At 37.7% G+C, this 68,279-nt stretch overlaps 5 protein-coding genes and 1 pseudogene across 7 annotated transcripts in view; 4 read left to right on the top strand and 2 right to left on the bottom strand.

Moving 5' to 3' along the window:
* The first annotated feature begins 7,689 nt into the window (after positions 1-7,689).
* LOC122080148 (protein DETOXIFICATION 29-like) lies at positions 7,690-13,831 on the top strand. The gene is made up of 8 exons (XM_042647053.1): positions 7,690-8,232; positions 8,328-8,869; positions 10,282-10,368; positions 11,219-11,275; positions 11,364-11,602; positions 12,375-12,493; positions 13,127-13,213; positions 13,473-13,831. The coding sequence occupies exons 1-8, from the start codon at positions 7,912-7,914 to the stop codon at positions 13,545-13,547; spliced, it is 1,527 nt and encodes a 508-aa protein (XP_042502987.1). The 5' UTR covers positions 7,690-7,911; the 3' UTR covers positions 13,548-13,831.
* A 4,573-nt stretch (positions 13,832-18,404) lies between these two features.
* On the top strand, positions 18,405-23,234 carry LOC122080147 (protein DETOXIFICATION 29-like). The gene is made up of 8 exons (XM_042647052.1): positions 18,405-18,789; positions 18,873-19,414; positions 20,437-20,523; positions 21,265-21,321; positions 21,402-21,640; positions 21,930-22,048; positions 22,535-22,621; positions 22,717-23,234. Exons 1-8 carry the CDS (start codon positions 18,460-18,462, stop codon positions 22,789-22,791), a joined length of 1,536 nt encoding a protein of 511 aa, XP_042502986.1. The 5' UTR covers positions 18,405-18,459; the 3' UTR covers positions 22,792-23,234.
* Positions 23,235-29,307: 6,073 nt separating this feature from the next.
* On the top strand, positions 29,308-32,910 carry LOC122078450 (annotated as a pseudogene).
* A 1-nt stretch (position 32,911) lies between these two features.
* LOC122078451 (60S ribosomal protein L27a-3) lies at positions 32,912-36,846 on the bottom strand. Its single transcript, XM_042644434.1, has 2 exons — positions 36,266-36,846; positions 32,912-33,191 (listed from the first exon to the last, which is right to left on the bottom strand). The coding sequence occupies exon 1, from the start codon at positions 36,720-36,722 to the stop codon at positions 36,282-36,284; it is 441 nt and encodes a 146-aa protein (XP_042500368.1). The 5' UTR covers positions 36,723-36,846; the 3' UTR covers positions 32,912-33,191; positions 36,266-36,281.
* A 2,829-nt stretch (positions 36,847-39,675) lies between these two features.
* On the bottom strand, positions 39,676-51,824 carry LOC122079417 (DEAD-box ATP-dependent RNA helicase 20). 3 transcript variants are annotated; one of them, XM_042645861.1, is made up of 10 exons: positions 51,505-51,824; positions 50,631-51,400; positions 50,333-50,512; positions 50,092-50,253; positions 49,832-49,986; positions 41,705-41,797; positions 41,514-41,572; positions 41,196-41,422; positions 40,159-40,392; positions 39,676-40,058 (listed from the first exon to the last, which is right to left on the bottom strand). In XM_042645861.1, the coding sequence occupies exons 1-10, from the start codon at positions 51,570-51,572 to the stop codon at positions 39,934-39,936; spliced, it is 2,073 nt and encodes a 690-aa protein (XP_042501795.1). In that variant the 5' UTR covers positions 51,573-51,824; the 3' UTR covers positions 39,676-39,933. The 3 variants fall into 3 exon arrangements, with proteins under 3 accessions (XP_042501795.1, XP_042501793.1, XP_042501794.1); XM_042645859.1 differs by having other exon boundaries at positions 41,514-41,599; positions 51,505-51,822; XM_042645860.1 differs by having other exon boundaries at positions 39,676-40,052; positions 41,514-41,599; positions 51,505-51,822.
* A 9,042-nt stretch (positions 51,825-60,866) lies between these two features.
* LOC122078288 (nuclear pore complex protein GP210) overlaps positions 60,867-68,279 on the top strand; it is a 60,934-nt gene continuing 53,521 nt past the window's right edge. The window contains exons 1-4 of the mRNA XM_042644214.1: positions 60,867-61,192; positions 61,390-61,655; positions 62,314-62,480; positions 67,144-67,360. Of these exons, the coding sequence (XP_042500148.1) occupies positions 61,029-61,192; positions 61,390-61,655; positions 62,314-62,480; positions 67,144-67,360 (814 nt within the window). The 5' untranslated portion in view covers positions 60,867-61,028. The remainder of the gene's footprint in view (positions 61,193-61,389; positions 61,656-62,313; positions 62,481-67,143; positions 67,361-68,279) is intronic.

The raw sequence follows: 68,279 nt of genomic DNA, 5'->3' as shown, positions 1-68,279 counted from the left end.
TTTTTTTTTTTTTTTTTCATTTTTTGTTCTAAAAAAACAGAAACAGACCATAAGTACATCAAACGCTTTATTTCATTTTTTTGTTCCAATAGAATAAAAATAACTCTAAAAAAGTGTATCAAACATTTTATTTCGTTTTTTCATTCTAATAGAATAAAAATAACTCTAAAAACATTTTTTTAGAATAATACCAAAAGAAGCCTAAAATTAAGGCGAATCTAGTTTCTTATTAGTTGTTACTATTTGTGTTTGTTTTCTCTGCGAGCTATCAACCATATTTGGTCGTCCTTTTCAAGACAAGTACGTAGTAGAAATTGTTTTATAATTTATATAAAGAGGTTCTAAGAAGATAGTGAACACACAATGTGTTGCTATCACATCATTGTATTATTAGGTTACGGAGAGACCAAGAAAGAGAAACAAAAAGATGTGGGCCCAAGGGATTTAGAATCATCCACTCTACCGTTCTTTGAGGGTGACTGAGGAGATAGGTTGACTGGTAGTTTCAGGCATTTGTTCGTGGTCGAAATCTTTCTCAATTGACAAGTCCATTTACATGATTATATCTAGTAATGGTAGAATGACTTTACGGCAGGACCAAATCTTCCGTCCTTCCAATCTAAGGTATGGGATGGGTCAATCTTATATCAAATTTGATGATGTTACTCAATTACAAGGTCTTTTTATTAGATTATTTCTTGTAGGTTTTCTCAGGAAAAAAAAAAAATCTCTTATCTTTTAAATTTCAATTTAGATTTTAATGACTTAGTTTTCCTTCGGTCACCATCAAATGGGGGTGGGGGTGGGGGGGAGTCATTCACCAAAGTGATCGATTGACATAGTTCAACGTCCATCATTGGTAAATAAGGGTAAACATTTTGGAACCTAGTATGTGGTGGGCTCTTGTTTATTATGTGATGAAGAAAAACTCTATAATTTGTACTCAATATTCTTTTCTTTGGTATTAGACTCATAGGGAGTGGTGTTGCTAAGAACCCTAGTTCTGAGAGGGTTCACTAGGAGGGCCTTGGTCCTATCACATGGTAGGTGAGATGAGACTGTATACAGTGAATAGGTGGACCACGAAGGTCCCCTTTCTCACATCTCAGGCTAATTTCATCTCAATTAGAATAGGCAAATTGTAAAATCAATTATTTCAAAATTAAGGATTATAAATGGTGCATGCCAAAAAAAAAGAGCGTTGACAAATATAGGGATCCATGGAAATATATGTATGTATTTGATTGAATTTGAGATGGAATATTGATACATTGCCATTCCAAAATACTCCCTTGATATTCAATGATGAGAATTTCTAGATCATGTCTCCATCTAAAAATAGGTGGCCTGCGTAGAAACCTCTCCAAGTGGCCTGGCTTCAAAGATAATATGAAAAAATGTTCTTAAATTAATATTGGGAATAAATTTAGGGCAAAAGATCACTGTCAGTCACAAGGGCCTTGAACTAGCACAGATCCCATGAGCTCGAGCATGTGGAGGGGGTATCAACGTTAAGAAGATTTTTTATTTCACAGAGGGTGGGATAATAATTTTGCACACCCTTGTGTCCAGATGCTGAGATTACGCGATCAAATAGTTTTCTTTTTCCCATAACTTTAATAGGGAAAAGTTCCCTGAGAGCTCAGGAAAGAATCCCCATATAGGTTGTATAATGATACTAGAATGGGGCAAGATAATCCATACATTTGGTGCTCTCCCATGTGGGGAGGTACCCATCCTGGGTAGAGAATCTAGACTCTCATTTGGATCTTCCTTGCTCTTATGACCTTTATAACAAAAAAAAAAAAACTGCAGAGTAGTCAAATCTACTTGAGTGCAACCCGACAACAGCTAAAATTCCTTCCTTTGTATCCCACCCTCCGGGCGGCTCAACTCTTTCCATGTTCCTTTCTCCCACTCTTACCAAACTCAAAATCAACCAAGTGAGAACGAGAGAAAGCTAGGTGTCCGACTGGCTGGCGGTCATGTCAGCATACTTGAGAGAGAGAGACGTGTGTGATTTGAGCACTCACATATACGTGAGAGAGAGAGAGACGTGTGTGATTTGAGAGCACTCACATATACGTTAGTTCATCAATATTGAAGAATGCAGGAGCTAGGTAGGAAGAGTAGTTGCATCATCCACGAGTACCTTGTTTCTCTCCAGCCTCCTCTATTGATCTATAATTGTCTTTTAACATTCTAAGCTTAAGGTCTAGGCATGCATGAATGATGACGAAGACGATGATGCAATACTCAAGAGGTCGTTGACTGATTGACAAAGTCCCACAATACCTTTCTGAGATTTTACCGCGCGCCTTTGCCAATTAGTCATGTGCCAATGATAGATGCCGTGGCCACGTGGCCTACTGCATCATATGGCCCGCCACCCCCACCACCTCATCGTCATGTCATTGTTTGGATGACACAATACTTCACGGATAAAAATCGTCTGTTTTTCCCTTTTCTGTTTTTCTTATGTTTTGCTATCTTTAGAAGATGACACGTGTCATCAACGGTCAGGATTAATTCAGTTGGGTGAGGGTTATTACATTCAGTTTGGTTTTTAATTCAATCTTGACCATTCACTTAAAGTAATGCCACATGTCGCCTTCTAAAGGTAGCAAAACAAGAAAAACATGGATGAAGAAAAACAGACGATTTTTTTCCATACTTCACCAGAGACAAAGACGAGTAGATCAAGATGTAGAGGCTCTTCCTCCTCATCTCCACTCTCTAGTATCCCAACTCCCAAGTCAGCAACACCACCTTGAGAGCCCAAATTAATGAGGAATGTGAATATGCTCTCAAATTAATGAAGAATGTGAATATTCACGTACGTGATGTGAGAGAGCGAAGAGGTTGACCGTCGACGAAGGATGACCAATGGCTCACCCACCCCCGGCCCCCCGGCCCTAGCCCCTAGTAGGGGTGTCAAACTGTCAATCAATCAAGATGTGTCGGTCGTGGTCGGGTTCGGCTAAATTCTATGGTCACATCATAAACGTCATTTAATTAAATGGGTTTAATTAGGACAGATATGATATTTATTATCAGGTTGAACGGTCTTGGATTATAATCAGATTGTCATAAATGGGTATTATCTGGGCCTTAGGATTTATTTATTCTTAAATGAGCATTAAACAAGTTTTAAATTAGTCTTCTTAACTTGTATGCAATAGTCAAAGTACTTAACTCATCATCGCTTGAGTCGGCTAGTTGTGGGTTTGAGTCTTGACATATCCACTATAGCCTATCGATCCTGCAGAAATGCCACTTGTTGTACGGAGGCTTATCCTTAAAGCTATGATCACTATCATGGAGCATCATTTTTCTTTACTAAAAATAAAAAATAAAAAATAAACAATACTCAAATTGACAAACTTATTCCATTGAAACCATAATTCTACTTCAAGCATATCATGCAAACCTAATATTAATTAACATCATAATTACATAAATTTTATTTTAAAATTTAATTATCTATTGTTAAAGATGTTTGTTTGTTGATCAATTTCTTATTCATCTTAAAAATTGAAACCAACATACTTGGATTTTTGCTTTACTCTTCAATTTTATTGATGATAAAATAGAAATTTCAAGCAGTATTAAAGAGATCGAGTTAGATCGGGCTCATAAATGTGTTAGGCCGGTCGAGCACCCATCGAGCTAGATGGTTGCAAAATTACTACCTATTTATGAACGTGTTGGACTTAAGCATATTAAACTCGATCCAAATTAGATCATAAACATATTGAACTCCATTGAATTTACCGATGTGGGCCTGAGATTAACACCCTTACCGACCCCATGGCTCGTACACTGTGTGCCACCACACAAGTGTGTCGGTTAGATCTTTTAAATCTCATTTTCCTATAATATTTCCAGAAAGAAGAAGGGTAACAGGCCCAGACTGGATCTCGTGGGTGCAGAGTAGCACAGAAGTTCGGCTAATGTTTAAAAAGAGCCGTGTCTGTATTAGCCCCCCTCATGTACCAGTTCGATGCTCACCACATGACGAAAACGCTCTCTCTCTCTCTCTCTCTGAAGAGCCTTCATTTAGAGAACCCAAAATAATTTCTCACGAGGTTAAGGATGTATAAGACACAAAAGGTAGATAGGAGATTTAGGTAGAGAGAGCATTAGATTTAGACTGAAAAAGAGAGGACTTCGAAATTTTCTCAGCCACAAACGACTACACATTAGTAACACATTTCAGCCTCAAAAGATGATCCCCACACGGCACAGGGTGTCAATTTTGAACCGGGAACCAGACCGAAACCGATTAATTAAATAAATTTATTGGTTTGATTTTGGCCAATGGTTTTGGAACTCTTAAGACATAAAGGTCATGAGAGCTAAGCTCCAGGAGTTTATATTTATTGTCTTTCAATTTTGACTAGTACTTCTTATCTCATATATTATGTATTAAATATATTCACTTTTAATTTAGAGGTCCATTTAGGAATATTAACTTATGAACATTGCCTTAAAATATCTCAATTTATTTTTATTAAAAAAAATTAGTCCTAATTTATGAGGATAATAATGGTATTTCAACTTATTAATTGAATGGGCAAGAGAATGCTACACGGTTGTGTGGTTCTACGTTAGCACGAAGGCCAATGGGAACACACATATGCATCCAATGGAGAAAGGTGGGATGGTTATTTCACCACCAGTGTACCTTGTGCCTGGGCGTAAGAGCCCATGACCCTGTAGGATTCTTTTCTCTTAATTGAATATAAAGTAGGAGGTGTGACTTGAAAGAAAAAAAAAAAAATTGGGGGAGGGGGTTTTGCATATCTCATGTGATTGAATTAGTATCTAAATCTTTACCAAAAAAACAAAATTTATGTCTTATTATGATACTATTGAATATATGCCGCATGTGTTAGAAATTTTTATTTTAATAAATCTTAAACTGTTTGGAACCAATTAGGAATCAAAACCAACCCACACATTCTGGATCTCATGTTTGGAATCGATTAACTTATTGATTCGATTATGATCCTTATCTCTTAGGACCAGATCAATAACCTAAAATCGAACTGATTGACAAACTTTTTTTTGGGTAGGTAGAGAGGGAAGTAGGTAACAACCTAGGCAATTGTTCGAGCCTCCTAGTAAGTATGTGTTTTTTACACACCACAACTCACTAACTGCACTAGGCAATTGTTACCGACTGACAACCTTACCCACACTCAACTCATTAGACAAACCTTCTCAGTCAAAACCGAATCAAACATGTCTTGTGAAACACTTAGATTAGATTTTGAACTAATGTCTCTATTAATTATGGCCTGGTAGAGATCAACTATGGACCCACCAAACCAGATGACGTCACATGATAGGTCATGAAGCACTAAGCTTTAAAACGAATCATAACAAATAATAATATCCCGGTAATATTTTCAAAAAATAAAATTTCTTCGTTGTGGGCTAAGAAAGAAAAGTAGAATTTTCATTATACTATTAAGAGATCTTGCTTTATCTCCGTTGTTTAAGTTGAGATCATTCTTCGTCCAAGACCCACCCTTGGTTTTGAGCTAAATCAAGGTTTGAAATAATATTTCATATGATAATGATTTCTTAGAACAAAAGATTTGAAGAATCAACTTGATTCAATGCACACCACTATTTCTAAAATCTGATTCTACTATATATTCTAAAATAAGATCAATGCGTTTTAGACCCAAAATTTATTCTGATAATGCATATATATACACGATCAAAGTTACTATATTTTATCAATTTAATTCGTAATGTATACATTTTTAATTTGAATATTTCATAAGGGTGATTGATTTTTATTTTTATTTTTTCTTAAGCAAAGAAGGCATGCATAAAAAGTTTTCAATACTTTTTTTTTCTCTCTTTTTGATGAATCTAGTTTCAAGCATTGAAAGAAAATTGTCCAAAATACAATCCAACATACAAAACATCCCAAAAACAAATGAAAGGAGAGCCCAACCACTTGCCTTCCTTTTCAATATGGTGTAATTAACGAAAAAATTTGTTAAATAAATTTATAAATAAAGTAACTTTAGATACCTTTCCCTAGTCATTGGAGGGCATTAATAGGAATTAACACAAGTAAATTTTAAGGATCAAATATAGAGGTCAATGAAAAGCTTTTTAAAAAAATCCATTTTTCTTGAATATATATATTTTTTTAACCAAAGGGGAATTTTTTATAGTTCAAATAGAAAAAGACAATGTTTGGCCAAAATGATAATTATTATATTTCTCTGATTATTATTTTGCTATTGAATGGATATGAAAGAGCAAATTTCAATTCATACCTATATTTTTATAAAATTGTAAGTCAATTACATAATCATGGTTATTTCTGTTTGGAAATTGATAGAGTAAGATTTACTCTAATAAGGATAATATATGATACGATTTGAATGTAAAAAATTTAAATTGACATTGGTGATATCTTTATATTGGAGGTATAGATTTTTATATAAGCTTTTAAGTCAATCACTATTATATGGCTCTATTAAAGATTTTAAAAATAGTAGATTTTTCTTTATATGCCTCTATTAAAAATTCAAAAATAGTAGATTTTTCCTGATATCTTTCCCATCATGTCGAACTTATACATTTGATCTATTTTATATAGGGAGATAATTGAGCATCTTTTTAAAGATTAAAGGCTTCATCGTAGGTGCATTTTGTTGTCACCAAAATAGTTAAGTGAGAAGTTGTGGCCTTCTTTTGATTGCATTTTGTATTATTCTTCAAATTTTTTTTTTTCTTGTGAACCATGGTGTTCAGGCCAATTTACATGCACCTCGATTAATCCTCAGGGAAACTAGCGCAGCAACCACCACCACGTTCTCTATTTAAATCGTAAAGGCACGAATGAAGAATCGAACCTGAGACCATGTATCTATCATTTTTCAAAGTTATTTAATTCAACGATAAACAAAATAATTTTAAAGTGCCTTGTCATTATTACAAATTATACATTTTTGAGTAATCAAATGAAATGACAAGAATTTATCTCATTATAAAAAAATATATATTATATACTAAAAGGACTAAAAGATAAGATCATGAATTTTTTTCACCAACTTTAGTTGTTAAAATAAGATTTTTCCCTCGTCAAAATATATTTAAGGGTCCAATCCAAAACTTAAAGGTATTAAGTAGGGATAACTCCTCAAATATATGAAAACATGTAGGACCTTTGTAAAACTATAACTTTATAACTCCCAACATCTTAATAAAAAGAAAAAAAAAAGAATATATTGCATCAAGTGCCTTTCTAAACAAAGTTATAATACAAGTTATTAATCAATTATGTTCCACCTGAACTTATTGTAAAATCACTTTTTATAAATGTTCCAACATATTTCTAATGGGTGCAACTTATTGTGACCAAATTACGAGTTAGGAAGTTGTAATTTTTTTTTAACATTTCCAATAATTATTTGATATAATATTTAATAAGGAAAAAAAAAATCACTGAATTATGTGTAAAATCGTATTCGGTGAAAGTCGTATGTAGAGATTGGAAAAAGATCTTTCATATCTTTTAAGATCCACCCTACATTACGTGTCAAAAAAAAAAATATTTATATTAAAAAAAGATTGCAACTACTTAATTCGCCATTTTTATTACAATAAGATTTTTTCCCATTTCTAAATGGGCCTTGACCAATAGACTTTAACCTAGGATGGGCTTTTGAGACACATCGTTTCCCCAGATGAGCAGTTAAAATTGCAGCTTTTATACCTTATTTACGTGCGATCACCTCATTCTTAAATGACGATTAGGACGAGACCGCCACAAGCTCATCGCGTCTCATACATTTCTCTGCGACTCCTTCCCAGACCACCACACCCAACTGTCCAGTAGTACTACTCTTACCACTATTCAAAAAAAGCTCCAAAAGCATGGACAATGGAAACCTGCAACCACTTCTCTCCAACCACGGGGATCAAGAAGATCATCAGGAACTCACCAGAGAAAGAACCATCTCCTTTACAGCCGAGGGAGACATTGAGCACATAAAAAGTTTCCGAGATTACTTCACTCAGTTCGGTGTCGAATCCAAGAAGCTCTGGTTCCTCGCCGGACCGGCAATCTTCACTTCCTTATGTCAATACTCTCTAGGCGCCATTACACAGGTCTTCGCCGGTCAAGTCGGTACTCTCGACCTCGCCGCCGTCTCCGTTGAAAACTCTGTAATCGCTGGTTTCTCCTTTGGCGCAATGGTAATTTTTTTTTTTTTTTTTCTTTTCAATTCATTGGAGGATATTTGAAGATTTAAAGATTTAATTCATGATTGAATTCGCTATTGTTGGAGCAGTTAGGGATGGGGAGTGCTCTGGAGACGTTATGCGGCCAAGCATTTGGAGCTGGACAACTGGACATGTTGGGGGTTTATATGCAGAGATCTTGGGTGATCTTGAATTCAACGGCGATCGTTCTGAGTTTTCTGTATATATTTGCAGAGAAATTATTGAAGCTGATAGGGCAATCGACTGAGATCTCGAAGGCCGCCGGTGTGTTTGCGATATGGATGATTCCGCAACTCTTCGCTTACGCCGTAAATTTTCCAATCGCTAAGTTTCTTCAATCTCAGAGTAAGATGATGGTGATGGCGTTGATATCGGTGGCGGCTCTGTTACTCCACACCTTCTTCAGTTGGCTTTTGATGCTGAAACTTGGTTGGGGATTAGTCGGAGCAGCAATCGTGCTTAACTCCTCCTGGTGGTTCATAGTGGTGGCTCAACTGATCTATATCTTCAGTGGCACATGTGGTCGAGCTTGGACTGGTTTTTCCTGGAAAGCTTTTCAGAATCTCTGGGCATTCGTAAGGCTATCGCTGGCATCGGCTGTTATGCTCTGGTAAGTATTAGTAGTCGATTTTCTAGCAAATTTCCTTTTAAATCAATCCTTAATTTCGAATTAGTTTCTACTTTTCTGTGTTTTTCTTATGTTTCTGCATCATCGTATCACCATGACTGGCACCATCTTTTGTTTGGTGGTTCATATCGGTTTGATGCAATGTACAGAAGCACCGTTTCTCATGAGTCTGAGGCCAGGCACGTGGGGTCCTGAAGACGGAAAAGCTTCCTAACCATAGTTGAGACTTGTGAGAGAGAGAAAGAGAGAGAGAGAGAGAGAGAGGGAGATAGAGAGAGAAACCGTACTTATCAGATTCAACCCAGAAATCGACCTCTGTTCGGGTGGTCCACCCGGATTAACTGATATTAATTGACGAAGAAAATGGTAAAGATAAAATAAAATAAAAAAAATTGAGAAACTAATATTTCTTTTTAATAAACTATAGTAGATACGAGTGTTTGGATAAGTAAGGTTAAAATCTTATCAATCAAGATTATTAATACAATAATTGTTGCTACTTAGGCAACACTTAACTTTTCTCATCTACTCTTATCCAAAGTCATGAAAAAATTGTTTTGTGTCTATCAAATCGTTCTATTTCTGTTTCCTTTCTTTCTAATTGAATCTAATCCCACCAAAAAATTACATATTTATTATTTTTTTCCTTCTTTTTTTTTTCTTTTTTTGTCAATCCAACCCATAACATATGAGACATATCTCCTACCCATTTATATCCTTCAAACAAAGGGGGCTGAATCAATAATTTTGGCTATGTTTGATTGCAAGAAGAATTAAAGAAAAAGAAAGTAAAATTTTCTTACTTAAAAAAAAAAATATATGTAATCATTACCTCATACGACTGTAACATTAATTTCAAATCATTCTATATTTGATAATAAAATTTCAATTTATTTTGCATCCAAAACTCTTTGCTATAATATGTAAAATATATAATTACTATATATTATCAAAAAAAGGTAAGTAATTTATAAAATCACATGGGGTAATAATTACAAATATTTTTACTTTAAGTATCAAAATTTCACTTCACTTCTTTTTAAATTCCACTTGCAATCAAACGGAGGAATGGAAAAAAAAGAAAAAAAAAAAAAAAAGGATAGGATTGAACTATAAACAATTCAGTTATGATGATTGGATTCCCCTCTACCGATTTGGGCATCCAATCATTTACCTCTCAACAATCTAACGGATGAGAACAAATTTATGCTCTGTCTTTTTCTCTGTTAATAAATACAAAAATTTGCTTTGTCACCATTACCATTATTCCCTTCTCTTACTTTCGCTTGGGCCTCCCTTTGTATGATTACACCGTTTTTAGTAGTTTGGCAACTCTGCATTGTCGTTACTTTTTTTTTTTTTAATGTAAATCTCAAGGTTGGAATATTATGCAGCCTAGAGGTGTGGTACTTTATGGCTTTGATCCTCTTCGCTGGATATCTGAAGAACCCACAAGTTGCTGTGGATGGCCTATCTATATGGTAAGGCCCTTACTCATTTATTATTCACGTGTTGTCGAGCTTGGTTGCATGGCCCACTTATATCTATCGTGTTGTAGTTCATTTAAAGTCCATATTTGATATACAGGTAGGTCATTCTCAATTTACCTATGAATTTCAGTTCAATTCAAATTTTGTACATTAAGAAAAAGAGGATCAAAGTTTGCTAAAATGTCAATTTGCCTAAATAGATCCAGTAACCGTAGGAATTGAAACCCCAACAACCTAAACTGTTAATGAAAATCAGCTATCTTAATTCTTAAAACTAATAGAAAGAAAAGGGAACTTAAGGAGTTGATTAATAATAATAATAATCCCATTATTTCATTTTCTTATTATTTTTAAATTTTGGTGAATTTTCTTTTTGTTATATTGATTTTCAGAATAAGACCGTTGTTAAAAAAAAAAAAAACCCCATTTTTCCATTTTATGAATACTAAAAAGAGTAATGTAATGCACGATGCTCCCGTTACTATAAGGTCTAAGAGGGCAAATGTACGCAGCATTATCCATGCTTCGTAGAAGAGGTTTTTTTCCAAGTCTCTTAACCTGTGATAAATTTGTTGCAATAGTACAATTCAACCATTGTGCCAAAGACTTGCCCTTTGTTTTTATAAATTCTGACTCTTGATGATAATTTTCCTTCTATGTGATTTCTAACTTGAAACAATGGAGCCTTCAGCTAAACTCCTCTATGAACTCTTTCTGGGAAAAGAGGGAGGAGGGAGGAGGGAGAAGGGAGAAGGGAGGAGGGAGGAGGGAGGAGGGAGGAGGGGAGAGTGGGGGCGGCGGGAACTGACAGCTATATCTTAATTTATCTCTAATTTTGCAGTATGAACATTTTGGGTTGGGCAGTCATGCTGGCTCTTGGATTCAATGCAGCCATAAGGTTTGTTCCCAAAAGAAAAAACCCAAACTCAGTCTTAATTTTGTTCCAATTGCACTATAGGTAATAAGCTTTGTTTTCATATGCACAGTGTGAGGGTTTCCAATGAATTGGGAGCAGGGCATCCAAGAACAGCTAAGTTTTCAGTTGCAGTTGTGGTTGTTACTTCATTCCTCCTCGGCCTTGTCCTCTCACTCATTTTGATCATCTCCAGAAATGAATTTCCAATTGCATTTTCAAGCAGTACAGAAGTGAGACAGCTCGTTTCTGAGCTAACCCCATGGCTAGCAGTATCCATTGTCATCAACAATGTTCAACCTGTTCTCTCTGGTAATACTTTTCATTTATTTATTTCTGCCTAATTTTTTCTTACATTTTTCATTATTCTTTATCCAACTCTATTTATTTTTATGTATATCACATCGGAACAAGTTTCCCTTCACTCACGGGGAAGAGTAAACCTTTTTAATCCACGTGATTTGATCTTCCGGTTGGATTGTGGAAAGGTATTTCAGATCTTTGCAAATAAGAAACAAGAGTCAATGATGTCATTCGCTTGTTCCGGAGTCCAATCCTTGCATCAAATCACCTTTGATGAAAAGATTTTCTATTCATATGGGTGCTAGAAAAACTTTCTCCATATCTTATTATTGAATTTAATTATAATATTTTTGACAAAAACAAAAGAGACATGGTCTTAGTTTTTTTCACCCATGGTGAAGAGAGAGAATCTCTTCTTCCATCCCATCTGACTAACTGAAAAAGTGTATTTGGATCACTAATAATATGGGGTGAAAGTTAATGATGAATCCAAATCAATCTTAGCGCCTTATCAGTTATCAACATTGTGAAGAAAGAATCTCTTCACCCTATATGAAAGAAAATTTATTCTAATATATAATTACATAAGAAGACTTTTTTTTTTTTTTAATGAATTAGAGAGATCAAAATTATCATATGGGAAAATTATGTATGCCTCTTTGACTATCTAATGGAAAATTATGTGAGCGCTCTATCTTAAAATGTGATTAAAATATACTTCCATTGTTCTTCTTTCACTACAAAGAAGCATCAATCAATATTTGTGTTGTTTTATTTTCAGGGGTGGCAATTGGAGCAGGGTGGCAAGCTTTTGTTGCGTATGTGAACATTGGGTGCTATTATATATTTGGGATTCCATTGGGTCTCATCTTGGGCTATAAGGTCGACTTGGGTGTCACGGTAACCTTCTCGCACTATTGCTCTCTTGCTTATTAAAAAGCAAATAAGAAAAATTTTCCCACAACGTCAGTGCAAGAAAACTCACAGGCTCTTTTCCCGAATATCCCTTCACACACACTCTCTCTCTCTCCTTTGATGAGATGAAATCGATCATGCAGCTTCTATTGGTTCTCTTTCCATTCTGGTGTCATGGGAAACCCACAGAGATCTGAGATTCCAAAAATCAGATGATCTAGAGTATAGTTGTCACGGCATCACTTTATCCATATCCCTTTTACTAAAAAGGTGTCTTGGTCATCTAGGTGCTTTATTGATACGCAGTGGCAACTATGATTCGCCATTCAAGATCAATGACCACCACTTTGTTGATCTTTTCAAGAAAAAAAAAAATTTGCTGATCAGTATCCAGGTCAGCAGATCAGCAAATTTTTTATTTTATTTTATTTTATTTTTCTTGCTAACGATGGGTATCCGGGCCTTAGGCCTACTAGTCCCGTAGGTCCATATTAATTCCACAACTGTATGGATCAGGTCATACTTTTACTGGAGACAGTGAAGAATTTTTTTTTTCAGTAGTCTTATTTTAAACACATCACCTTTAAATGAAGATTTATGAAATTTTGTATTTCTTAGGGAATTTGGTGCGGAATGCTATGTGGAACCATTTTACAGACATGCGTGCTGTTTTGGATGATTTACAAAACCAATTGGAAAAAAGAGGTAAGAAAGTTTGTTACAAGATCAAGATTTGGATCAATCCTGGCCAATATATGCTCTAATCCTAGATTTTGAAAAGGGAACGAACAAGCTGGATAAACCAGAATCAGTATCGGCCTCAGCCGATTTCGATTTCGATTTTGATTTCAATTCAAATCGATCGATTCAATTCCAATTCTTTAATACATATTAGTTGCCTTTTCTATTTTAGTATAGAAAAACACTAAAAAGGATCTTTCTTTTTGGTTTTTTTTGGCAAAAGGCATCAATTGCTGAGGATAGGATACGGCAGTGGGGAGGAAACAACGATGAGAAATCCAATGACATTGAGAAGTAGATTCGAGACCCCAAAAAAAAAAAAATGGCACATCACATTTTCACCCATTTATAGCTTCTCTTCTAAGCACAAGATTGATGGGCAACAGTTGCGTATGTCAATGCATCCTTTCAAGTTTCAACATTGAAGGAGAAGAAAGCTGCGACAACTTCAATTCAAAGGTAACTCTTTTGAGTTACAGGTTCGGTTCATGTTGAGGCTTGGGCTAGACATCAAGAACAATCCAATTTTCATATATATTCTCTGTTCAATCCAGGAAGGAATCTAAAAACACTTTCCGATCCTCTGTTAATTTTGCATGGTATCTACAGTGAAGGGGTTTTTGATGTTTGAGTTCAACTCGGACACGCATCCCCGAGTCTACCCAATGTCGAATGACTAATTCGGCAGCCTAATAATTGAAGATAATCCTTACAAAAGTTGGATATGAAAATACCATGGACGGTTGTTCGATTGACAAATAACCATGCTTAAGGAAGACCAGGGTTCTCTTGGGGTTCCAATCTTTCCTGTTCATTCAGGTTATAGGATTTTAAAAAGGACTTAGGGTTCACCCGGTCTACCCATAAAATAAGGGTAGACCAGAGTTCGACATTTCCCAAAAACAAAAATTTGCCTACAATAATGTCAAGCCAATAACAACAATCCTCGAGTCTAAGTAGTCTGCAGCTAACGGTGAGGTGCAATGAATATTCAACGGCTGGAAGAGTTTGACCATGCACTCTAACCATTGAATGCTCACTTACATCAAACTGCTCCACCCCCAGAAAATTTTGACACACAATCCCTTCACCAAAAAAAACAGCAATCCTTTATAAACAATTTTTCCCGACACTCAAGACGTCTTACTGATGAAGACAAATGGCATTATAATATGATATTGGTTAAATATAAATGATTCTTCGATTTATTTAAACATTGTTTGGTTGGACTGATTTTTCTTCACCCACAGGGAAGAGTATTTCTTAATCTTTCTTAATCTACTGATTTTAGCGATTGGATGGACTTTTGAAATAGTCTGAACTTCATATAATAATGAGACAAAGGGAACAATGACACCGCAAGGGCTAGATTCTCTACACCTTTAGCAAAAAATCTTGTCCAAATTATCGCAACCATGGTCTTATTAAATTATTCACAATATGTAGCATTGATGGATCCATTGACAAGCATATGACATCATTTACATGATTTCAAATGGTTTAAATTATTAATGTCATTCCCTGATTCAGGGATAATCATGATCATCAAATCAATCTAAGCGAAACAATTCTACAGTCTCAATGCAACAATGCAGGGGTGTCAATTGGTCGGGCTTAGTCAGGCGTAAACGGGTCTCACCATTTTTTCCTTTTACACCTTGATCACTCGATTAGGTAGCCAAGCCTATATATGACAAGCATGAACACAATTTTAAAAAGTCGGTCACTTTGGCACTTTAATTGGACTAGATGGGCCTTAAAATCCGTGCTTTAGTAGAGTGCAGTGGCAGAGTAGCTTCAGTGTTTCCGCCTTTCCGGTAATTAATTGGAGAACATAGAGACAACTACTCAGTACAAAAAATACATAGAGCAAGAAAGCCATCCAGTATCAGAGGACACAAAGAGAAGCAGTAAAACTGAATCACGAAGATGGTCTTTATGTTTAAACAACAAAGCATATGTGATGAACAGTGACACACAAAGTCTATGCTTACAAAGAGATTTCAATTTTGAATCTCTTGGTTGTTATATACTTCTCTCCTTAGCAAGGATTTAGGGGACAATATCAATATCGGTCTTTGTTGATATTGATTCGATACCAATTTGGATCGAATCGGATCGATGAATAACGATCTATTTTACCCCTGATTTTTTAAAAGGGACTATAATTTTCCTATATTACTCTTGAAACGATTTGACTAACCAATCTCAATTGGTATCGGATCAAAGATCGGTCTCAAACAATCCTGATTCGATACGGTCGATACGATCAATCCCAAACCGATTCTTAAAACCACGCTCCCTAGCTATAGAAAAAAAAATCTCACCAAAGATTTGGAATTCAACATCTACAGCGGCCATCTTTCATAAGAGAGCGGAGCAAGAAAAAAGAAAAAAAAACCAACAAATGAAACAAAAAAACAAAAACAAAAACAAAAAACAAAGAAACCCGAAGAAAGCTACGAATCCAAAATCCTCCTCCAAAATACATGCAGGCTACAATGGGGCAATTTAAAACTAAGTGGGGCTGTGGGGTAATTTAAAATTAGAAATGTGAATTAAAGGTGAGGTGATGAGGCAACAGTGGGGAATAACCGAATAATAGTCAAATGTAGGTCATAATGCTCTATAAAATATTATTTTATTTATTTATTTATTTATAGAAATTGTATAAAATATTGTATAATATAGATCAATCGACAATGAATACGACAATACATATGAATCATATTAGGAAAGTGGAACACTATCTGTCCTGTTCATGTTCCCAATGCCTAGACACAATCCCTGATTTCAGAGGTGTTATGGCAGATTGAATTCAGATTTTTCGACTATCCGTTGATATCTTCATATTTTTCTGTTTACATAAGAACTTCTAACTCAAAAGCTTGCAATCAAACAAAAAATACAACCTCCCACGCGCCCTCCCTCCTCCCTCCTCCCTCCCCCCTCCCACCTCCCACCTCCCACCTCCCAAAAAACAAGAAAATTACAAACCTGGACTACCTATCAAAACTATTTCATATATATTTACAACTTTATAAGGCAATCACACACAATCGTGATTATAAGAAGAAATTTTTTTTTTTTTATTCTTTCAATTTGGAAATTAATAGAGTAAGACAAACTCTAATCAGGATGCTACGCATTGAAAATGACAGAATCTGAATTAGCACTGGTGATATCTTTATTTATATTAGAGTTGTAGATACTAAGCATATTCTTTCATATGTATACTATAACCAAAAAAAAAAAAAGTATACTATGAAGATTCCGAAAAAATTGGATTTTGCTTGATATCTATACCATCGAATCCAACATATGCACTTAGATCTGTTTAATAATGTGGAAAAGGATCATGGTTTTTATTTTGACTGTTTTACTCCTTGATCATGCTATTTCATCGATATTGTATCGACAGTATTAAGATTGATAGCTAGCAATACCAATGTCATTGATCCAAACAATCTAATAATGATATCTCAAACCATTTAGGAGTTGTAAATATATATATATATATATATATATACACACCGGCTAATACCTCAAATATGTTTCCCAAACTCTCAAGCATCAACTGATACGTATGCAAAAGAATACATGAAAACGTTGAATCTAAATAAATTCCTTCCTATCTCATGTTTTGAGACAAATGTTCATCATTTATTAAAATAAATAAATAAATAAGAAATGTTATCTCTCTCAAATTTTTAACATATTTTTATTGATCAAAACTTGTTGGAAGGTCCACTGTACCCCAAAATACCCCCTCCCATTTAGTGTGACTTTACCCATTTACCCTTGACTTGGTTAAAACTTGAGAAAGAGCTTTATCTTCTTCTCTTCACCTGTCCTTTCTATTAGCCGACCATAGACAATCACAAGTAGAGGACATCAACGACCAGCAACATTCACAACCTTGGAGAGGACCTTGAGCAGTCCTACCAGCAACCATCACCTCCACCTCTCTCTCTCTCTCTCTTGGGAAGGAGCTCGAGTAGTCCGAAAAGCTTCAATAGCAGTCCAGGAATGCAAATTCATCTGTTTCAGATAATTTCAGACCAAGCATTCCATTTGCATTGAATGCAAATTCATTTACTTTTTCCCTAGTGAATCTTACCGTGAAACAACGGGTTCTTTCAAGTTTCAAGGTTTTCCCTTTTTTAGATTGGCAATCCAGGTTCAACCAAGAGTTTCAGCAGCATGAATATAAATGGACCCTCAAAATTTATACCCAAATATTTACTCTCAAATCTCAATCCATTCCACCCACCAATGCTCCCATAAAACTACCTAATATGGATCTATGATCCTATCTGCTTCGGTGACTAGAGATTCAATAATCACAGTGAATAATTGAGCCCTTCCCTAAAACAATACTCCAAATGAAAGCAAAAGCCATTTATTTGCATCCAATATCTATCTCATTGCAGAAGGATGTTCTGAACAATTTTGACCTTAATGTCTTAAAAGAGCAAAAGACCTAAATACAATATACTAGAAATTTTTGAAACATCAAATGCAATGGAAGGATTTACTAATTTCAGACCTAAAAATGTTGTCTTTTCCTTCACAATGAAAAATCGTATCAAATCATAGGGGCTTCAAATTGAGAATGGCAAATGCCTAGGGTTTGCAAGATGGAAGAATGGGCTAGAGAGAGATGGGAGGGAGAGAATCTTTGCCAGACAGTAAGACAAGCAGAGATCTAGGCGTTGCAAGATTGAAGATTTACCTACGTTGGAGGGTTAGAGTAAAATCTTCGTCGAATAGTTGCAGTTCGCTAGAGAATTGGTAGATTCAAGTTTGCTGGAGCCTTAATGTTCAGCTTCCTTCCAAAAGAAATTTTATGTTAAAGATGTCTAAAGGGTGAAATAGTCATTTTACTTAGGGTTGTAAGTTGGATGTTTGAGGTGAGGGTATAGTCTTTTATATTAATTAACTAACAAAAGACTAACGGTGTGGGGGTATTTGTCATTTTTCAAAAATGAAAAGGATGTTCGTGTCATTCTTGAAAACCCAAGGGAGGGTGTTGATTTATGAATAAAGTTCAAGGGGGTGGCGGTGAAATTTTTTCTTATTTTTAAGTATAGAAAGCATAAAGGACAAAACAAATTGTTGTGAGAAAAAACAAAGAGGAGAAGAGTATCTTCCATTAATTGCCTTGCCTCCTTCTCCGGACCAAGAAAAAAATTCAAAAAAAAAAAAACATGGACAATGGAAACCTGCAGCCACTTCTCTCGAACCATGGGGATCAAGAAGATCATCATCATCAGCTCCCCAAAGAAAGGAGCGTCTGCTTAACGACCAAACAAGGAGACATCAAATCCATAAATGAACTCAGTGATTTCCCCAAACAGTTCTGCGCTGAATCCAAGAAGCTCTGGTACCTCGCCGGACCAGCAATCTTCACATCCTTATGTCAGTACTCACTCGGCGCCATTACACTGGTGTTCGCCGGTCAATCGCCCGGAACTCTCGATCTCGCCGCCGTCTCCATCGAAAACTCTGTCATCGGTGGTTTCTCCTTCGGTATCATGGTATGTGTAAATTCTTTATTCGTTTTCAGAAATTTTCATTCATAATTAATGATTAAAAGGATGACAACAATGGACCGGAGCAGTTAGGGATGGGGAGTGCTCTGGAGACGCTGTGCGGGCAAGCATTCGGAGCTGGGCAGGTTGACATGTTAGGGATCTATATGCAGAGATCTTGGGTGATCTTGAATACAACCGCCATTGTTCTGAGCTCAATTTACATATTCGCGGAGCAATTATTGAAGCTGATAGGGCAATCGGACGAGATTTCGAAGGCGGCCGGAGTATTTGCGATCTGGATGATTCCGCAGCTCTTCGCTTACTCCATGAACTTCCCAATCTCTAAATTCCTGCAGTCGCAGAGCAAGATGATGGTGATGGCATTGATATCGGCGGTGGCTCTGTTACTCCACACCTTCTTTAGTTGGCTCTTGATGCTGAAGCTTGGGTGGGGATTGGTCGGAGCAGCCATCGTGCTCAATGCTTCTTGCTGGTTCATAGTAGTGGCTCAGCTGGTCTATATCTTTAGTGGAACATGTGGTCGAGCTTGGTCTGGTTTCTCATGGAAGGCCTTTCAGAATCTATGGGGGTTCGTTAGGCTATCGGTGGCATCCGCTGTCATGCTCTGGTAAGTATTAGTAGTCCATTTCCAGGGAAGGTTTGTTCATTGTTGACCTCATGAAGAAACCAAGCTTCCGTAACTTGCCAAACCAAAGTCTAGAGAGAGAGAGAGAGAGAGAGAGAGAAAACCTTACTTGTCAGAATCGACCCAGAAATCGACCACTGTTTGGTTGGGTGGTCCAACCGGTTCATCAAAACTGCATTGACTCAGTTTTGGTTTCCATTCGATTTCCATTGGTTTTAAATAAGTTTCATGTCACATTTAGGTCCTATTTTAGATATTTATGCTAGGTTTTTGCAATAATGTCAATAAAAAAGAAACCCTTATTTGTTAGGGTTATAATGCATCGAACTATTTTCAAACATTGAAAAGAAATAGAATTCATCATCCACATTGATTGAAATAGGAGAAAAAAATATAATTTAACATGATTCCTTATTTGATTCGAAAATAGGTAATTCAATTTGACTTAAATGTTTGTCATGAAACTGAAATTGAACTTAACTGATTTATTGCAGTTCGATTTTAAATGGTCAATCAATACATATTGATGTTGCTAAAGCTTGATATGAAGCTTGATACCAATATATTGTTAATAGGACGTATCACCCAAATAGTGGATCAATTTTAAATGTGCATATGATATCATTAAGATTCTAGACAATCAATATTGAAATCCTATCAGTGTTGGTCAAAATCAATATGGACACCGGTACTAATACCTATAACCTTGACCAGGATGAGATTGTAACTCAATGTTTTAAGTATTGGTGTTGTATGGATCATATGTATCAGTATCGTTTGAGTTCAATACCAATACGACATTGATACAGATCGATACAATTGAAAAGAAATTTTTATCAAAAAAATATCAAATGGTTAAGATTTTTTTTCTCTCTCTTGCATTTTACCATCTTAGAAGATAGTACTTATATTTTCTTAAATACTAGACCAATAAATATTTATTTTTATGGTTATTGATTCTTTCTACATTTTTGGCTTATTTCTCTCTGATCAAACTGATGCAGCCTAGAGGTGTGGTACTTTATGACTTTGATCCTCTTTTCTGGATATCTCAAGAACCCAGAAGTTTCTGTGGATGCACTATCGATATGGTAAGTTCTTTACTCCTCAATCCCCATTATTGTACTGCCAAGTTTGGTAGCACGGTCCCATCGATTTCCCTCTGGGAAAATGCATTTCCTATTCTCTCCCTCACATAAAAAGATTTAATTATTTTTTTTTCATAAAATAATGAATAAAATATTTCATGTAAGAACAAATAGGAACATCCTAGTGGTTCAAATAACCCTCGCCTTTTTCTTTGACTCTATATCTGTTTGATGGGAAAAAGTAGGGTTAGAATAAAAAGAGAGAAACTTTAAAGGTTTTCAAAAATCAAAGTTATTTGTTTGGATGGTGATAAAGTAATATACACATGCAATAAATGCTAAAGTGAATTAAATATTTAGTCTACCTTACCCCTTTTCAAAGTATTACCATATTGGATAGAAGTTTATGGCAAGCGTGGGGATGATATGAATTATTATTATTATTCTATTTCATTCTTTTTCATCCTTTTTCTTTTCTTTCCTGTCCTTAAATTTGTTGTTCCTCGACTTTATTACATGTGTGCCTGCAACTTTTTCTTACCTAAAAAAAAAATAAGTAAAATATTTCATAGAAACCCTAGCGTTCTGAAACGGTGAGAACTGAGAACCCATGGCCTCTTGCTTTTATGTGGTTTCTAACTTGAAATAAATGGAGCCTTCAGCTAAAATCATCTACAGAACTCTTTATGGGAAAAATGGAAAAACTGACAACTTTGATATCTTAAATTATCTCTAATTTTGCAGTATGAACATTTTGGGATGGGCAGTAATGCTGGCAATTGGATTCAATGCAGCCATAAGGTTTGTTGCTAAAAAAAACCTAACTCACAGCCTTCTGTTCCAATTTGCACTAGAGGTAATGACTTCATTGGCATATGCAGTGTGAGGGTTTCCAATGAACTGGGCGCAGGGCACCCAAGGACAGCAAAGTTTTCAGTTGCAGTTGTGGTTGTTACTTCATTCCTCCTGGGCCTTGTCCTCTCACTCATTCTTATCATCTCCAGAAAGCAGTTCCCAGTAGCATTTTCAAGCAATATAGAAGTGAAAGAGCTTGTATCTGAGCTAACCCCATGGCTCGCAGCATCCATTGTCATCACCAATGTTCAACCTGTTCTTTCCGGTAAAACCCTTTATTCATTGCATATATTATGATCTTTCCCAGATCCCACAATGGCGGGAGCCTTGTTTCTATTAGATATATATTTTTTATATCGGATCGAGTTCTCCTTCATCCACGATGAAAAAATAACCTTTTACTCCACGGGATCTGATTCGAATGGACGAAAAAAGGGTATTGCGGACCTTTCAAATAAGGGAGTTAAGGATTTATTTTTTTCTTTCTTTCTTTTGGGATTTTGTGACTTGTGAGTATTACTAGAAACTGACTTTTATCTTTGTTTTATTTTCAGGGGTGGCGATTGGTGCAGGGTGGCAAGCTCTTGTTGCTTATGTGAACATTGGGTGCTATTATATATTTGGGATCCCATTAGGCCTCATATTGGGCTATTACATCAACATGGGTGTCATAGTAATCTTCTTACCACTAATTTTACTCCTTTAATTGAAAAAGAAAATTCCCACAATGCCAAAGTAGAAAACGCTCCCATAGTTTCTCTCCTCCTAACATCCCCTTGCATAGTTACGCTCTCTCCTGTGCTTTTACTGAAGAAACCGATCTTGCACCTCTCTTAAAAGAAAATATGCATACACAGACAAGAATAAAAAGAGAATTGAGTTTTAAAAAATCAGATGATCTCGAGCATAGTTGTCAAGACATCGTTTAAACATCTAAATGCCCTTTGCTGGAAGGATGCTTTAGTTGCCTGGTGTGACCTTGGTGTTCAGCCTCCTCCAGTGCTTTGGGTCACCTAGACGCCATAACAATTATAATCTTGAGATCTAGAATTAATGGCCACCGACGTAAATGGCACTGGCCAATTCGCTGATAGAACATCAACTACTTAGATGAAGAATTATGAAAAAAATCACACTTCTCATGAAATTTTTGTCTCAGGGAATTTGGTGTGGAATGCTCTCTGGAACCATTCTACAGACATGCGTGCTATTCTGGTTGATTTACAGAACCAATTGGAATAAAGAGGTAAGAAGAGTCCCCCCCCCCCCCCCTCTCTCTCTATTATTGCCCATTCCTATTCTATTACAGAAACACTGAAGTGTATCCGTTTTTGGCTAAAGGCATCAATTGCTGAGGATAGGATAAGACAGTGGGGAGGAAACAACAATGAGATATCCAATGATATTGAGAAATAAACCCCTAGACAGAAAAATGGCACACGACATGTTTGACACAATTCAATCTCAAATAAAGGATCTAAGGGAGCATATAGCTTATCTTCCAAGCAAAAGATTGATGGGCCACAGATGAGGATCTTACTGCATTCTTTCAACATTTGAGGGGGAAGAAAGCTGCGAAAACTTCAACTCAAAGGCAACACTTGAGTTTCTGGTTCTTTCTTAACCATGGATTAGGCTCCCAGTGTCCTTCGTACAGGTTTAGTTCTTGTTGAGGCTTGATTTAGACATCAAGGACAATCCAAATTTCATATATTCTCTGATCAACCCAGGAAAGAAAAAACACTTTATGTGTTCATTTTGTATGGTATCAACCGAGATGGGGTTTTTTATGTTTGAGCTGAACTTGGATATTAGACTCAGATATGCATCAATTTGGGATTGTTTCATTCTAAACAAAATAAATTAATTTGATTGAATCAGACTCCAAAACATGGTTAATTGAGATCAAGTCTTCTCCATCCAACAGTCAAAAATTACATTGTAAAAAAGTGTGAACCTAAAACAATGCAAAACAGATTGGAAATCATCTGTTATTGCTCAAAGTTGGGAAAGTGCATAATAATAGTTAGAATATTGACATGTATGCATTGACATACACAGGATGATATTGATATGTATGCGTGGAAATAAACAGGATGTATGCTAATACACAGAGTATCTAATGGTGGAATTAGACTCTGAAATTTGAAAAGTGGCTTGTCTCGACCTTGTCTTTTCTATACAATGGTTTAAATGAACATGGTAGAAAAATGTGAACCTCGATACAAAAAAGATGGGAAATCATAAACAAACAATCACACGATGTATATAAGAATTTACGTGGTTCAACAAGATTTCCTACATCCATGGTAAAATGAGATTTGCTTCACTATCAATGGATAATAGATTACAATTGTTCGTCCTTATACACTTTTCAGATTGATTACATAGAAAGAACCATCGTTACAAATTTAAACAGAAAATAGCCACATAGCCTGGGCCTCGAGGGCTCAGGCCCTTAGGTCCTACAACCCTTCAAAATAACCCACTAATGGAAGCGATAGAATACAATACATTGTACCCCAATAGGCACATCATCTGTCCACATGCTAGAATAAGTGTGTTGATGATGACGGCAATTGGTTTCAGCAAAGTCTTGGGATTGAGTCACTCAACAGAGGCCTTTGAATGCCCTCGTCTTAAGGGGTGATTTGATTCCATTGAATGAATTAAAAGAGTTAGTAGTAGGCCTAACTTTCCTGTTCATGCTGGTTTTAGGGTTTTACTTTGATCCAGGATTTACCTAGGATTCCTCATTTTCAGAAATATATATATATATATATATATATCTACTACAAAAATGTTAAGTCATACCCAGCAAGTCTTTTTAAACAATTCTGCACATGGATGAAAATTTTGTTACCTCAATTCTACACATGGATGAAAATTTTGTAGTAACCCTTGCTGGCAACCAATGAAATAGAATAATTCACCTTCCTGTGGGTTCACAAATATCCTCTTAGGTTCTAGTATTTTCAAAAAGATTCTTCTAATTTCATTGGCTGCCAGCGAGCATTGCAGCTACTTGGCTGCAACACAAATAGCAGCCAAATTTTCTCCCAAAATGATGTACCAATGAAGACAAAAAGCATTATAATATGATATGATTAAAGGTGAATGATTCTTTGACTTATTTAAAGTTTGGTTGCACTGATTTTCCTTCACCCACTGTGGAGAGAGAATTTCTTAATCTATTGGTTCTAGTGGTTGGATGGGATGTAGTCCAAGGAATAATGTTAATGACATTAATTGAGATTTTGTACAATAATGAGAGAGAGAGAGAGAATAATGACATCAAAATGGCTAGATTCTTTACACCAATGGTGAAGAGCCTTGCGTTTCCATAAGCATTTTCGTGATCTTATTAAATTATCCGCAATAAGTAGCGTAGATGTAGCCATGCATTGACGAGCAATTGATACCATTTACATTGTCACACGTGACTTAAATTTGATTTATCAATTTTTTTCTCATACCTTGTGGTATGTCAACTAACTCCCATGTGTGATCTATTATAACAGTATCTAATTCAATCTTGGTAGCCTCATTTTAGAACACCAAATCAAGAAAAGTTACAACCCCATGATAAGAAAGGTGGAAAGTTTTTGGCGAAGGAATAGTTTACAGCTCCTTAGAGAATCAACTGCTTAATAGAATGGTGAACATAGTTTCAATCATTGAAAGAAAATGTTCCTTTTAACACCTTTCATTTTTTTAAAATTCTACTTTTTGGTGAACATACTTTCAGTTATTGAAGAGAAAAAATGTTCAAAAACACAATCCAAGATAAAGAGCATCTCAAAGATACAATGAAAAGAGAGCCCAAATCCACTTGCTATACCTTTCAAATATGGTATAATTAGCTAAAGGATTGGTAAATAAATTTATAAACATTACAATCTTCAGATACCTTTCCCTGCCCATTGGTGGCATCAATATATAGGAATTAACTAGAAACAACTTTTAAAGATCAAATCAAATATAGAGGTCAATGGAAAACCTTCCCCTCAAAAAAGTCCACTATTTGAAATTTTTTTAAATCAAAAGATAAGTTTTGACAGTTCAAAAACAGGACAATTGTAGGTCAAAATAATAAATATTGTATTTCTCTGATTATTAGTTTTCTATTGAAACAATATAATAGAGCAAAATTCATTTAGTAGGAACTTTTAACTAAAAAACTTGCAATCAAATAAAGCATTAAGAAAAACGTCTTCTAATTGATTGGGCTACCTATAAAAATTATTTCATGAGCTTATAAGTCAATTACACAATCATGATTATACATGCCACGCATTGAAGCAAAAAGACTTTGAATTAACATTGGTGATTTACAGTTGTAGATACTAAGCATATACTATTATCTTCTTCTTCTTCTTTTTTTTAATTAAATACTAAGCATATGCTGTAGTATGCAAATATAGTAAAGATTCCACATCTATCCCATTGAGTCCCATTTATGCACTTGGATCTATTTTATAATGGTGGAGGAGATATATATTTTCAACGGCTGACTCCTCAAATATGTTTCCCAAACTCTCAAGCATCAATTGGTATGCAAAGGGCTAAATCAAAACGTTGAATCCAAATGAATTGGTCCTTGTCTAGTATATTAAGATAAATGTTTTTTTTTTTTTAGGTAATTTGTATGTATTAAGGAAAAAGAAAAAAATTTAAAAACACAGAGAAAGCAACCCCTACAACCTTCTTTGCACAAACGAAAAGAAATGAAAAGAGGCCCCTAAATCAAATAGGACAAGCCTTGTAGCACAATTTATGTACTATAGAAAGAAAATTTTAGCAATTGAGAAAAGATGCTATGAAGGAGTTAACTAGTCCAATCTCAGGAGCAAAGAAAGTACAGGGGTACTTTTCATGCGATGACTCTTCCGTAGAATGCTTCTCATTACTGGATGGGTCAGGTTTCTAAAGACTCCAGAACCACCATCATCATTCGACTCTGACGCTTACTCTGAAAAGTCCAAATGTGTACCATCTATATTATCAATTTGATGGATCACCTTCTCACTAATAGAATCTGCAATGTCCTCAGCTCCCTTGAAATAAGCCGAATATTTCTTGAAAATGGTTTCTTCACATTGTTTTGATGAAAGAGGAAGAACAATGGCAATTGGAGATATATAAGAATGTTCCTTATCCACTGTAGCTTGGTTTTTGAAATAGGCCGATTGAGCAATTTGCTTGGACAGCTTAGCCTCCAACGTGTCTTCATAATCAACTCCATTAATCAAGGAATCACGTCCCAACCCTTTGTCCATATCAGCATCTCCAGGAATATCTCCTCGATCCTCTCCATTATTATCCTCCTCATAAAGAGTGGAAGAATATAATTTCCCCTAATTGGCTCCCTTCAAAATAGGTAAGGTGCCTTCCACCTCACCATCCTTCAACTCTTTAATAGATGGAATATTCTTCCCATCTCCGAAAGGCACTCCCTCCACCTCCTCAAAATTTAAATTTGAACCAAATCAACACCAATTTGCGATCTCCTTCCAAAATCATCTCCCTCATAATAGAATTGGTGGTAATAGATTTGAAATAAATGTTCATCTCTTTCAACTTTCAAAACTAAAAGTTTCATTGAAGGGTGCATTTGGTTGTCAACAAACTAGTGTAGTGAGAAGTTGTAACCTTCTTTTGATTGTCCCTTGTCCTATATCTAAAAGTCATTAAATGTAGGGATAAAAAAGAATTTTTCAAAATAATTTGAAAGTGACTTTTCAGTATTTCATTATAAAAAATTAATCATTGTAGGCATGTGAAATCATAGGGTTTATCTTTACACCCAAAAAACAGAAATTTATAGAATTTATCCTTATTGAAAGAAGAACCAAAAAATGTGTTATATAAAGTTACAAAATTTACTCATCAAAACTTGCTGGAAAGTCCAACCTAAAACCGGGCTCGTTTGTTTAGAGGGAAGTTGGGGGTGGCCGAGAGTGTTGTCAGTATTTGACCCACATGTTAATAGGGTGAAAGACGGGAAAATGAAAGATGAGATAAAGTGAAGAAGTTCCCACCCAAATGCGTTTGGTTGGAGGAAAGAGATGGAGAGAAAGAGTAGCGACGGAGTTCAGCTGGACCTTCTTCAGCTTCAAGGCTGTAGAGATCGATCGGAACCTCCAAATCGATTTTAACAATAGCAGTCCCTATGCTCGGCGTTTGGTTGGGGACGGGAATACCAAAACCCCCAAATCAGCAGTGACAATGTTGATTTCAGCACCGTGAGAGAGAGAGAGAGAGAGGAGCTATGGGTTTTGCAGATCAAGGAGCTGTCGTTCTTTATTCTTAAATTCTTCGATGAAGAAGATAGACTCTTGTGAGTGTTCTTATTTAAAATCCTTAAACTTGGAATATGGGTTTTGCATATCAAGGAGCTAAAATCGAAGCTTAAAGAAGACAACACAGAGAGCAATGCCTTAGTAGCTAAAGAAGAGATCTTGATTTCGGAATCTGTCGATAACAAAGTTACCAAACAACTGAGTTAGATCTCTGCAGCTGTTGCAGAGCTTGGGCAGCATCGGATCCGGTCGGGGCAAGGGCAAAAAGAGTTGGGGGTGTTCTTCTGTCCTTATGCTCAGCGTCTGATCCGATCAGAGAGAGATGCGGTGGCGGCAATGTTGTTGTGACCTATTGCAGCGGTGGTGGGATGACAATGTCGGCAGTGACGATCATTCGAATAGAGTTTGCCAAGTCCTACCATTTTGGTGGGACTTTGGTGAACTCTGGAGTAGGAGAATATGAAGTCCACAAGGGTCGACAAGAATTAATTATTAGTATGTTTCTCCAAAATTCCACCCCTATTGAACAAACAACTCAAATTTTGTTGGGTGGAATAGTTTGTATAACTATCTCACCCCTTAAATCTCACCTTAGCAAATCCCCTCTAAATTAATGAGCTCTGACTGTTAAATAAAAATAGTTCTTCAAGTATATATGAAGGCATCAACAATATAACAAATTGATATGAGATTACAACTCTATAACTCCCAACATCTCAACAAAACAAAAAGGAGATGAGTATCTTTCATGTCATCAAGTGTCTTGCTGAATCAAAGATTCTATCCAATTCAAGTAACATCCCTCATGGTGTCAAATTTTTTTCTTTTTAATTTTTTTAAGTGCTTTTAGTATACCACACGATATTTTTCCCATTGAGTATAATAATATCGTTTTCTATCTTTTTAGAAAAATGTGCATGCAATGACATCTACTGATAATATGTCACTTTTAACTTATTATTAAAGAACTTTTTATATCTTTAATTAAAAGGCTTTTCAGACTTAAAAGACAAACAACAATTAAAATGTATACACCCATCAATCAATTATATCCCCTATAAAGTGTTGTAAAGTCAAGTTATATATATTCCTATAGACCTAGGCATTGTGCTCATAATATATCTAAATGACCTTTCACTTGCTTCTTAGGCATATCCATCCCCCAATGCCTTCTAGAGATTGTAACGCCTTTTCTAATCTTACCAAAATCTAAATGAGCAGTAAAAATTCCAGCATTTATTTTTACCACTTCTTTAAATTTCCAGGAGCATGGAAGAAGGAAACCTGCAACTACTTCTCTCCAACCATGGAGATGATCAAGAAGATCATCAGCAGCTCCCCAAAGAAAGGAGCGTCTCCTTAACGGCCAAACAAGGAGATATCCAATCCATAAATGGACTTTCTAGATTTTTCATTACCAGCTATCTGTACTTCCTTGTGCCAGTACTCTCTATGCGCCATTACATAGGTATTCGCCGGTCAGTTCCCGGCACTCTCGACCTCGCCGCCGTCTTCATCGAAAACTGCTATCGGTGGTTTCTCCTTCGGTGTCAAGTCATGCTTTAATTTTTTTATTTTTCCAAAATGCTATAAATCTTTTGGTCTACTCACTTTCACTTCCGATGTGGGATTATGGGGAGTGCTTTGCACACGCTATGCGGGCAAGCATTTGGAGCTGGACAAGTAGACATGTTGGGGATCTATATGCAGAGATCTTGGGTGATCTTGAATTCAACCGCCATTGTTCTGAGCTTTCTATACATATGCGCGGAGCAATTATTGAAGCTGATAGGGCAATCGGATGAGATCTCGAAGGCGGCCGGTGTGTTTGCGATTTGGATGATTCCACAGCTCTTCGCTAAGTTCCTGCAGTCACAGAGTAAGATGATGGTGATGGCATTGATATCGGCGGTGGCCTTAGTTCTCCACACCTTCTTCAGTTGGTTCTTGATGGTGTTGCTTGGGTGGAGATTGGTTGGGGCAGCCATCATGCTGAACGCCTCTTGGTGGTTCATAGCGGTGGCTCAGCTGGTATACATCTTTAGTGGGACATGTGGTGAAGCTTGGTGTGGTTTCTCATGGAAAGCCTTTCAGAATCTCTGGGGATTCGTTAGATTATAGGTGGCATCCGCTATCATGCTCTGGTGAGTTGTTGACCTCATGAAGAAAGCAAGCTTCTGTAACTAGGAAACGAAAGCTGCCGCCAAACTACCTCCCTCTCACCCTCTGGGTGGTCTAGAGAGAGAGAGAGAGAGAGAGAGAGAGAGAGTGTAAACCTTACCTATCAGATTCGACCCAGAAACCGACCCCTGGTTGGGTGGTCCACCCAGTTCAACCGATTCAATCATCTAGATCGATCATTTTCTATCCTAACCGAGAAATTTGGTACTTGATCTTGAATTGTGATTTGTTGAGCCGACCATGATTCTTATGTGTCAGTATCTTATCAGTCAATACAAAGTTCTGATACCGATAGTTAGGGATGTCAAAACTTAACCTGAATCGATGCTTGTTGGATACTGTTATTCATAAATATCTTTTTTTTTCTTTTATTTATTTATTTCAAGCAACCTACAATCTGAAACAGATTAACATCATAGCATGTAGTTCTAAATTTTTTGGCTTATTTCTCTCTCAATAGAATTGATGCAGCCTAGAGGTGTGGTACTTCATGGCTTTGATCCTCTTTGCTGGATATCTCAAGAACCCAGAAGTTTCTGTGGATGCTCTATCGATATGGTGATGTACCCTTACTCCTTATTCCTCATTCTTTATTACCGTATTGCCCAGCTTTGTAGCCTGGCCTATTTATATCTATCATAGTATCATCTGGTAACTGATCTAAAGCCCAAATTAATTTGATACACCAGACAATTAAGTCCCACCATTCTCCATTTACCCATAAACTTTCAATCTAATCCTTGCTGCTCAGAGAACCCTAGCCATTTTCCTATGGAAAAAGTTCTTTATAAGTGGTTACCTACTCACTTTCACATGAATATTTTTAATTATTTTCTCTCCCCTAAAAATAATGAATAAAATATTTCTTTTTTTTTTTAATAAATGAATAAAATATTTCATGTTATAGGGCAAAAGAAATCCTAGTGGCTAGAAGAATCCTTGCCTTTTTTCTTAGGTTCCGTTTGGTTGCAATGAAATTAAACGAAAAAAAAATAATAATAATATTTTTGTACTGTGTGACTATATCATTAATTTCAAATTATTTCATATTTGGTTTTTAATTTAATTGTACCTTGCATTCAAAACCCTTTACTATAATATGTAAAATGTGTCATTACTAAATATGGTAAAAAATGAAACAGTTTGTTTATACAATCACATGTGTCATTATTAAAGTTTTTTTTTTTTAAGTATGAAAACTTTACTGCCATTCTCCTTAAATATCTCTTGCAAACAAACATAGCCTTATAAGGGAAATGTATCTCTGAACCGCCGGGGTTTTCTATGCCTCCTCATATCACTTTTTTTAATTATTTTTTCTCTCCCTTAAAAATAATAATCAAGTTATTTCAGAGAAACCTTAGCGGCTCAGAGAACCCTTGCCCTCTTCCTTTTATGTGGTTTCTAACATGAAACAAATGGAGCCTTAAGCTAAAATCCTCTCACTCTATGGGAGAAAAGGAAAAACTGACAGTTTGATGTCTTTATTTATCTCTAATTTTGCAGTATGAACATTTTGGGTTGGGCAGTCATGCTGGCAGTTGGATTCAATGCAGCCATAAGGTTTGTTGCCAAAAACAAAACAAAAAACTCAAACTCACAGCCTTTTGTTCCAATTTGCACTAGAGATAATGACTTCAATGCTTCAATGTCATATGCAGTGTGAGGGTTTCCAATGAATTTGCCGCAGGGCACCCAAGAGCTGCCAAGTTTCCGGTTGCAGTGGTGGTTGGTTCTTCATTCCTCTAGGCATTGTCCTCTCAATCATTCTTATCATCACCCGAAAGCAGTTCCCAATTGCATTTCAAGCAATACAGATGTGTGAGAGCTCGTATCTGAGCTAACCCCATGGCTCGCAGCTTCCATTGTCATCAACAATGTTCAACCTGTCCTCTCAGGTAAACCCTTCATTCATCTATTGATCCCTACATTATGACCCTCTCAAAACTCCGTAATGATAGGAGCCTCTTGTGCTGGATACATCCTTTTTATATTTGACTGAATTTTCATTCATCCATGGTGAAGAAAGAACCTTTAAATCCACAGAATCTGATTCTCCAATTGGACTAAGAAAGGATATTTTGAACCTTCTATGGATTTTCCTTTTTGGGCAGGTGAATAGTACAACAAACTGACTTCTATCTTGCTATATTTTCAGCGGTAGCGATTGGAACAGGGTGGCAAGCTCTTGTTGCTTATGTGAACATTGGGTGCTACTATATTTTGGGATCCCATTAGACCTTATATTAGGCTATAAGATCGACATGGGTGTCATAGTAATCTTCTCAGCACTATAACTCCTTTGTTTATTAGAAGAAAGGGAAAAAATTTCCCACGATGCCAGAGTAGAAAACTCTGAAACCAATCATGCACCTCCCAATCTCCCATTGGTGCAGTAGCCTTACCACTTTGGTGTCGTGGGCCCTTCCCTTAAAATATACACACAGGAAAATAAAGAGAGTGTTCACCAATGAGGTTTAGAAGATTGGTGATCTCGAGCATAATAGTCAAGGCATTGCCTAGGCATCCAAGTACCTTTCGCTGGAAGGCACCTTAGTTGCCAAATGTAGCCTTCGCGTTCAGCTTCCTCCAAGACTTTGGGTTGCCTAGATGCCATGACAATTATAATCTCGAGATCTAGAATTAATGGCCACCAATCTAAATGATACTAACCAACTCGCTAATCTTTCCAGAAGATTGGCTAATCAGAAACTGGATCAGCAGATCAGCTAACTTTGAATCAATCTTCGATACCCTTCTTTCAAGAACATCAACTTAAGATGATGAATTATTTTTTCTTTTTTTTTTTTAAAATCACATTCTCTCATGAAGTTTTTTTTGTCCCAGGGAATTTGGGTTGGAATGATCTCTGGAACCATTCTACAGACCTGCGTGTTGTTCTGGTTGATTTACAGAACCAATTGGAATAAAGAGGTAATAAGAGTTTGGTACCTCCATATTTTTGCCCATTTCTATTCTGTTACAGAAACACTGAACTTGGATTCATTCTTGGCGAAAGGCATCAATTGCTGAGGATAGGATCAAACAGTGAGGAGGAGAAAACGATGAGAAATCCAATGACAGAGAGAAGTAAACTCAAGCAAACAGAACACAACACATTTTACCCAAATTCTACGAAAGTTGCTGGTACAATGACATCCATTCTTTCAACACTGAAGAGGAAGCTGCTACTTCACTTCAAAGGTGGTGGTCACACTCGAGTTTCTGGTTTTCTCTTAACCACGGATCAGGCTCCCAGTGTCAATGTCACAGGTTCGATTAGTATTGAGGTTTGGGTCAGCCATCAAGAACAATCCAACTTTCATATATTCTCTGTTTCAACCCAGAAAAAACACTTTCATGAATTCATTTTGTATGGTAGAGAAAAAGAATAAGCAAGGTGTTTTATGCATGAGTTGACTTGGATATTAGACTCAAATATGCACAAAATTTGGGATAGTTTTCTTCCAACAAAACAAATACATAAAAACACTTTTCCCATTCTAGATCTGGGCGTTGGGGTTCTTTACTGTTCTCTCCGTCCTCCTTGACCATGTGGGCTCATCTGTATGATACATTTCTCTGCACTGCCAGCATACATATTTCCCTCCCCCCACCCCCAACATATATCTATGGTGCGGCCTCAACTGGTTGTAGCAAGGTCTTGGGAATGAATTCCGCATTCAAAATAAGTGAAGGTGAAGGTTGGGGTTAAAATATAATATATCTTTCCTATTTCAAAAACAGCCTAATTAGCTTATATAGGAGCACCACTTTGCCAATTGGTGGAATATTTCGGTACCATTTCAGTCATTTTTGGTGGTATATTTTGGTTTCGACCAGGGTCGAAAGCCCAGTTGAAACCGAACCTTGAACCTTGAACCTTGTCAGCAAAGAGGCTGGTGTAAGAACAAGAACCAGCAACCGCACACCACTTTCAAGATCTTCTTAAGGATCAACTAAAATATAATATTACACAACAATTTAACTGAAGTTCAACAAAAGCAGGATCGCATGCTACGAGTTTTGTGAACCCCAGAAAGTTTTACTTCATAAGCAAATTCAGTAACAGATGGGAAGCTTGCTCCACCTGAGTCACCCATGGATAGAATGATTAACTTAACTATTTCATATTAACCTGTTCGTCTCCGTTTTATCTGTTTATGTGAAATGAGATTTCATTCACATTTGCTATGAGTTTTGTGAACCTCAAAAAGTTTTATCACCCCAGGATTTGCAAATTCAGTGACAGACTTGTGATACAAAGCAGAAGACACTTGTTCCAACTGAGTCAACCATTTCTAGAATAACTAACTAAACTATTTCATAATAACCCATTTTGAAATGAGGTCTAATGTATATTAAGCACTATAGCTAATCCTATAAGTTCAAACATGTTCCGTCTTCCTAGTATGTAGGAAAGATAGCTTTGCTAGTTCAATTTTTCAGACCTTTGGGAAGGAGCGTTTTGGGTGTTGGCAGGGGGGGATTTGACATGATACCTAGGTAATTCAATCATTATTCTTGTGTAAAAGAAAATTCCATGTCCTTTTTCCTTTTAATTCTTGGATGAAGCAGGGACACAGCCTGCTTTTTTTTCCCACAACTTCCTACAATGTAGTCTTTGCAAGGGTGCAACTTGATCCCCAAACAAAGTGTTCTTTCTTCAACACAAGCAAAATGGATTTGATTTCTTTCAAATCAGGTCAGGTTTTTCTGTTTTCTTTTTTGTTCACCACCCACCCCCCACCACCCCCAAAAAAAAAAAAAAGAAACACGGTATATAAGAGGAAGTCACATGTTGAGGTTGGTAATGCTTGAGCTCTAGTTTTTCAAATCAGACCACTGATCAAACATTGAGATTTTATAATGGCATGAGAGTGAGAAAAATAACTTGGGAAGCATTGAATCTGGCTGCCCTACACTCAATTCAAGCCCAACCCAATGTAAAGACTGGCTTACAAATTGGCATCTAATAACCCATACAGGAAGTCATAATCATCTTTTGCTAAGAAAGCTATCTGCTATCTTATACAAACAATGCCTCCCCTAATATAACTTGTTCCATAATAAAAAGGCATACCCAATGCACAAGGCTCCCACTACTGCGGGGTCTGAGAAGGGTCATAATGTACACAACCTTAACCCCACTTCACGGAGAGACTGTTTCCTGGCTCGAGCCCATGACAATTTGGTCACAATGAAGCAACCTTACCTTTCCATACTTCATGAAGTTAATGTTTCCAAGTCCAACCGAAGCAGATCCTGTCAATACATAACTAGTCTAAGAAGCTAAAAGTTAAAGTTATTATCTAATCTCTAGACAACAAGTGACCAAATTTACAACAAAATGGTCAAAGATCTAACAAATGAGGTACCAGAATTTTACCAACAGATTGGTGTTAGAAGGGCAGCATGCCAATACAAGGTTGAGTTTCGGTGTTCAACAATTCCAACCCAGTTCCAATTTAACAAACCGTCATGATTCATGTGAGGGCCCTCTCGTAGAATACAAACAACCATACGAAAAAGATAATGGTTCATTGCTGAAACTCTAAAATTCAATGTCTCTTATGGCTGTAAATCTCTAAATATCTCTAAGAACATGAACTCCTAGCTGAAATTGGAGAATCCCCTACTTCTATGACACCAAGAAAAAAATAAACTAACCTCTAGGAGAAGATAAATAACTTGAGAACCATTGAGAACCAACTCCTATTAGACAAATCAAATAACCAATCAAATTCATAATCCTACTGCTAAAATAAACGACAAAAACAGAACGATGAGAACTCCTTGAGGAGCTCAAAGCTGAGACTAAACCCAGTCGTTACTCTACGCTTAATACTGGAGGACAGCAATAGTCTCAAACTTACTACGACCGATTCCAATCTAATGGGTGTTCAATATTGACAGTACAGAGAAAACATAATCCCAATATGCATATTATTTATCAGCTAGAAAAGAAAAGAAGAACAATTAAAAGAGAAGGAAAATGGATGGAAGGAAGAATGAATTAACTAAGACAGTCGATTGATAAGCAAACAATAACAAGAGAAATCCTTCATTAGTCACAAAAACTGGCATTAATGAAGTCTTAGTAAATTTATCAACATATCGTATCTGACTGAAGATCCGCCATTGCACACACAAGAGAGAGAGCAATAAACCATCAAACTAACACATCCTTACAAAGCAAAAAAAGCAAAAAAAAAAGCATGAACTAATGAAAATTTATCAACAAAGTTACTAATAAAACTGAAATCGCATCCATTGATCCTTGAAATGATATATCGAAGTAAACTCAAACAAAACAAAATTAAAGGTACCAAAATAATTCTTCGTCCTCGAAGAGATTTCCCCCCAAAAAAATTCTAAGTTAAAAATCCTTAACCAAATATACTAACCAACAGAAGAAGTAACCTAGGAAGTGAGGACGACAGCACCTCCGGCCTCTTTGATCTTCTTTTCTGCTATCTTCGAGACTAGTTTAGTCTTGAGGACGATGGGCTGAGAGGAAGGCAACTGCCCCTTTCCCAAAACCTTGAAGAAACCGTACTGAGTGACGTCAATCAGAGGTGCATTCTCCGGGGAAGCCTTGTCCTTAACTTCTTGAGGAATCATCGACCAGAGCTTGTCTATGTTAACGATCGGACAGTAGAACTTGTTCCGCAGCTTGTGGAAATATCTCATACCAACCTTACCGAAGTAGCCAGGATGGTACTTGTCGAACAAAATCCTGTGGTGATGCATACCACCAGCATTACCCCGACCTCCCGGATGTTTGCGGTGCTTACCTATTCTTCCATGGCCGGCGGAGACGTGGCCTCTCTTCTTCCTATTTTTCTTGAACCTCGTCGTCATTGGATTCGCTCCTGCTCCTGCTATGTCAAATGGCGTTCTCGGGTTTCAGATAATACTCGCAGGGAAGGGATGCTAAATCTCACCCTTGGTTCTACATTTTTTCCCTTTTTTATCCTTCATAAATATTGCTCTCATTCTCTTATCCTTCTCACTTTGAGCCCTTTTTTTTTTTGGGTTTTTTTTTGGTAAATATGGTTTTATATATATATATATATATATATATATACACACACGTAACCAGCACAAGGAGTCTGATTTACGTAGATCAAAAATTCAAGGAGAGGAAGAGAGCCAATCCATCTTACACGCTAAGGAGGTGGCTTTCCAGGCTAAGGAGTCAGCAACGCTGTTAGTCTCCCTAGGAACATACTTGAATGAACAAGAAAGAAAAAAGGTAGTCAGATATTTGATGTCCATCCAAATACCGAAAACTTCAAATTTGGGATCCGCATGGTTGCTGCTGAGGATAGTGGCAAGCTCAATATTATTTGTTTCCAATTCAAAATTGTCAATTGCTTCAACAATACTATGTAAGAGCTCACACCGAATTGCAATTGCTTCTCCTTGAAGAATAGATGATAATTGAGAGTTCATTCAAAAGCATGTATGTGAAAATCATCTGCAGTGGTTGCATAGATATATTGAACATCGGGCGACTGGGAGTTCTTTAGGGTGCATGCCTGAATGCTCTCAACCATTCGATGCTCATCGCACCTCACCGTTCACTACAGAAGATGTGAACTCCTCAAAAGTATGAATTTAAGTATTGATATCGTGTATGTGTGTGTGTATATATATATATATATATCTCGATCTTGGGGGTGATAGATATCGATCAAAAGTTTTTTTTTTTTTTTAAATATTTACTTGTATTTTTAGTCATACTTTTTTTTTAAAGAATTTTATTTATTTTTTTCATTGGATTTTTAAAACTCTATTTTTCTATGGACATTTGGGCAATTTTTTATTGTTAAATTGAGTCTAGGGGACATTCAAGATCTGCCAACACATGAAATATTTGTAGCATTTCGGAGAAACTAACGCTAGAGTAAAAAAAAATTGTCCTCGAATGAAATAAAAAAAACAAAACAAAATGAAAATAAAAATAAATAAATTTCCTTTACAATTCGTTTTGGATCCACTGAGAAAATTAAGAGAAAGTGTATATGCCAAATTCTGTCTTCGTTGTTTGATTAATTGTAATTACTCATTATTTACTTTGTGTGAGAAAGATCCTAGTGTTCAAAAGCTTTTTATATACAACTGCTTGCAAGTCCTCAATCCAAATAGATGACATAATGGTCTCTATATGCTTGGGTTCAAGATCTAAGACCAATATAGAAAAAGTACTAATTGGTCTTAAGGAGGGCTAAACTGAAACCTTATATTAATTAAGAAGAAGTGTTTTCTATAGGAGAGTACAATTCCTGATTACAAGGGCAATGATAAAACATGACAAAAAGGATCCACACAATAGTGTCATTTTCCCTTTCATAAGAGGTCCCCTCATGTGTCTTGCAAAAGGGACCACACTCCCAGAGAAAACATTTTCCCATTAATCAATTAAGCCTTCATTGTCTACATTCCAAGCTGTTTTTCTTTTATATCCATTTCTTGCCAATGTTTTTCTTTTCTTTTCCACCCATTTATTGCCAAGCAAACAGGTGGGATGTAGAGATGGGAGACGCTTATAAGCTAGATTTTCAACAGTGGCAATAGTGAAGTGCCTTTTTTCATATTGAGAGAGAAAATGGATTATGAAGTTGGTAATATTCTACATTACCATATTCTGAATAATGATCAGAAATTTGGTGGAATCATTACAATATAAGAACTTTTATCAAGAAGAAGGGAACGTTCCACCCATGCCAACTATTGCAAATTATGTACATTCTTCGTTATTCCATTCTCAAACACACCTCTCACTATTCTGGACCACGCAAGAATTCGTCGTCCGATTGAATCCTCTTGTTCCTAGATGCTCCATAGAAAGAAATCGCTATTCCTTTCCTCCACCAAGAAAGGTTCATTCCGAGTCACAAGAGCAATCTTTTTTATCTTTTTTTAAATGATAGATTTTATCTTTTCGTTGTGATAATGCAATGTTGGAAGGCCTTGGACACTCATTCCCAGGAATTGATAGGTGTTAGAATGCGCATCCAAGCCTTCCCAGACCAGACCTTAGATGGTCGTTGGACCAAGGTCTTTGGAGGATGCAGTCATTTGGAGAGGAGTTGGATCCCTCACCATGATGAGAGTTTTTGTAGAAAACGAGACAAAACTTGAATGACTATTTACCAGTTTTCTGATCTAACTGTACAAGAAATTGAACTTTAATATGTCTGAAATTCCAGAATCCAAGGAAATTTATCTGATGATGTTGGTTCCCTCCCCTACTTACGGTTAAGGATAGAAGCGGATGGAGGGGCTAAAACTATCCCAAGAGTAACTTCGAGAAAGCAAAGAGAATATCTTCCACAATTCGCAGAAAACAGTGTAGGGGTTACAGGAAACACCATAAACACTGCAACTTGAAAACCATGAAAATAGTCTGAAAATTTAAGCTAAGAAATTTGAGAACATAAACATGAAAATTCAGACCATGAACCCTGAAATCAAGTATCTAAATTTTGGACATCGTATCACAGCCTCTATGTTTGGCATTGCACTTTCAAGTTCAATAGATCCCACTGGACATGATCTAAGCCTCAGATAATCTCAATAGAGCTTAAGGGCAATTATAGTTTCTGTAATTGCCCTTAAGCAATTACAGAAAGGCCAACCTGGCTCACCACACAGGAAAACTTATCAAATCAGCTATCACAAATATCTTGCTTGGTCTTACCCTACTGTGCAGGTTCCAGTGTGCGCCATATTGTGTTGGGTGTTACAATAAGGGCTCGGGATGACTGAGGTTACCATGACCCATAAAAGAATTTATAAACCATGTCGATGAGGCCACAACTCTTACTAAAGTTAAATGGACATGAAGCAGGTCTATTGAATGTACAACTTTAACGGGATCGGGCTGACCTTCATTAGCCAAAAAATGGACATAAACATTCCACAGACAGAAGACCTCAATGTAGCAGTTTGATCATTTTCAGAAGATTTTCAAGATGGAACTATGGAATACGACATAGAGTGAATTCTATCTTACATACACAGGTTAGTTCTTCAGCTTCAGTCTATGGCAGCCATAAAATAGAGACTACCATGGCCTCTTTGACCCAAGAGGTATGGTATTGGAACCTGAAATCAAAGCTCGGTTACCAAAACCTCCTCCTCCTCCTCCTCCTCCACCTCGCCCCCTGGAGCGGAAGTTCCCACCTGACCCTGCCAAAACATTGAAATGTTATCACCAAATCAATGTTGGGGTAAAATCCCAGTATCAACTTAAATGGAACAAGGAAACACAGCAGACGCGAATGCATACCTCCCCCACCATAACCACCTGAACGGGCTAAGGCAGCCAATGCAGGACTCACGATCTGGCCAGATTCTTGTAGGATCTTAATTAGATCCCTCACAAACTTCGCATTTGCATGCGTAAAAAAGGTAAATGCAGTTCCTTTAGCACCTGCACGGCCAGTTCGTCCAATTCTGTGGACATAATCTTCAAGGCTCGATGGGAAATCGTAATTGATCACACATTTTATGTCTTTCACATCTGCAAACATTATAGACAAAATTAATGCAAATGGATCAACCTGTACACTCAGTACTAATCTTTCCAAATGCAGAGAAAAATGCAACTGCCCCCTTATCCCTGCACCCCCAACTTTGGTTCAAACATAAGATACACATTCAACAAGTAAATGTGCCCACCTTGACCTTGCAGGGATAAGGACCAGCACCATCACCCAGTTCAACCCCTAGAAATGAATAAGCTTGCTTGAGTCGACTGGCTGCCACAATAACCAGCTCCAAGACCGTGGATGGGCAGCAACAGCTTTCAACCATGTTACTTAGACACTTTGATGATAGGAGCCATGCCCATGTCAGACACTTCTAGTGAATATAAATCAAACCCAGAATTTTATTCTTATCTTTTCACTCCGTAGTAACCATGTAAACAGAAACATAGGAAATATCTACAAGGCTGATGCTACTGATATTCCATTGGTCTTCCCACAATCTAGAAAATATTACATTTGTCATGGCCATATTTGTGAACCTGTGCTCCCTGTGTCCATGTAACATGAGCTGCAAATATTGAGGTACCAGAGGCATTTCATGGAACACTAGTGGCATGGAAGAAATTGGTAGATGCCTTGGTGAAGGGAAATGATCATTCTCACAGATAGAAATAACAAGAACATAGTTATAATCTCTAGATGAGATGGCTTCCCCTCACCCACCAGACCACGAAATTACACTCGGGAAACTGGACAGCAGCCTGCCGACTCGCCAATGTTCAGCATAACAACTAAATGAAGACAATTAAAATTCCCTAATACATAGTGATCCTACCAAGACCACGTGCAGCTACATCAGTGGCAGTCATTATAGGACTTCTGCCACTTTTGAACTCAGCCAGAACCCAGTCCCTTTCGGCCTGGTTTTTATCACCATGGATGGATAGAGCTGGCCATCCATCCATCCTCAGCTGCCGTGTGACCTGATCACATCCTTTTTTCGTCTCCAGGAATATAAGGATCCGACTCCCATCCATCATTTCCGAAAGTAATTTGATCAGCCTGGATAAACATATGAATAAATCAAGATCAACAAGAGATTTTTGAACTTTTTTTTTCTAGTTTTTGGTTACCAGAGTCAATGAAAACACACCTATTATACTTCTCCATATCCGTCATAACTTCGACTACCTGGTTGATAGAATGATTGGCCTTCAAATCCACAGATCCAATGATCACCTGACGTTAATTGATTTTACAGGGCACTCAATAAGATTTTATCATCTACCACTACAAATCATTCATACAAGAAGTCCACAAGCAAGGAGAAACGCGCGCACCCACCTTGTAGGGATTATGTAAGAACTGCCTTGCCAATGCTTCCACCTCCCTGGGCCATGTGGCACTCCAATATAGTGTCTGCCTATCTGGCCGAATCTGTATTTAATGAAGTTCAGGCCTAATGATTTTATTTATTTAATTTATTTATTTCAGAAAAATAATTACAAGCAGATTGGATGAAAAAATAACATAACATGATGCATCTATGATGTTAGAAACTGGAAGGTAGCCATGGAAATAGGAAATAAGTGGCATATTATTCCAATGGAAGCAATCACACATCAATGTTATTGTCCACCAATATAATGATTCACATTATTCTTCCGGCAAAGTAGAAAGTTCATTGTCGAAGGAACAAATCACAGCTCCTTACAGAATCAAACTGCTTAATAGAACAACTCTCCCCTTGGCAGCCCTATCTACATCAACTTTCCCCTTCTTAGAAAAAATCCATCCTCGAATTTTGTAGAGCGTAGGAATGACTCCCACGTGATGCACGTCTATCATTAAACCATATTAAAATTCAGGTAGTTCCTTGAACATATGGATGTAGTCGTATAGGCACTGAAGCAAGAGCGTTTCGATCAATTGATCCGAACGCATTTGGGAACCTGGACCAAGAACCAGATCTAAGGCTGGCATTTAATCAGTAGGATATTTAGAATATTTATTTTATTTGACAAAGATATGTAATCTTTTATTTTGGGGTTTTATTAAGTTTCTATTTATGTTAGTCTAAGTTTAGGAAGTGTCTTTGGTTTTGGGATTTTATAAATAAATGTGTAACCAACAATTTTGGGGAGAATAGAAGATTGAATTGAGTTTGCATTGAGTGGTGCCTGTGTGGCCTGGCAGCCCTTGGCTGTGTCTCTCCTTCTCCCCTACTCTTTTGCGAATCCACTCTCCCTCCCCCTCCCTGCAACTCTAAGTTCATCTCAAGGATTCTTCCCTACCCGACCGGCCCTCCATCATTTGGAATCAGATCCTTCCCAACCAACCCATCTCCTTTCCCTTCCGATCTCTTCCCCATTCTTCTGTTTTAACTTTTGCCAAGAACAGGAGAAAAAAAAGTCGACTTTGTTGTAGAAACAAAGTAAACCAACAAAAAATACCCTCCACAATCCTCAATTCCCCCCAACCCCATCGAACCTCACTCTTGTGATTCTTCAAGCAACCCATCTCTTGCGGCTACCCGATTCCACCCCTTTGAGAAAAAAAGAAAAACAAAAAATCAAACCAGAACCCATCCTTCCCCCCTTGTTTCAGACAAATTTCCCCTACAGCCCTCTGTTTTCCCCTTCTGGTATCAAAAATGAAAAAATAAAAAGGAGAAGAAGAAAAAGAAGCAGAAGCAAAGAAGCCGAAGGAAAAGGAATAGAATCATACATGTTTGAAGCTTTTCTGCGAGTCACCCATTCTCACGTTGAGGTCGCCATCTCCAATTGGCCCCCTTCGAAGTCGCAAAGCTTTCCTTTCTCTCGCATCACTACTGCTAGTGTCTCGCATCTAGGGATGTAAATGAATAGTCGAAATCCGAATTCGAATTCGCATTCGTATTCGTTTAGGGGTATCTATATCCGGTTAGAGGTATCCGGATTAAAATCCGAATTATCCAAAAATAATTATCCGATCCGATTAAATAATCAATTAATGGTTTTGAGGATTCTTGAAGTTTAAACAGGTTCACGAGAATGAGGAAAAGAGTTAAAACAACTTAGAAAGATGGATTAAGAGCAAATTATATTCAATGGGGGAGGAAGGTCAAGATTACACAAGTCAAAGAGTAAACGAATAGTTGAAAATCCGAATTCGATCTGCATCCGTATTCGTTTAGTGGTATCCATATCCGGTCAGGAAATATCCGGATCCGAATACATCCGATCCATATCCAATCCGTTTAGGGGTATCGGATCACAACACCCACCTTCGCTGCTCTCTTGAATCGACAGAGCAGAGCCTCTCTTTGCTGGTTTCATCTCAAGGAGATCCCCTGCTCCTTTGTCAGTAAAACCCCATACCCCCAAGACTCCTCTTTGCCCTTTTCTCTAATTATTCCTTCTCTTATTCCTAAACTAACCCTGCCCCCCCCCCCTTTATTGCCTCTACTCCTTTTTCCTTGTCTTTCCAAGTTTACCCCTTCCTCTTTATGAGTTGTGGAGTCTTTTTTTATTATTTTTTGAATTCCCAATATTAATCACTGCCACTCACTTAAGGACTCCAACTTAATTACAAATCTACCAAACTTTATGCTACATCATGGAGGATGATTGATACAATCTACTCCTTTTGAATAGCGATGATCTCCATACCTTACGGAAAAAACTTTTTAATCTCCATACATGTTGTCGAGGGCTTGCTGATAGTAATAACACATTCTATGATAAGTTGTCCAGCATGAAAGAATCTTTAAAAGGTGGATCAGAAGTGGAAACACATGTGGACCAACTAGTATGGCAACAAAAGATGAGAAGATCGTGGATCAAATAATTATGGACATCAGTGCAATGCTGTCATTTACCATCATGAGTTTATTTTCCCCTATAATTTTCCAGACTTAAATGCACCTTTGAAGCTTCATATCTTGGATTTTGCTCGCGTTACAAACAGGGAACAATTCAACCCCGCTCGACCGCTCATGACTTTTATTGTTGCCCTTCTACGAAACTCATGGATGAGTTTTTCTCAATACTAGGGGAATTGATGCAAGAGCATTTCGATGGATTGATCCGAACCCATTTGAGAACCTGAACCAAGAACCGGATCCAAGGCTAGTGGTTGATTAGTAGGATATTTAGAATATTTATTTTATTTGGCAAAGATATGTAATCTTTTATGGAAAAGGTTGGGCATGCTAGCGGATTACCTAGAATAAGGTATGCTAGCATCTATTGGCAGTTAGATGAAATAGAAAAGATCTCATTCGTTCGTAAATGTTACCTTACATAACCTTCCCAACACCACCAACTCCATAGCCCTTTTTCTTCTACCTTTCTCCTTCATGTCCGTCTCCGGCTCCCCCTCCCATCCACAAATCTCTCTCTCTCTCTCTCTCTCTCTCTCTCTCTCTCTCTCTCTCTCGTCCGGCCTCTACATGCCCCCACCTACCCTCTCTCTATGGGAACTCCAATCAAGTCAACAAATAGAGAAAGCAATACATCTGCAACAATCAGCCAAATCTGCTCAAAGAAAACCATTCATGAGTCTCTTCTCCATTTCTCTTTTTCCATCCACAAGAGACCTCTCCAACATCCCTCCTTAACAGCTTGCCTTGAAACTAGAGTTGTAACAAAAATGGAATCCAAGTCATCAACGTTAATGGCTGCCACCTAAGAAGAACTAACCTTGACAAAACATGAATGGGGACGGCTCCTAAAAGGAACTCTCAAATTGGTTGTGGGTGGGCTGGGTACATTAACATGATAAGCATGATGATGATGATTATGATCATGATCACGATCACGATCACGATCACGATGTTGATGGTGATCATATCCTTTAGAATCTTCCTCCTGCTGTTGTTGTTCCTTGATTATTTCTTTCTTAAGGTCAACAAGAGGCAAGAAGTCCCTATATAGACCCCAAACTTTGAAGTCGAACTCTTCGATGGCCCAGATTTCTTCCATCATGCTCCTAGAGTGGGTCTCGGAGCTCTCCCCAAACCTGAACAACGAGACCGTGGGCGATGTTTATGCCATCGATACACCGATAGTCATGGATAAGGGACACCACGGTGGTCTCCCAGAAAGTCGTGGCTGGGTGTCTTGATACAAAGGAGGTGGGAGTCCTCTAGTTGCACTAGACGCCCCGTTCTCTGGCTGAAGTATCCCCACACCGAGTGTCTGATGATGTCCACGTTGTTGCCGCTTCTGGCTCTCAACAATGATGTCTCGGCTTCCAGCTTCAGCACGAAGCAGTCTTTGTCATTGATCGTCCTCTCCCCTATACATACCGAGTATGACAATAGGTTGCCGGTTAACCTCGAATCCAGACCCTGCTTAAAAATCATACACAGACTAATTTTGAATGCTAGGGTTGTAAACTGATATGAAATCATAACAGATTCATCTCTCTCTCTCTCTCTCTCTCTCTCTCTCTCTAAAATCGAGCATCATAGATCAGTTTTTTCTTTTCGATGAAACCGTAATAGAGCAGTTGCAAGGGAGCACAAAGACAGAAAGAAGGGAGAAAAATGGTGTAGCATGGATTGAAGGTTTGAATCTTATCTCTGGATCCAACAGTAGTATCTAAGTTTTACCAAATCCTATGGCTTAAATCCCGCTAGCATTTTAGATTCCAAGGTAACCCACTAGCATACCTATCCCTCTCCCAATCTTTTATTTTGGGGTAAATATTAGACAAGTAGGGAAATTTCCAATCTGGGTTTTATTAAGTTTCTATTTATGTTAGTCAAGTTTAGGAAGTGTCATTGGGTTTTGGGATTTTATAAATAGATGTGTAACCAATGATTTTTTAGGGAGAATAGAAGAATGGATTGAGTTGGTATTGAGTGCTGCATGGCCTGGCAGCCCTTGGCTGTGTGTCTTCTTCCACCCCTACTCTTTTGCGAATCCTCTCTCCCTCCCCTGCAATTCTGAGTTCATCTCCAGGATTCTTCCCTACCCTATAGGCCCTCCATCAGGCACAGTAGATGTTCTTCAAGGTACTTCAAGAAGAGGACAAACTCCGCGTGCTCAACTTCAACATCTTGTTCCCAAACCTTATAATAGAACATATCGCACCAGACCTAATCCAAATCGATTGAACTAAAACAAATCAAGGGCTATCCGGATCCTAGTTAGTTAAAACGAGAATGGCAAAAAATGGGTAATCAGTACGGACATGTTTTAAACAAATCAAAATGTGAACATAACAGTCAAAAATATGGTCAAATATGGCAAAAAGATGAAAATGGACTGTACAAGTTTTAAATGTTTAAATTTGAGCAATACAACGCCAAAAAAGGGCAATATACATACATATATATAGGAATTATATTAGCTAAATACATTTAATACAAAGTTAATACTCCAAAAAATATAAGGCATTAAACATTTCAAATATATCAAGATTTTGTGAAGAGTCCACCTGTGGAACCCATCATGCTTGATGGCCTTAGGCCACACTGCAGAGATAAGATAAAGTAGGCTTAGGAACCCATTCCCCATACAAACCCACCTCCCTAAGCAATAGGCACTGCACATCCGCATGGCTGAGGGAAGCAAGACCCACGCCAGAAACTGGACATCCATGCTAGGTTGAACACCTAATGAGCGATCTTTTTTCTTTTTTTTTTTGGTAATAATGAACATAGAGTCGCATCACACATAGAGAGACAGGGAGAGGTGGCTGACATTTGACAAGATGTGAAGTGACAATATAGGCATCAAATCAAACTGCATAGGAAGAAAACCCGCAAGGCACACACCAACCCACTCACAACTCACCCTCCCATATACCACTTATTGTTTTCAATTGCCTTTTTTTTCAATTAAGGGAAAAAAAAAAAAAAAAAAAAAAAGATATATGTTCAGAACTTTAAGCTGAATCCATTTTTTACCGCACTTTTCGGAGCAATTCAGCCATACGCGTTTTTAACTAACAGAGATCCGGATGGTGCGGCAACTTCAGGGATGGAATCGGATACCCCTAGTATCAAACCCAAAGCCAGCCAATATCTAAACAATAGGATTTAGAATATTGTGACGGAACACTTATGGTGAAACCAAAAAACAGAGCAGGGAATATGGGTCTCATAATATGAATGGATTAACAATCAGTTAAAATTAGATTGCAAAAAGGAATTTTGATAGAAAGGCAAATATATAAGATGAAATCAAATCAGCAGATATCAAATGAGTTACGGCAGAAACAGGGTGGCAGGAAATTGGTCAGCAAACAGGGATTTCGCCAAGACTAAACAGAGATGGAGGAACAAGGTCTCACAGGAGCAAGAGAGAGAGAGAGAGAGAAAGGGGGAGGAAGAAGATGACATCCAAGCTGCCCTAGGCCACGCAGTCTTCAACAAAAGCAAAATCAACTAATATCATTCCCCAAATCTAAATCCCAATGGTATGGTACATGCATATAAATAATAGAAACGCTACCTGGAAAGGAAACCTTGATGCGGATCCGGGGTCTAAAACCGGAATTGGATCACTTATGGCCCCATTCAATTAGCAAATACCAAAATTAAAAGAGAGAATGGAAAATATGTGGTAATTCTCAAGCTTTAAATCAAAGTGGCAGAATCGTAATTTCAGGAAGATCCACTTTGAGGTAGCAAAAGTAACAAATATGGTCCACGTATGGCTAATGGGTATTCTTGGAATTAAATTTAAAATAAGGACACAAGGTATTAAAGGACTAAGGAAGGGGTATTATGGGGAAAACAGAAAATAAAGGTTACACAAACCCACGATCCTCTTTGGAGGTGGTCTTCAACCTTTAGGCCACCAACACAAGAGGCTGAAGAACCAGAATTGATTTCGACAGAAGAACTCACTCAGCTCAACCTCCAAGGATTCGAAACTTCAGGATATGGCTTCCGCCCCCACAGCCCTATGAATTCCAGCAACAAATCAGCAGAGTCAACAGTCTAAAGACTAATAGAGCTCTGCTGAAACAGTAAACAGCAGTAGTTGCAGGTTCAGATATGGACCCAGATGGATATTTCGCAGCAGGTTTGAAACTAGGGGAAAGAGACAGATTTAGGTCGCCCTCGGGTGAGGATCCAATGCCCAAAATATGAGGGAGAAAGAAAAAGGGATGAAGGAGATCGAACCCTCAGAGGGGACACGGCACCAAAACAACTCAACAATTCATTCATCAACTCTTGCCCAGTGAATTGAGTTACAAGCCTATTTATAAGAAGACAAAATTAAAAACTCCGTAATTAAAATCTCAGTCCAAAATAGAGAGAAATCTCCCAATTACTTCCTAAGATCTAAATTGATAGAAACACAATAAAACCCAAACTAGAAATTCCTTACTTAACCTAATAACTGTCCAACATATCTTTCCCAAATAAAAATAAATCTTAAAATATCCAATTGGCTTTGATTCCAAATTGGATCCGGTTCATCTCCATCTGGATACCCGTACGGGTTTGGACCCGTATCATGGGATCGGTCCATCATTGTGCACCTGCATCAAACCTATTCTGTTTGAAACTCAAAACAATCAAGAAACTAAATTCTACATAGCTATCTCCTACTTAACCTACTCAAATAAAATAAAATAAAATAATTACATGTTAATCCCAAAATAGAAATAAGTAAAACCCTAAATTATCCTACTAGACCAAAAACCCAAATTGGACCCAATTCTCGGTGTGGGTTCCCAAACGCATTTGAGCCGGTTTCAACCATGTATCTGCATTTTTTTTTTTCAAATTTGTTACCAGATGGACCACGGCAGCAGTCTTCAAACAGAAGAACACAACAAATATAATAAAATCTGACAAAACATAGCTTCAGCTAACATTAAGTTTCAATGATTGGCACCTTTAGCCTGCCCTTCCCATACATGAAATTTACAGAAATAAGGTTCCATAAATTAAGAGAGCGAAAAAATATAAACATACACAAAACCACTAACAACAAAACAGAGCAACGGTTAATGAGCCGCAATGCTAAAACCTACACATAATTTGCTACAATTGAAACAACATTCAAAGCCGACGACGAACAGCATGACAAACTACCAATCAGGGATAAAATAATAATCAATAAGAACAAAGCATGCTTTTACCCACATGCCATTGCTCAAATACATGCACCTGAAAGACAATGTATTACAAAAATCCAGCTTGGATTAGCATGTGAAACAATGGCAGTAAAATAGATGCCTTTAAAATGATTGAGCAAACTTCAAACAACTAACCACATGCAATGCAATTCCTAGCAATTTTCATGATCTGCAGATGATCTGCTACTAAAGCAAAGAAAATAGTCAAGGAAACAAGCAGATAAGATAATCAGAAACATCAGGAAGACTCACCAACCCATTAAGAAATTGGAAGGCTAGAAACAAAACTATGTTTTAGGCGGTTTTAAGTTGAATAGAGGATAACAAAAATAGTCTGTCTACAATACTATAAAGTAAGACTTGAGTAGGAAAGATGAATCCTACTTGCGATACAATTTTCCTGATCTGCGGTTCAAACCCCATGTCTAACATTCGGTCAGCCTCATCCAAAACAAGGTATGTTACTCTCCGTAAGTTTGTATGCTGAGCTTCCAACATATCAATCAGTCGACCGGGTGTTGCAATGACAATCTCAACCCCTACCAGAAGCACATCAATTTAGATTTAGCTACAGCATTGATCAGTATTGAAGGGGGAAGGAATTAGGGGCAAACAAAATATTCAACAGAAAATAAAATCTGGACCTGCTTGGAGATCGCGAATCTGTGGTCCCTTTGGGGCACCACCGTATATGCAAGTACTTCTCATACTGGAACGTGACCCAAATTTGGCAACTTCTTCTTGTATCTGAACAGCCAATTCTCTTGTAGGTGCTAGGACCAGCACGATGGGTCCTTCACCTCGTACTGAAATAGTGTAATCAAAAGAAAAATTTGAGAAACGAAAATTAATCTAAAAAACAGAGGAGGAGCGGAAGACACTAACTCAGCCGGCGCTGCGCACTGACATGTACTAACGCAGGCATCAGATATGCCAACGTTTTCCCAGAACCCGTCTCCGCAATACCGATCAAATCTCTGCCTTTTAAAGCCATAGGCCATCCTTGAGATTGAATGGGAGTGGGTTCAACAAACCCCAATTTAGCCATCACCTCGAGGCAGTACGCTGTTCAACCAAATAATTAATAATCAGTCGATGTGATATAAGTATGGTGAACGGTGGGGAAGAGGGTGACAGGGTGGCCGTGAATTTAGTTCAGAGATCAGAAATATTGGAAGATTACCTGGAAAGTTTGTCTCTTGAAATAGTCTGATTGGCTTTGGGACATCGTAGCCTTCCACCGTAATCTCACGCCTTGCTCGGTAAAGCGCAACCTCTTGCTCCGTCATTGCCTGGACGGAAGGGCTTTCCACGTAAAAATTCTTTTCAAAGGGTACCAAGTCTCCAAAATCCTGCTTAGGAAGAAGAATGCTGTTCAACTCCCCTCTAGACTTTCCACCATCTCTACCTCTACCGCCACCACGGCCGGAGTCAAAACTCCTACCTCCGCCACGACCGCTGCTCGCCCTACCTCCGCCACGGCCGGAATCAAAACCTCTACCACCAAAGCTCCCACCACCACGACGCCCACCGTCACGACCACCCCTTATACCACCACGTCCGCGTCCTACATCCCTGCCTCCTCTGAAACCACTGCCACCACGGTCTCCATCAGACATTCGGCCGCTGCGGTCTAGAACAGAAAATCTACCGCCACGTTCTCCACCCCCGCCCCTTCCACCACCTCTCCCTGCACTGAAGCCCCTTCCTCCACCACCTCGGCCAATGTCAAACCCTCTGCCGATGTCAGGTTGGAAGGGCGGGTATCCGTTAAAGCTACCCGGTCCCGGCCCGCCGGGAACACCAACACCTCCACCCCCCCTCCCGCCAACGAAAGCTGAAGGTGATCTTCCGTAAGCAAGTGGTCCACCACTCCCGACATTAGGGTCAGCGCCACCACCTACTCCGCCCATCATGGAGGGTGACATTGTTTGCTGTGGTGCCATTAGGCCACTGCGACAAAACCCAATCGTCCATAAAAATTTAAGAACAAGATTTATTAAAGTAAAGCAGCCACTGAATGAGACATTCAATCAATCAACGGTTTCATTGGTTACCTTCTTCTCTCCCTATAGGAGTTGGGATCCGTGTATCTGGGATCGTAAGGGTTCATCATCGCCGCCATTGAAGGTAGTGAAGAACAAACTCTCCTCCTGATTAATGGACGGGAAAGGCGCTAGGATCTTGTTCTCCTTTGAAACAGGGAGAGGTCCCTCTTTCAAAACCCTTCCCCCGTCGAAGTGTTGCCGAGCGTGTTTCTACTGACAATCAAGATTCAACCTCTCTTATCGAGGGATCGCAAAAGGGTTTTGCTGGGTGCAAGTGCAACTAGACTTGGTCACACGACCTAGGGCAACTTGAAAGATAAAGTATCAAGGAGGTATTTTTCCCTCGCCGTAAGTGTGTGAAAAATACAACTAGGTCATAAATTTCTGCCCCAATATTTATCCAACAGACAAAAAAAAAAGAAAAAAAGGTTGAAAACTGCCCCTACTTCCCAAAATATGTGTCCCCACTCCCCGATTGTGGAAAAAAATCCTCTGTTTTTCTCATTCATATTTTTCCTTGTTTTACTACAACTTTAAGACCAATGCACCGGATATAATAATCCTCACCCAACATTGACCGTTGATCTTAAAGTTGTCCACGTGTCGTGTTCTGCAGGTAGCAAAACAAGGAAAAACATGAATGAGAAAAAAAGAGGATTTTCATCCCTTGATTGTACGGGGTTTGAATGGTTGATAATACCCCCTATATTTCACTCCCCAAAAAAAATTATCATACTTCCTTCAATCCAACAAAATAAAAAATAAAATAATACCCCTATGTTTTACCTATCATGTGAGGTATTAAACATTATTTTTATATTCAATTACACTGGTAGATCCAATGATTACATAAATTATGGTCATGTTTATTTAGGGGGACTATGGGGTGGGATTCTTATGGGATTAAGGTAGGTGATAATGATGTAGACAACATAAACAGGCAGGAATAGAAAAGTGAAGTTCCCCTTAATTTTATCATTATAAAAGTTGCTTAGTTGTGTGTATGAGAGAGGAGAGAGAATGGTATCGTCACCATTTAGTCTCTCCCATCTTCATCTTTTTCCCTCTTTCTCCCCTTCCCTTGCCGGTAGGTCCATTGTCTTCTTTTTTTTTTTTTCATGCTTACAACATTACAACCCGAGCCACAAGAAGCCTGCAGATGTTGCATGTGGGAATGCTTAGAAGTGTTAAGACATGAAAGAATTTTCAAAGTGGGACACCAAAATATACATTGATTTGATCATGAAACAAACATTGGACTTCATATTTTGATATACAATCAAAATGAGGAACATTAGAAGGGGAAAAATCTATTTTGGTATGTCAACTATGCATATTAGAAAAAGATGAATAACAATTTTTTTTTTTTTCATGCTTACAACATTACAACCCAGGCCACAAGAAGCCTGCAGATGTTGCATGTGGTAATGCTTAGAAGTGTTAAGACATGAAAGAATTTTCAAAGTGGGACACCAAAATATACATTGATTTGATCATGAAACAAACATTGGACTTCATATTTTGATATACAATCAAAATGAGGAACATTAGAAGGGGAAAAATCTATTTTGGTATGTCAACTATGCATATTAGAAAAAGATGAATAACAATAATTGGACAAGCCTCCATACGGCAAGCAGTGCTTCCGCATGACCAATGGGCAATAGTGGGGCATGCCAAGACTCGAATCCATAATCAATCGACTCGAACGGTGATGGATTGAGGGCATTTTTACCATTAGGCTACCAATCCCATTGGTGTCATACCTATTGATTCACACAACCTTATTCTCATCGCTTATCATTTCGTCATCTTCTTTAATCAAGGTTTCCCACAAATCCCTCTTCGGGCTAGCCAGAGATGATGACCCACAAGTAGGCACAAAATTGTTCCACCATAACCCATTGGAACTTACTTCCCTTTTATCTACTCCGAGACATCTCAATATTCTCGAAACTCCCTTATGCGTTGATGTGCTACCTGGTAGTGATACCTGAGCCATGGGTGTGTTCCCCTCGTCCTGCAAATCCCCAATATATTTTACATATTCCCATCAAATCGATGGGACTTTCGTGAGGAGTCGAGTGAGAGAAATCGCCAGCCACGAGGGTCAACAATAGATGGTGATATATTTTTTTTTGTCAACCGAAAATCCCACCCAAGATAGCCAAACGTCCTAATATCCCTTTGGGATGGGAAAGTCCGTACAACTTGTCCACTCCGACGATCCCCCCCAATCAAATCAAAATAAGAGAAATTGAGACCATCAATAAAATCGAAAATGCTATGGCTTTTAGGAGGAGAATCTTGCTTTCCACCCTTGGATGGACAGTATGAATACATTTGTGGATAAGACAATCGTTGCATTTGACTCTCCTTTTTGACTATCTCACAACCTAACACTGGGTAGTATTCATGTTAATGGTATCCATCATATGTTCATTGATCCTTCAGCCTCTCTTTCGCCTCTTATTTTCCTCTTTCATTATGACATTATTTAATAATGCTCGAGTATTTTATGAATCCATACATCATCTTTTGTATTTATAAAAGCAACATAAGTTGGATTATGATCTTGGAGAGTACTAGTGAGGGTCTCTCTCTCTCTTTGTGTTTCTCTCTCATCACTGTTATCTCTCCAACACCCATGAAGAGGATCCAAGTACAAATAAGTGGGGCTTATTTTATTTAAAAATAATATTGACGTTTTCTTACTTCTATGGTAAATATGCTAAACAACATTGAATACTTTATGACTCTTTGGAGAAAATATCCAAATAATTGGCGTGGTATTTTTAGAGATGTTGCCCACTTAGTAAGGGGAATTTGTTCACTCAAAAGCTTCGTGTGGTTGTAAGTATGGAAAAGGGAATGAGAGTGAAATTGATTAAAAAAAAAACATATATAATGATTATGCTTTTTTTTTTTTGTTTGTATCTATAAATTCATGTAGGCAAATATAAAAAATACAAAGTAGATAAATGCATGAAATACAAAAGGCTTGGATATGAAGTACCAATAGTGAATGATTGGAATATGACCATGTTGTTTGATATATCATAAACATTACTCTTCCAGGCTATGGTATGGGCGAAGCCAAAAGATTCCCTAAAAAACTTGATATAGAAATAATTACAATCACATACAACTTTATCCTTCAAGGAAGGGATAGTTATAACCATAATGGGCATTTGAACAACGCATGCTAGACTCCGAATATCATAGTATGCATGTGGCATGGCCAATGAACAAAGATTATGGTTGGCAGCATGCTCAATCTACACGCTAGAAAAAACACTTAATATGAATCCTCCTCCAAGACCATTTGTGATTATGGCTCTGGTCAAGCCTATAGTGTTGATGTCGTCTTGCATGTCATCAATTGAGATCCCAATAACAAAATCAAAAAGAGCATTGTGACTCCTAAAAAAAGACAAGTGTATCGTATTCGCATGGGAGATCAATGAGGTATCCCTACAAAAAATATGACAAACACCAGGGGGCTTGGGAAATCGATGAATGTGTGCAAATTTTAGTCCCACATTGACTGAGGGGAGATTGTTAGGCTAACTGATAACTCCTAACCTCACTAATATGATACAATGTGTTTTAAAGCTTTGAGGCATATGGGTCAAATATGATAGTATTGTCAAATTTAATGGGACTGGGGCATTACTGATGGTATTAGAGCAGACCTCGACAACATGTGGGGCCATAATGAGGACGTTATGCCCAAAGGAGAGATAATGTGACAACCACGAATATAACAAGTGTACCAAACCCACATTGGAGATCAGTGAGGTGTCTCCACCAATAATACAACAAATATCAGGAAGGGGCGTTTGAAACTTTAGTCTTGTGTTGACTGGAAGGAGGTTGTTAGGCTAGTTGATAACCTCTGGTATTCTTAATATGGTACAATACGTTTTGAAACCTCAAGGCTTTTGGGCAAAATAGTACAATATTGTGCCAAATTTAATTGGGGCCGAGACATTACAAGCGTGCATCACAGATGATGATGGTGCAAGAAATTTACCTTGTAAGGGTAATTGCTCAATATCCAAGTAGGCTTCCAAAGTTTATATATATATATATATATATAAAGGAAAGAAAAGTAGTATTAGGATAGAAAAGTTGTCTTGCAATAGCAAGTGAAGGGATGTCAATCGTAGGTTAACAATCGGTAGCTAGCTTCCTTACCAAAGACATAGCCGCCAAAGCCATAGCCGGGTCATTAAGGCTTTTATACACAAAAGTGATGGAGCGAGATAAGTTAAATATTTTATAAAAAGTAGTGAAATAAAGCAATGGCCAAGCTCCCCTGGATGGCTGTGGAAGGAGGTGGATCAAGTTTCAGTTGGAGAACCAAACTTCGTTGATTGCCTAATATTATGCTTCTGCCTATAAGAGACCATGGAGGATTCATTATGCTTCACACGCTTCTGGGTTATCAATGTCAGTATCACCTGACTCCATGAGCCTAAACTCACCCTTTGAGGGGATTCCCCAAGCTCAACATTGACCTGATTGCAAAAGGTTAGAAAAACTAGTGCAGACTAGAACTGTACAAGACAAAAAAGGGGGAGTAGGACTTGCAATAAGGCATGGTGGACCTTATGTAGGCATGAAAGAATGAGAGGTTAATACCAAATTATATAGATCAAGATCCGTAATCCAACGGTTAATATGAACCAAAATACTTGATGGGTTAGGGGAAAATGAGACAGTAAAACCTCATTCCTATGTTTCTATATAAAATATAATGTCATGGCTAGTACGAAAAATGCCCATTAGTGATTCACATGTGATATGACCCTCTGAAAGAACAAATGCAGTATCATATGGCGAAGTGAGAGATGGGATAAATTATTCAACCTAAGCCCAAGGGGGCTAGCCAGCCAAATGTGTAAGGTGAAGTCACAATGGAGAAAGATATGATTTTGAGATTCATCAGCGCTGTTACAAAATGGGCATTCTAGAGGGATTGACATCCATTTTCCGAGCCTATCTTTGGTTAAAATACCATTATGTAATAAGCGCCAAAGAAACATAGTGAATTTGGGGTGGATTTTTAATTTCCAAAGAAAGGTCCACCACTTCCTAGGCATAGCATGGAGGGGCCTACGAACTGTCAATGGGGAATAGGATCGTAGAAAACAGACACCCAAGTATCTGCTTGGTTTGAAGTAGAAAAGACCCCTAAAGTCCAGGAAACCATAGACTGAAGGGGGTAGGGAAGAGGTTCAAAATGCCAAGAGAATGATCATATTGACTTTATTCGAAAAGTTGATTTGCTGGGTGATTGGGATAATGGAAGCTAAAGAATTATGGTTACACCATGGGTCGAACCATAGAAACGTATTCCCTCCATTGCCTATGTGGGCACGAACACAAGAGTGCAACTTGGGAATAATGGAGGTCAAACAAGGATCTTGTTCGAAATTATTTCGATCGCAGGGTTTGCGCCCATATTGAATTAGGCTTCCAAAGTTGATCATGATCAAGTGCTTTTTGGGTTGCTCCTTTAGGTTCTTTAAATTCCGTAGGTGGCGTAGCTATCGAGAATGTGGTTAACTATGTCTCTCCCCCTTTACGTGCATGAGTACATCTTTGTTATTTCGATTATGTTATGGTTGGAGTTCCACTTATGGTGACCTTTGAGAGTTACTTTGGAAACAAAAACAAAATACAGTAATTTATTATTATTCTCTCAATTCCAATAAAATGAAACTAAATCTAGTTTGAATTGGCAGGGTGGAAAATGCCGCTTGAAATTTTTCTTCAGTGAAAGCGAAGCCATGTTGCTTGGAGAAACAAAATGATTATCAAGTTTAGTGTTGTCAACATGTGGATCAATCGACGAAGATGACATAAATTCTTTAGATCCGGGAGAGACCAATAAAAATACACATAACCCTTATTGGACCATCAGGAGCGTCCAACGAAGCCGTTGATGGCATATCTATTGTGGCCATTGGATTCGACTGCAGATAAGATGGTGGTTGCAACGGAGATGAAGAAGACAATGGAAGAGATGATAGAGGTGGTGATGAGGACAGTTTGGCAAGGTGGTGATGGGGATGGTATAGGCAGGGATGAGGATGGTGGTGGCAGAGGTTAAGATGGTGGAGGCAGTGATGAGGATGATGGTGGCACAAGTGGGGTGGTGGAGACAGGGAATGTCGAGGCGAAAATGGTGGAGACGAGGTTGGAGGAGGGGGTAATGGGGACCGCGATAGAGGAGCAACAAAACCATTGATGATGATACAGAAGGTGGTCATTAGATAATGGAGTTCATTCACGGAGGCTGAAGCTTTAGCAGAGAAGTCCTTGAGAATTTTGTTACATATCTGTAGAACAAATCTACTGTAGATCTTATGTAGATTTAAGTTTGAAGGAGCTCCACATCGTTCTCTTCCTCTCACCCAATGCCGTATCATGTAGGGAGCCCATAGAAGAAGCTGCCCCAAAGCATGGAGAGGGCGCAAGGTCCTCGTTACTTAAAACCCTAAAAGACCATTGTTATCTTGACTTAGCAGTCACGAATGAATTGATGGATTCAATTTGAATAGACTAATATAATATGTTTTTCACATCCGTAGGAGGCCAATGATAAACAATAACCTTTCCCAAACATAGTTTTAAACTTCATTGTATTATGCTCTCCAGAGAGCAACTCTCATAGTGACATTCCTAAGACGTGGGGATCTCATAACATTTCTAATCGGTTGTCTTACGTGCACATAAAATATCATATTCTTGAAGCATAAACATAGAAGCATCCATTACATGTGTAGAACATACCAAATGCTTCTTGTATTATTTTACATATCATGGTCCGGATTTATTGGAACTACAAAATCAAATGGGTTATATAATAAAACAAAACTAATATTTGGCTCTTTCTCCCAGATTTTTGGATTTATTCATAATGATAAGATTACATATGATTTTGTTTCCACGTAGAATCAATATTATTCAATAGTTTACAAAAAAAAAAAAAAAAAGGATATTATTCAATCAAATTATATTTGGCACATTTCTCATATTTTATCGATTAATAAGTGGGTATTTTTTTGCAAAATTATGTTTGATTTCCTTTGTGGCAATCCCGTTAATAGGTTGAAGATGAAGTATAACTAAAGTAAGAGGTTGATTCAATCATCAATATAAGTATTAGATCCTCTAATTTATATAAATAGTGTTATAATCTCTTTTGCCATTATTCCTAATTCTGTAGCCAGAAGATTGTATTTTACTTTATAGAGTTGTCACACACATCCCTCTGTATTATCTACCCAGCCACCCACTTGGTTTAGTTTTGGGTACAAGTATAAAAGAAAAAAGTGAGAAATTATATGAGACGGGTGAACGATGGGAAAGAAACCACGCATGAACAATTTGAAGTGCGTTTATTGCGTATTCTTTATGAACCAACGTGTGTGTGTATATATATATATATATATATATAGAGAGAGAGAGAGATATATAGAGAGAGAGAGAGAGAGAGAGAGGCCTTTTTGTCTGCTCCATTATTATTTGCACATATAGGACAAATGATCCCATTACCATTTTCAACCTAAACAATTTCAATATCCAAAATATTCATAATTGGCATTCAAGGTCATATAACTAACACATGGGCCATGGCCAATATCATCAATCGTGCTAACCTTGGTATGGAAAGTTAAGCATGAACGTAACACTTATAATATAATATAAGCAAATTCTCCAGGGGTTTCTAACTCTACAAATTGAGTTAGTTATAATTTTAATTTGTCATAAGCAATCTACCAATGTTGTGGGGTGTCTATTCGGTGAACCAAGGGGAAACACCATACAAAACATGTCGGGTGGTTAACAAGAGACCAAAAAATTAGACAGTAGCTTATACAGGGAATTCCATGAAATTAAAGAAAACATTATATGAAAGCCATATGTCAATGACACACTCTTCAAGCATCAATGTGACGATGTAAATGGATAACCGAAATATGAATTTGAATCTGCATCCATATCTATATCTAGTCAAAAGGTATTCGGATTATCCAAAAAGTAGTTATTCGATCCGATTAAATAATCAATCAATGAATTTGAGGGTTCTTGAACTTTAGACCAGTTATAGAGAACGAGGAAAAGATTTAAGGCAACTTAGAAAGATGGATAAAGAGCAAATTGTATTCATAGGAGGGAGGAAGGTCTGGATTACAAAAGTCAGATAGTAAACAGACGGTTAAAAACCAAAATTTACATGCATCCGTATCCAGTCAGAAAGTATATGGATTCGATCACATCCGATCTGAATTCAATTCGTATCTGATTCATTTACGTCCCTATGTTGGAGGCCCTATAGCATTCTCATTAGTAAAATTTGTAGCTAAACAAAAATTGTTCATAATTTGGTCCAAATATAAGTGGGAGGGGGGGACACTTCAATGAACCCAGTATTAAAATACAAAGAATAGCTTTGTAATTTAGGTTCACAACATCTATTCAATTTGGGTTAAATTTTAAAATTCTAAATGAACGTGGGGTCCACTACTTTTATGGATCAACCAATGAGTTGCCACGGGACATGTCATGAAATGTTATTTTTAGTAGACATTTTTTTCCGTTGCTAACTTTATCTTTAGCAGACAAAAAGAGGGAAAATGTGAGTGTTAAAATCAAATAGTTGACATTGAGAGGGACTTCAAAATGTATATATGGACTATTTATAAGAAAAAAAAAATCATGTGTATTAGTTCTAAGCTTTATTTGTCTTTTTAGTAAATTAAATCTAAGTTTTATTAAATAACAAAAAAGCATGTGTGGATTTTGAAAAAAGGGGGGAATGTTATTCGTAAGAGAATTTACAAAAGAATCATTGTTCCTTCGTAGGGGTGTGTTAGTCATTTTATCTCTCCTATGTCTAGCGCAGGGGCACTTTTTTTCACAAAAGAAATTTTAGTAAAAAAATAAAGAAGATTGTAAACGTGTTGAACAGTATAAACAACAAAAGAATGTCTGATCTAATGAGATTTAAAAAATAAAGATTCAATAATCTATTAAGATTTTTAAATTTAGAATAGAAAATTATTCCTGCACCACGTGGGTTACTCCATACATCGTACCATAAAGTATTCCTACCTGAAAAAACATATTCATAAAGTATGCTTTCCAAAATACCATACTTTTCCGATACCCACCCCTCTTTCGTGTCTCTACGCCCCTCGGTGAAGAAATTCCTTTCACCGTAGGGTAAGTAAGAAAGGAAAACTTTCTTACTTTCTTCAGAAAAGGAGAGAACCAACACAAATCTCATTTTCCGAACCTTATTATAAAACCAATCATATATCGACACGTCACCAACAAACCCCAGATGCAATTTCCCGCGATTTCTCAAGCTGGGGCTACACTACAGCAGCTCAAAGCTCGCTACCCTAAAATCAAGAACCAAGTATCGCTAGGGTTTGTCATCCCCAACTTCCATTAGTAAATGAGATCGAATCTCTCGCCTTCCTTCCGGCGATATTCAGGTCTCTCGATTCGAGATGCTTCAGTTGGTGCTGTTGGCCGTGCTGTTGCTGCTCTCAAGATTTCCGTCATTGTTGTCAGTTCAGGGTCCTCATATAGCTGATGTTAACCTTCTGTTGCCTCCTCGTATGACTTATCCCGTCGAATATCGGCTTCAAGGAAGTGATGGCTGCTTCTCTTGGTATATCTGTTTGTTTTCCACTTGAAACTTTTCTAAATTCTAGTGGAGGAAATTAAGTGAAACTTACCATTTGAGTATCACTATAGCTAGGTTCCATTAACAAATTATAATCCCAAAAATATCGTGGTGGATCCTTGGAAATGAAGTGAAACTTACACTTTGGTTCAACTGAACATAGGATTTTGTTTATTTTACAGGTCATGGGATCATCATGATATTCTATCTGTTCAACCTGAATACAATGCTAGTAGTCACTGCTCGACAAGTGCTCGTGTGAGATCGATTGCCCCTTATGGGGGTCGAAAGGAAACTGCTATTTATGCTTCTGACAAACGCAGTGGCACTGTAATTCGTTGCAAAGTTTTTATTGATCAAATCTCCAGAATCCAGATATTTCATAGTTCTGTTAAACTTGACCTAGATGGGCTTGCTACACTCCGAATTCGTGCATTTGATAGTGAAGGTATTCCTGAAGCCAGTGGCAATTGACTTTTTGATTTTCAGTGTGGATCTATTAGCCCATTTGGTGTGTTTACCTTGTACCCTTAGACGTAAGTTTTGTCTGATCTGGAAAATGTGTCTCATTGTAATTATTTGATGTTATTGCTATTTCTATTGTAGTCCTCACATTTCTTGCACCACTTCTCTCTCTCTCTCTCTCTCTCACAAAAGGTGAAAGAAGTTTACAGCCCTCAATGATATTCCGACATGGGTGTGTTAATGAAAATAACTTGTGGAACCTGTTGGATATGTATGTTTTGCCAAGAGAACCTAGGAACAGTCATGTGATAACCTGCAGTACCGGTCTTGATTTTACCCTCTGTGTAGTTTATTTCAAGCTACTGGTACATAAGAGCAGGTCTGGTTTTATAGATGTTAGCCGAAAAAAGGAGCAGGTATGTCAAGGTTTTTTCAGATGGGTCTTTTCTTTAAATTTGGGCTGCTCATCTATGCGTATGAGTATTACTTGTGCGCTGTTTATCACTCTCAACTTTAATTGTATGCTTATATAAATTGTAAAGTTAATATTTTTTGCTCTGTTCTTTTGGGGGGCTGGGTTTGGGTGGAGGCGTTTCCCTTCTGGTCGTTATATGTTATTGACTTGTCAATTTCTGTTGCAGAAAATGTGTTCTCATCATTGGTAGGGTTACAGTTTATGTGGCATCTCATGCCTCAAACTGATGGAGATCAGCATCATCTTGCTCATGTTCCTTTGAAGGATTCTCCTTTGAGTGATTATGGCGGTTTTTGTGGTGACCTAATTATTCAAATAAAACTGGAAGATAGTGTATGTATCTGCTAATGGCTTCAAATGATCAAAGAGTTCTTGTTTTAATTTATGTTTATTATTTTTTTATATATTTATTTTTTGATTTCCTAAATATATTTAATTAATGTAGACTGATCCCGAAGCAGAAAAATCCAGCTAGAAACTAGTACAAACAGGATTGCAGAACAGGGGAAAAAACCAGAAAATTGAGTGAATAGCGGTGCTGCAGGTAGTGAAGAACTAGGAGAAACTGACCTAGAGTTTGAATTAAAGTGATAGAAAAATAGAAGGGAGAATAGAGCAGGAATACACTTTCAGTGTTCTTAAAATCCACCAAAACCTGTGAAGAGAAATAATCCACCCTAGCCTTCATTTGGAATCTACTAAGCACACCTGAGAATCCACCCAAACATGTACTGAATTCACAGTAATTTTCAGAAAAATCTGAAGTATTGAATTGCAAAAAACGACGGGGAGGCCTATGGCCTGTACATGGATTTATCACCTTGCTAGCAAGTAATAGGATAGCTTAAGGACTGAATTGCAGGTAAGCTTTATCCAAGCGTAATAAAAAAAGTTCTGATTCTCTCAAATTTCTCCATCCCATCGGATGGTCCTTTGTTTGCCTTCCTAAGTTAGAAGGAGGCATTGGCTTAAGAAGAATCAAAGACGCAAACTCTGCCACCATCCTTAAGCTGGTCTGTTAAGCTGGTTTCCAAACAACCTGGCATCTGGGTCAGCAGGGTCTACTTTTCTCTCATCTGCAAAGACTCTTTATGGACTGCCACCGTTAAACCTATTTCCTCCTGGGCTTGGCGCAAGATTCTTCAAGCTAGGCCGATCTAGTATTGGCAACGGAGCCGAGATCTTCTTATGGCTTGATAACTAGCATCCAATCGGCGTTCTTTCCTTGATTGTAGGCAATCGATCAGTTTACTCCTCTGGTCTCCCTCGGTCTTCTGTGTTCTCCTTGATCATCTCACTTGACTCTTGGTCCCCCCTCCTAACATCCCCTCTCTTGATGCCATATAGCAATCTCTCCACTCCCTGCCCTCTTCCTTTTTAGGCTGATCAAACCATTTGGTCCCCTTCCTTCTTGGGTAGCTTCTCCGCCTCGGCCTAGAGCTTGTCCACTCTTCCTCCCCGTTCGTTCTCTGGCTCAAAGTCGTTTGGTTCAGTGCCCACATCCCTCGCCACAACTTCACTGTTTGGAGAGCTCTCTCCAACTGCCTCCACACCCAAGCCTTTTGATGTAATGCTGTAATCGATAAAGCTCAAAACAGTACCAGGGGTAGGATCTTTTCTCAGAGAATAAAGAACTCCATATTTGGAGAATAGGATCTTGCTGAATGTTGAAAGATGAAACGGATAGAACAATAGACAATAAGATAACACCCGGGCTTCACACAACAAGGTGGATCGATTGGATCAAACATCAACTTACATTGATCAATCACAAGGGATTTCTTAATCAAACACAAGAAGAGAGTTGCATAAGCCAACTTTATTTTCAAATTCTGAGTTCTCTTTGAATGCTTATAATTGATTCCTATTTATAGGACCAATTCAACAAAACATTACATACCAAACCTTCACTTAACAAGAGTAGAAAGTTTTCACATATTATAAAGTTGGGGTAGGAAAGCCTTCCGCTTCCAACTGCTAAAGCTGGAAAAGTATTCACTTATTCAAGTTGGAATAGGAAAGTCTTTACCTATTAACTACCAAAGGTGGAAAGATCCTCATCTCTTAAAGTTGAAATGGGAAAGTTTTCACCCACCAATCATCGAAGGTGGAAAAATCCTTACCTCTTAAAGTTGAAATATGAAAGTCTTTACCCACCAACTACCAAATGTGGAAAAGTCTTCACCCATCATCATTTGCAAAAGTGAATTGATTCCCCCTTTAGAAAAGTAAAAAGGTAAAAGTAACTTCTAACCACTTAAATTGACCTCATGACTAGTTTAACTAATGAATCAAGCCACTACTAGACCAAAATATCTATCTATAGTAACTAATCCTGTATGCATACTTACTACCCATGGTTTAGGCCCATTAAAGTGGCCTATTACGTTAAAAACCCCTTGGACCAAAGGCTCAGCATGCATACAACCCAACCATAGGCACCTTCTTGAGCTGTGTCAGGATAAGTTTTCTGGTTCTATATTGAAATGCTTTTCTCCTACCTCATTTGCTTTGGGTAGCTCCATCACCAATAATTTGTTCTTGAACTCCTTTCCTCTCCGTGTCTTTATTACACTCACTGGCCTTTTGATGACAATTTCTGTGGGATATCCATCATTTTCATCGTCACTATCCATGATGGTAATAATCCCAACCATGGGGGTGTGATGTAGATAAGTCACTTGGGCTTATTTTATTGCAAATAAGCCTTGGGTTGTGTTTTGTATGTGTTGGACCTTTGATCCAATGGGTTTTCTTTGAAATGAGCCACTTTAATAGGCCTAAAATATGGGTAGAAAGTAGGAAAACGGGATTTTATTCATTAGTTTAATTAGTTGCTATTTAATTCAATAAAGGCCCATTAGGCCATTAGTTGGTTGTAAACTCCTATATGGACTATTAGTTAATTAGTCCTACTCCATGTTGAAGTCATAAAGTCAAGTCCTAGTCCTATTTTGAATTCCTAGTTGTAGTAGGAGTGTCTAGTCCTATCGGGAAACTAGCTCCTAGTTGTAGTAGGAGTGTCTAGTCCTATTGGGAAACTAGCACCTAGTATTAGTATGATTGTAAACTTCCTCTCTATAAATAGAGAGGCATATGTACCATTATTGGACAGATTTGAATGAAAGAAAGTTTGCATTTATGAAAGAAAGTTTGCAACTAAATGCTTAGAGCAGCTGAGATAGCTGTGGGTGAGAAGCCCAGGCTGAGATAGCCACTTCCTTTATTCTCTTTCACCCTTCTCAACCCCCTATCTGTTTTATTCTTCTTTTTTTAAAATTTTATTTGCTGTAACATTCAAGATGTATAGTTCAGATTTTGATAAAAGTCTCTAGAAATCAGAACCGATCAACAATCCTAGTGGGAATAGGAGAGAGATCGATCTCCTCTCTTTCTCTCTTCTATACTCTGTTCAGCCAGGTCTTCAATCAGGGTATTCCAGGCCTCATAAGGGTCCCACGAGCCTTACCTAGTTACTGTTGGAAGCATTCAGCTGCTGTTCTTGAAGGTTCTTCTCAGTTTTCTCTCCTAGGTTAGAAAATCAAGAAAACTTGTAACTTCACAACCAGCCGTCAGAATCCTCTCAACTTTGGGGTTTTTGTACCCTCCCTAGGGACTATCTACGCTTAAGAGTGCAACTCAATCGGACTCCTACAGCCTTGGCCGCACCTCTCTCTCTCCAGCTCTATAATAGGTCTTTCTCTTTCCTATCGGGTTAGGTTTTGGGCTGGTTTTGCTCCTATATGGGTATTGTATCCTTGGAGATTTATTTGATGGTATTGTTTCTTTGTTTCTTACTCTTATTTGTATTGTTTGGGGTTATAAATTGCTGGGGTAGTTTTTTGTAATCTACTCCTGCATTAGAGTGCCTTCTTCCACATGCTCTTTAGGTTCCTCCTCTTGACTGGGAGTAGGAAGTCGAGGTCCTTCACAAATATCCCGAGCTCGGGCTCACGCCTTCTTCATTGCATTAAAGAGTCCTAAGAACACAAGCCCATTTTGGTGATGAATTTGCATCACATTCCTCATTTACCGCCATATTCCTGTCTGCCCTGCCTGTTGTCTTTGCTGGAATGGTCAGGAAGACAAAACCACCTCTTCTTCGACTGCCCTTTCTCCTCCTGTATTTGGAAGCTTGTCCTTTCCAAATGTTGGCTTGTCTGAAGAACCCCCCTCCCCCTTAGAGAGAGTGGGTTTGGATTGAAATGGATTTTTTTGGAAATACCATCTTTGATACAGTTGGGAAATTAGCCTTTGGGGCTGCTGCTATCAACCATATTTGGATGGAGCATACCCTCCGTAGATGCACCTCCAAGTCTAGATCTTTTGATACGATTTGGAAGGCCATCTACTTTGACATCTCCTCCAAACTTGGTTCCCTCCCCCTTAGATCGGTTGTTGACTTACCAAGGAATAGGCTTATTGTTGTTTCCTAGGGTCTCCCTCTGTCTATTTTGGCATCCCTCCTCCCGCCCTTTACGGTTTTACCCCCCCAACCTCTGGCTTTGTATATCCGTTCCCCCTTACCCCCCTTGTATTTAATTTAATTATTCATCCAAAGAATAAAAATAAAAAGTAGCCAGAGATGAGTCCCTTAATTCAATGCAAGACTGAGTCTTACAGGTAGGATAAGATAAGGGATATAATCTTAGATGAAGCTGAGCTGGCTCGCTATCATCAAGCCTATTCCAGCTTAAAATGAGATAAAATAATGAATAAGAAGCAAAATAGAAAGCATCTACTGGGACTCCTATTCAACTAACTAATGAATCCCATATTCCTACCTCCTACCCATAATTTACGCCCTTAAAATGGCCAATTACAATGAAAATATTTGGCCCAAAGGCCTTACACGTAATAACCTAACCCAAGGCCTATTTCTTCTAAAATAAGCCCACTGTAGAAATTTATCTGCATCAGAAATACCTTGAATTGAGCCTTTTGTTGTTGAAAATAATGCCTGGTGAACTGATTTATTTATCATATGATGATGCAGGGTGTTTATTCAGATTTATATGTTGTGAAGGGAACTGAAATCGGCCATGAGATCGTTTCAGCACATGTGCATGAGCCTCTATTTGAGCATTTGGAAGATAAGATTGTTTTAACTGTTGCAGAAGCCATGTCAATTGATCCACCCTCACCTGTTTTTGTCATCAGTGGTGCCTCTGTCCACTATAGTCTTAAAGTTATTCGTCAGAATGTTCCTCAAGGTTTTCTATCTTCATTCCTTCTATTGGCACCTTACTTAGCTGGTTCTGTACAACATTATCTTCATGGTCACAAGCGCACTTACTAGGCCAAGTTTGCCTTTTTGTTAAGTTCAACTTCAGTATTGCATTTTGATGAAAGCCTTTCATGTGTATACATACTTTTTAATTGTGGCATTGTGTGCGTAAGTTGTGTGACACCTTTTTGACCACATGTCGACTATGCATTTTCTCATGTGCCTTACTTTTTAGTTGATGTGATTGCTTGTCTAATGCTTTAGGTGCCTTTTAGTTTTATCGTATTGTATATACCTTTATTGTATATTTATATATTTTTAGTAGTGTGTTAGGTAGGCAGCTGACACCTTATATTATTCAGTCAACCACCTTTGCATGGATCCTATTGTTATTTGAGTACTTTATGTCTTTGTACGATGTCCAGTCGTCTTTCTGCTAGGGCGTCTCTTATAAGCAACATGCTGCTTTGATGCCCTGATGTGGTGATAAGTAGGCAAGAGCAAGTGCATGCAAAGTACCCAGTCTGTAAATGTAAGATTAGATTAGCAACCTGGAGCATTGGGTCGTTAACGAGTAAGACTGTGAAGCTGATAGATGTTATGAGGAGACAAGGATTGACATTGCATGTATACAAGAGACTGAATGGAAGGGCTATAAAGCTAAAGTGTTAGACGATTTCAGACTTTGGTATTCAGGAGATCAACGTAATAGAAGTGGAGTGGGCATAGTAGTGGCCAAAGATCTAAAGAATGATGTAGTGGATGTTAAAAGAATTGGTGATAGATTTATATCCATCAAACTAGTGTTGCAGAAAGAGATTGTCAATATAATGAGTGCTTATGCATCCCAATTAGGATTTAGATGAAAGTGATTAGTTACAATTTTGGGAACAAATGGATGGGTT

This window comes from Macadamia integrifolia, chromosome 5 (genome assembly GCF_013358625.1).
Source record: "Macadamia integrifolia cultivar HAES 741 chromosome 5, SCU_Mint_v3, whole genome shotgun sequence".
NCBI classification, from domain to species: domain Eukaryota; kingdom Viridiplantae; phylum Streptophyta; class Magnoliopsida; order Proteales; family Proteaceae; genus Macadamia; species Macadamia integrifolia.
This window is presented reverse-complemented; position numbering and strand designations above follow the sequence as displayed.

Excerpts from the sequence above, each read along its gene's own strand:
- LOC122079417 (XM_042645859.1), bottom strand. The coding sequence starts at position 51,572 with ATGGCGGCGATGATGAACCCTTACGATCCCAGATACACGGATCCCAAC. Across the intron at positions 49,987-50,091 it reads GATTCGCGATCTCCAAGCAG|GGGTTGAGATTGTCATTGCA; the intron begins GTCCAGATTTTA and ends TGCTTCTGGTAG. Across the intron at positions 40,393-41,195 it reads TGTAGCTGCACGTGGTCTTG|ATGTGAAAGACATAAAATGT; the intron begins GTAGGATCACTA and ends TAATGTTTGCAG.
- LOC122078451 (XM_042644434.1), bottom strand. The coding sequence starts at position 36,722 with ATGACGACGAGGTTCAAGAAAAATAGGAAGAAGAGAGGCCACGTCTCC.
- LOC122080147 (XM_042647052.1), top strand. The coding sequence starts at position 18,460 with ATGGACAATGGAAACCTGCAGCCACTTCTCTCGAACCATGGGGATCAA. Across the intron at positions 18,790-18,872 it reads GTTTCTCCTTCGGTATCATG|TTAGGGATGGGGAGTGCTCT; the intron begins GTATGTGTAAAT and ends GGACCGGAGCAG. Across the intron at positions 21,322-21,401 it reads GGATTCAATGCAGCCATAAG|TGTGAGGGTTTCCAATGAAC; the intron begins GTTTGTTGCTAA and ends TGGCATATGCAG.
- LOC122080148 (XM_042647053.1), top strand. The coding sequence starts at position 7,912 with ATGGACAATGGAAACCTGCAACCACTTCTCTCCAACCACGGGGATCAA. Across the intron at positions 10,369-11,218 it reads GTGGATGGCCTATCTATATG|TATGAACATTTTGGGTTGGG; the intron begins GTAAGGCCCTTA and ends CTAATTTTGCAG. Across the intron at positions 11,276-11,363 it reads GGATTCAATGCAGCCATAAG|TGTGAGGGTTTCCAATGAAT; the intron begins GTTTGTTCCCAA and ends TCATATGCACAG.